Source organism: Pezoporus occidentalis, unplaced genomic scaffold (assembly GCF_034315485.1).
Source record: "Pezoporus occidentalis ecotype Australia unplaced genomic scaffold, CSIRO_AGI_Poc_V1 ctg16, whole genome shotgun sequence".
Lineage (NCBI taxonomy): Eukaryota > Metazoa > Chordata > Aves > Psittaciformes > Psittacidae > Pezoporus > Pezoporus occidentalis.
In genome coordinates, this window is record NW_026913425.1 from 2,522,616 (window position 1) to 2,594,704 (window position 72,089).

The 72,089-nt window shown below is 39.5% G+C and overlaps 1 protein-coding gene across 4 annotated transcripts; it reads left to right on the forward strand.

The window, feature by feature from the left end:
- Positions 1-4,517: 4,517 nt before the first annotated feature.
- On the forward strand, positions 4,518-59,232 carry PIK3R1 (phosphoinositide-3-kinase regulatory subunit 1). 4 transcript variants are annotated; one of them, XM_062612339.1, is made up of 15 exons: positions 4,518-5,370; positions 32,628-32,720; positions 33,627-33,701; positions 37,050-37,181; positions 38,066-38,267; positions 38,466-38,545; positions 48,094-48,196; positions 48,866-48,964; positions 49,089-49,269; positions 49,745-49,870; positions 50,899-51,041; positions 51,320-51,496; positions 51,599-51,667; positions 54,017-54,187; positions 54,651-59,232. In XM_062612339.1, the coding sequence occupies exons 1-15, from the start codon at positions 5,037-5,039 to the stop codon at positions 54,838-54,840; spliced, it is 2,175 nt and encodes a 724-aa protein (XP_062468323.1). In that variant the 5' UTR covers positions 4,518-5,036; the 3' UTR covers positions 54,841-59,232. The 4 variants fall into 4 exon arrangements, with proteins under 4 accessions (XP_062468323.1, XP_062468324.1, XP_062468326.1 ...); XM_062612340.1 differs by lacking the exon at positions 4,518-5,370 and adding an exon at positions 28,144-28,582; XM_062612342.1 differs by lacking the exons at positions 4,518-5,370; positions 32,628-32,720; positions 33,627-33,701; ... (1 more) ...; positions 38,066-38,267; positions 38,466-38,545 and adding an exon at positions 44,176-44,506.
- Positions 59,233-72,089: the final 12,857 nt, after the last annotated feature.

Genomic DNA, 72,089 nt, shown 5'->3' on the forward strand with positions numbered 1-72,089 from the left:
ACTTTTTCCCCCGTCCGGGGCCAGCAGTGGCGCCGCCGAGCCCTCCGGCGCGGCAGGCCCAGGCGAGCCGCTCCACTGCGGCCGAGGACGAGCCCCGGGGGTGGCGGAGCTTCTCTCTCCGCGGACGGGGGCGGCCCGGCCCGGCGCTTCCTGGTCGGGCTGGGCAGGCGGCGCGCAGTGCCGGCGGCGAGGTACAGAGGCCGTGGGGCTGCTCGAGTGCTCCGGCCACACCGTGAGGCATGGAGAGCCGGCCCGGTGCTCCCGCCCGACTGGCGTTCCCCGAGGAGGCGGAAGGGGTATCCGTAGGAAGCGCTGGGGCGACTGTCGCCGGGGGGGGATGCGGACTACGCGGCGTCGAGCCTGCTCGCCCTCCGGACTCTGCTGAGGGCAGTCCCGGCGGCGCCGCCACCGTCCCAGGGTGGGGGAGCGCCGTCTCCGTGCAGCTCTGTCCTGGCCGTGGGGAGTCTGCGCCCCCGAAGCGGGGCCGGGGCGCGGGTATCGACCGCCGGCCCCTGGAAAGCAGCCGCTCTGCGGGGAGGGCTGCTGCACGGGAGCGTGTTGGTGCAGGGCTCCGGAGGAGTTAACTTGCCGGCCTCTTAACAGGAGTTAACCTCAGTTTGTACTGCTTTCCTAGGTGTTTTTTTTTCCTTTTTTTGTTTTTTTTTTTTGGTGGTTGTTTGTTTTTACATTATGATTATAACTATTTTAATGACTTTCTGAAATGATCTTGATGCTGCCTTGCGGCCTTCCATAGCTTTGCAGCCAATATAGAGTCTTTGAGATGTTTCAGAATAGGATGTGTTTTACAGTGCTCACAGTGCAGTTAGTATACTTGTGTTGTATGTTGAGACAAGTTTTCCGAATCAATGTATTTGAACGTGGTCAGCAGTAGAATCTCCATAAGCTCAAAATCGCTCTTTTCAAAGTTTGGAAGTATTATAGAGATATTATAAGTGTGTATCTCCTTTTTCACGATGTATCATGGACTTCTCTTTATTGCAGAAAGTCATTTCCGATGTGGTACTTGCCTTGGTCATCTCCATTTGGAGAGCGGCAGCATCCTACTTAAGCGATAATGCAGCCTGAGTTACAGGTGTGTAGACACCTAGTGGGGAGAAGAGTCAGTATCCGAGCAAATTCCCCACTTACGCTGCAATTTTTGTTACTTCAGTGCCTCCCTAAGTATGGTTGTCTTCTCTTCTGTTGACAAAGATCATAATCGCAATGGAAGGAAAGTGGTGTTAGGCACTGTTTCCTTTAGGGATTTTTGGAGTAAACGTGAGAGAGATGGCAGTATAAGGAGATACAGTTGTTAAACATGTTAATATAAAGGTGTAGAAAATGTTTGCTGCCTTGTATAGGGGAGCCATGTCAGTGACATGCACATACCCCTCTGGTTGGGCTGGTAGTATTGTATATTTGTGGAGCAGAAGATTTTATTCTCGGTCACCAAAGGAATGCTAGCTAGTGTGGGAGGAAATGCTTGGGTACCAGTGAAGTAGGAGCCAGACATCATTTTTAATAGGGGGATAAGTAAGGAATGGAAGGGAAGCTTTCATGTCCCCTTCCTTTCCCATTTAAATTTACAAACATCTCTTGCATCTGTTGAATTTTAAATTTTAGAGCTGTTTAAATGCCCAACAGAAACCATTCTGCTGAGAGACCAGAATTCTGCCTGAACTCAGGAATCTTTCGTTGGGATCAAGCTCCTAGATAGTAAATAAAAAACAAATGAGCATTTAATTCTCTTGCAATACTTCTTCCTTCTTTTCCATTGCACCAGCCAAATAGAAATCCAGTAATACATCATCTCAAATACAGCAATGTTTCTTGCCTAAAGTGTTTGGTTTGTTTTTTTCCCTGTACTTAAGATGGCCTCTGAGCTAAGCCTAGGCATCTTAAGTGAATTTGAGTGAAAATATGTGAGGGTAGAGACCATGTATCTTCACTTGGAGTTAAGGGAATTTGTTTATACAGGGTCTTAACAGGGCAGTAAGTAAAGAACTGTCAAAGAGACTCCTCTGGAGATGCTGCAGTGCTACCAGGCTGAGGTGGGGAAATGGTGTCTGTCTCTGCATTAGGCCTCTCTTTGAGGCTGGAGTCCAAGTCTTCCTCCATCTCCAAATCCTTCAGATAGTGACAGTAGAAAAAGGCATAAATCAAAGAAATTCAGCATGGTTCACCCACAGGGGTGTCTCCACGTACATGAACCATAGATTAGGCAGGAGGTAGGATGCTGATAGCCTTCTACTGAGGGCAGTGCTGAGAAGTGAGTTTGAGCCAGTACTGCAGCTCTGAGCCCCAGAGAAACTGGATTTAGGGAAACTTTGCTGCTGCAACTGCATTGATTTGTTCTAACATGCAAAGAAGTTGGACCTTTTGTCCTATCTGATTCAGGTTTTGAGTTTTTAAAGGACACTAAAAAATTGTCAGAAACAGTTTTTGTGTTGCTGTAACTTTTCCAGTTCTGTATTGTCAGCCCAAGCATAAGAGACACAAGTACTTATTTTAAACATGTGGCCATAAAGTTGCTATGATACATTTGATAATAAAAGATAAGAGGAGTAGGTCAAGTCAGTTAAATTATGCACTGTTTAGAAGACTAGCTTCACTGACTGCCAAAATGCCCGTAGGCAGTAGGAGTGAAATAAGTAATTGTAGCAGAGCACTTGTCAAACCTTCTTTAAAAAGAAAATAAATATTTCCGAATATTTAATGTAGTCAAAATGGTAATTTTCTATCAGGTTTTGCTGTGCATAGTTGGTTTTGATTGGAAACATTTAGATTAGCTCCAAAACCTAGCTCTAAGGTGTGTAAGTGTATTTGTTCCTTTGCTATATGAAATGGGAGGAGCCCATGCTTTTGAAAAGGCTTCCGTGCTATTTAATTGATACTTGTGCTTTAGATTTTTTCCTCTTCCCCCCCCCCTAGTTCTTGTCTGTACACTTTCCACTGGTAGAAGAGGCAGATGAAATATAAGCAAAACTCTTTGCATTAAATGCAAAGTCTGTGATGTTTTGTAGTGTGAACTAAGCAGCATAATTTGGTTTTTCAGAAGTGGCTGCAGAAATTTCTCATTAAAATTTTGGTGGGAGCTGGATGCTTAATCCACGTGGATAGATGTTCAAGTTATTAAAATAAATACTTGTGTGTAGGCTTTTTGAAATGAGAAGTCTAATTCAAGCCCAGGTAATTCTTTCCTGCAGCAAAAAATGGTTGTAAGGGATGATAAGCAAGTTCTTCAAGAACTTTCTAAGATTTTCTTCTGTGTTCTGTTACAAGAGATGTTGTGCAATAGACCACAGGTACTCAGGGACTGAAGAGGAACCACATACAAATTTGGCATAAGGGTTATTCACTGGCAAAGGAAGTCCATATGCATTCTTATAAACACTTTTTAGCTTGTCAGTTAGTCATGTTCCAGGGACTTGATGTCTGAGACATTAGAGAGAATGGTGTGGAAAAGAGTTGTCAGCGGTTCCCTGTTCCAGCCCTGTCTACTGGTGTCCCTTTGCAATGTAAAAAGGAATGTCTCTCCCATCTCTCCCATCTTTCTGTACACTTAAGTACATAGTATACAGTCAGTAGTTTACCTGCTGGTATTGTGTAGCCCACTTGGGTCTTTTATTAGGAGTTTCAGTGCATCTTTGAGTAGTTAGGACTTCGGGGTTCCCATTGTAGCATTTCAGATTATGATTGGGCTTGTCTTTTTAAGTAGGTGAGAATGAGTGACAGTTTAAATAACGTTTAGGAAGACTTTCACTGTTCTATATGTCTTTAAGCCACTGTTTTCTAAATTTTTTTTAGTCATATTTTTCCTTTTTATTTTATGGTCGGGCAACCTTGAGTCAAATGTTCAGGCCTGTATTCTCTTGCCTTTAGTGTAATTTAAGCATACACCCTGATACTTCCCTCCTGCTAGTGCTGCTTAGGTGGTCGGGGTGTGCCCATTTCAGTTGCTGATTGTTTGTCTACTGTTACACCATAAACACATTTAAAAACATCAGGAAGATGGGGGAATGGGGAAGACACTCTTTTTAAGAAAAAATAAATATGGTACTCATGCAAGCATTTTGGACTTCTAGGTTCTCCTGCAGGTCATGAAAATACCGTCCCTCCAATAGGTTTTCGGAATATAGGCTTTGGGATGGGGGATTGTTACCCATCCTCACCTTCTGCATAAGCAGCAGTGGTGCTTATTCTGAATAACCCAGTGGGGAGGGTCTGCGCTAATTACAGTGAGCTCCTCCTCTTTCCTGGGAGACCTCTTGTGGGGAAAAGTGGTCATGTGTCTTCGCGGAGATAAGATCTTCCTGCCAGGTTAGATACTGCACTGGAGGGATAGCTCCAGGGTTTAGCCCTCACTCTGAGGCTTCAGTAGCCATAAGCCATATTGCAGGAGTGCAAATCTGATTCAAGTAATTGGGCGTATATCCTTTCTAAAGGCACAAGCGCTAGCTTGCAGATTTTTGTGAAGCTGCTTTATTTTATTGTTATTTAGGGCTCTTCTTTGAGGCAGAACCTCTTCCAGGGTTGCAAAAAGCTTCTCATAAGTTGAAAATTGAGTTCAAGACAATTTGAAACCATTTCACCAGTTTTCTCTTCTCTTTCCAGGGAAAGCATATGTGGAGAGTTCAGTGGCAGAATATTTAAGGTACGTGGGCAATCTGTGGCAAGTCCATCTAAGAAGGTGTGACCGGCTACAAGAATCAGCTGACCTTGAGTACGGAGACTCAGAAGTGCCAGCAAGACCAGAAAAGGAACTAACTGGAAGAATATTGCTATACATAGAAGAAGTGGTTCACATACTTCTGCAACAATCATTGACTTAGAATAAATACATCAGTAAAAACATCAGTAGTGAAATGACAGATTCTGGTGCTCTTTGATTTTCTGGTGGATTTTATTACTTGGACATTGCTATTGACATTTTTACTATCCCAGTTAATAAATCTTGAATCTCTCTGTACATAAAAATATAACCGGACAATTGCATTTTGATACTTTAAGTTTTTAATGTTAGATAATTTGCCAAGATGAGTGCCGAAGGATATCAATACAGAGCTTTATATGACTACAGAAAAGAGCGAGAAGAAGACATTGACTTGCACTTAGGAGATATATTAACTGTGAATAAAGGTACCTTACTAGCACTTGGATTCAGTGAAGGGGAAGAAGCAAAGCCTGAGGAAATTGGCTGGTTGAATGGCTTTAATGAAACCACAGGGGAGAGGGGGGATTTCCCAGGAACTTACGTAGAGTACATTGGAAGAAAAAAAATATCCCCCCCAACTCCGAAGCCTCGTCCTCCTCGACCCCTTCCTGTAGCACCAAGTCCTGCAAAAGTTGAAGCAGAAAGTGAGCAACAAGGTCAGTACTGTTCTCAGAAGGTGTGTGTTCGTGTCCCCATGTTTTTCAAACATTTTTGTTTCATGCACTTGTCTGACTTTACATTTTTGTGTTTGATACCTGCTGGTCAGCTTTTTTAATGCATGGCTCATCAGTCAATTAAGAATTGTTTCTACTTCATAGTAATTATCTCACACACATTGTAATTTAATGTGCTTTGTCTCAGGCACCACAGAGATCGTACATCTCACAGGTTGGAAAGTATGCTTATAATTCACAACTGTAAAGACTTAAATGGAGAATAAGCATTTATTTTAGGTTTCTGAGAAGCTGATGGAAGCATTTCCTTCTGTGGTTCATCAAACTCACTATTGAGACACTTCTTGGTGAATCTGACAGTATGAATGTTCCTATCATAAACCTCTTGCTAATAACAAAAAATATGCCCTTTGTCATGGAGGTTAACTTGTGGCATTTAAAGGTAAGACCGGGTATTTAAAAATGAACAATGGAATCGCAATAAAGAGAAAATCAGACTGATAAAGAGAAAATCAGATTCAACATTTTTGGACAGTAGGGCATGCAGTAGAAAAAAACAAAGATATTTCCTTTGTTTAAATATATATTGCTTTCTAATCCTCAGAATTTGATAGAACTCTTCTGTTAATAGAAGAGTCTTCCCTGGGAGAAGCATTTCTAGGTTGATGAGGGCTTGATAAAAAGTTAAATCTGAACTGGCATATGAAGCAGTGTCTTTAAGCATGCAAGAATTGCCTGTAAGTGTATAATGCCTAGGTGTACACTGATGATAGAATGAAGGTGGAGGCAGATGGGGATGTAGGTTTACTGTCCCGGCTTCTCAAGTCCTCAGCCTCTAGTCCTAAGTCTCATGGTTTCACATTAGATGAATTCTGAAAATGGGTTATTTGCTTTTTAAAGGAAACACTGTTACTTCTTTGATCATTCCTTGTATATTAGTATGTTCCATTAAGTAACATTGACTTTTTTCTTAAACCAGAGATGTTTGCTTCCATTGTATGTAACCGCAGAATAAATGTGGCTATTTGGATAGACACCTCAATGCTGCTTTGCGAGGCAGATGGTGGAAAGAAAATGGTGTTCTTTACATGAGCATGCTGTGGTGAAGTAACCAGCATCCCAGGCTTTGATGCATTTACTGCTTCAAATGTAAAAGTAGTGTTTTGTAACTTGCTTGGGCTCTGTACTCGTACTTGCTTGATACTCCACAGCTCCACACTGTGAGCTGGCCACAGCACTGTGCTGGGAAATCCTGGTGTTAATCTTGAAGTTTTCAAGCGTGCCCCAGAGCTGTGTTTGTAACCAACATTTATGTGAGTTTCAGCTGCTGGGAGTTACTCTGGGAAATTCTGCTACAGATCTGGGGAGCCTTGCTTACATGTAGACTTTTCTACTTCTCTGGGATGAGACAGTGCCCCCAATCCTTAGTGACTAGATCTCTCCTAAACTGAAATTGCCTCTAGGCAGAGTACTGTTTATATACAGCATGTTTATTTTTAATAGTTTGGGACTGTGGGGACTTGAAACAAGAAAATGTGTTAATTCGACTGGCAGTCGGAGTCTACACACATGATCATACCATGCTCTGAAATGTTTAAGAATCAGCTTACAATCCAGCCTTGGGTTTTTTTCTGACAAAAAAAAAAAATTAGCTAAGTTCATATAACTCCTTTTGAATTAAAGATTTTAAGGTTCATGTAAAAGGATAGGCACCTTCACTAATACCCTAGGATTAGAGCCCCCTCAGCTGGATTGGAGGAAATATTGACATTGGAACTCCAAATAGCTCAAGAGTTAGGTTTAATTACTTTTAAAGTAATGTATGTTTACTTAAAACAGTGGTCTCTACATATCTTTTTACTTTACAGTAAAAAGGCAGAGAGTGCTCTAAAACTTAGAAGCAAATTTCAGAAATGTTGCACCAAAAGAGCATTATAAAAAACAAAGGTGATACTTGTAAGTGAGCAGAATGATACAGAATGATACCTAGGGTGAAAAGAGAGGTGCAACTGGAAATACATTTTGGACAAAGAATAATGTAGCAATGTACGTTTCACTTTCAAGGTGGATTCATTATATTTGTATATAAGATTTGGTGCAGGGAATAGGACAGTTAATACTGTCCAGCAGCCAACATAATGGGCAGTGGGCCAGAAGATTCTTCCTAGGATGACACTTCTCTCTACACCCCTAGAGTATATTTCAAATAAATTAATGCCTAGTATGAAACTTGCATGACCAAATGCAGTCAAGTTTACATTTTCAGTACTTCATGATTTGAAACTGCTGTGAATCAAAATGACAAATTAATGGCTAACTGGAAGCAGACTTCTTAAATGTACCTCAGTTATTTGTAATCCATTTAGTTCTTCATTCTGTGAAGAGTCAATTCTGAATGTACCCCTGTTGTGTGTATGTTGAATGAGAATATCAGAAACTTAATTTGAGATTCTATGAATTCTTTTAATTTAATCAATACATAGATTTATTTATAAGAAAATACTTAGGAACCATTGCAATACTTTTTAATACTGAATGATTTCTTCTGAATGCTTTTTTTTTTTGCCTGGCTTTGATAAGCTTCAGCACTTGCTCATCAATGTCCAGATTGTTTTATTAGATCAAATTTGAAATGTTTAGGCACAGTGTTGCCAGTATTCATAATGCTGCAGTACTCATATGCAATTAATCATAGGCATCTGAACAGGCTTTGCAGTCAATGAGGCTAGTAACATGGGCAGGATTGCTCATCAGGCCATTGTCTTATGCAGTCACACTCTTACTTACAAATAGGTAGCTCTTTACATGTTAAAAGCAGATTTGAGACAGAATAAAACTGCCAGTGGTTTCAAGTTCTAGTAAAACCTTTATTTATTTGTTACAACACTTAGGTGAGATTTTTCCCCAGATTTTTAACATGACCCATTCAAATTTCCAGAGCTATCAGTCAAGATCAGAACTGGAGTTCCTTGAATAAAATTTTAAGACTGTTGCTTTTTGCTTGTCTTACCCTTACCCATGTCAATACAGAACTAGATTTAGTCTGAATTTGTGTTGGGGGGGGGGGGGGGGGGGGGTGTGAATTTTTTTTTTTTTGGTGGTCTGTTTTTTTGTGTTGTTTTGTTTTTGTTTTTAATTATATTTAATCTGAAAAGATACAAAAGGAAATGGGATACAAGTGCCCCAGGAATTCTAGTGCCCCAGGAAGCAGTTTCAGGCCTGGCACATGTCAAAGCTATGGCAAGGCAGATTTAATTCCTCTTGCTGGTGTGAAGCTCTCACTGGCCCAACCTATCTTTTCCCCAGTTTTCTTCTCCCACCAGGCAAGGGTGACTGACTGCTGCTAGAAGGGTCAAGGCACTTGCAAGAGTGGAGTCCCAGAACTGGGTAATCTTTATGCCCTTCACTAAACATAAGTTTGTGTGAACCAGTAAAGATCTTGTTTTTTTTTCTTGAAATGCTATTTTTAAATTAGAGCTACATAGAGCTCGTTCCTCTCATTTATCCCTGTCTCAGCCAGTTCTTTGAAAATGAAAAGTGCGTAAGCTGTACTGAGTCCAGCTGAGTTTTGTGCACTTTGATTCAGCTGATCTGATACAGCTGCATATATTCAGAGTTGGTTCATATGGTATTCTTTCTCTACATAGTTTGTGAAAGCTGATCTTAAGCAGACTTTAGAGCATAAAGCTTTGCTTGATCAACAGAAACACTTTCAGATTTAACTTGGAATGCTAAATTCCCACTTGGAAATGAAGGACAGACTGCAGAAGGGCAGACCAGATCTTTATATGAATAATTTGTGTGTTTTGATGTTTTGGAGCTTCTTGCAACTTCCTGTGTAACTTGAAAGGGTTGTGTATGTGGAACTTTGTGCCATTTTTCTGGTTTAAAGCCTGAAAATAGTCCAAAGCTCTTCCTTGTTGTGATCAAACTGTAACATAGATTCTCTTAAAAACCAACAAGCAAGCAAAAAAGACCTTTCCTTAGACTTCCTTCTAGAACAGATTCAGATCAGCAGATGAGACAAAGATAATGACACAAAACATTTGGAAACTCTTCCTTTCAGGGACCAGGTTATGCAATGTTTGACAAAGATCCAAACTGACAGCGTAAAACTGTTTGTGCATGTTTGAACTGAATATGCAGTAGGATTTGTTTCTTTAATTTTGCTATAAAGCCAGTACAGTGATTGCATTTCTGAAAATTACTTACACTTGTAAATTAGGGGACATAAGACTGAGTGGAATGCAGTGAGCCTGGAGCCTCCGTTGAGAAGAAAACAGTCATCATCTCTCCTGATTTAGGCAAATGGAAAAAGGAAATTATGGGGTGAAGCAATGAGTCACTATCTCATTTGGTAAATGTATTTGCCATTCAAGCCAGAACCCTTGGATTAATTGTAAAAACCCCAGGTTGAACATAAGCCTTTGTCCTGCTGCAGTTGCGAAGTTCATGACTACAGGGCAGTTATGACAAGTGGGTTGCTTCTGACTTTAACGAAAAAATGGGTTAGGCTCCTGCCAGAGAGCCTTGCCAGCTGCTTGTGGCTATGTTACTTGCTGTACCGGTCAAATTTCTAGCTGCCAGATGAAAACTAAAGTTCTTGCCACTTGCTTTATAACTGTTGAAAACAAAGATATTTTCAAGATGCAGTAAAGTGAGCCAGAGCGTTTTTTTTTCACAGTGGTAAAATCAGGATGGTAGTTACTGAAAAAGTCTTTGTGTGCACCACAGAGAGCACAGGGATATGCTTGCAAGTACTAGTACGAATTGCACATTTACAGCGGACCTGGGCAAGTTCATGGTTGATGTGTGGCCCCACCTGCTGGTAGAAGAGGAGGAAGGAACTTCAAACCTAGCGGCTTCCCGGTTGTGTTTTAATCGTCGCAGAAGAATAAAAGAGAGAACTTCTTCAAAAAAATATTTTAATGGACCAGTTGATATTTCTGTGAAAAATGTATTAATTGGGGCATGCAGACCCCTCTTTTGATCCTCAGAGATGGCCTCAGACCTGAAAAGGCTTGTATAGCTGAAATGCATCTTTTTTATTCCAGCTGTATCAATTAGTCTAAAAAATTACTACCTTTTGTTACACATATTGTTTTAAGAAGCTGAAAGAATAAGACAGTTCTATTTTGACACTGGAAGAAATATTTTTCTGGCTTGTATCACACTGATTGTAATATGCCTTTGTATAGTTACAGCAGTGGCATTATGTTGAGTGACTTTTCTTACCTTTCTTTAGTCTTCTGTAATACTGTTAATACCACTTGCTGACATGAATGTTCCTGAGGCAGACTTAAAACAAGGCAAAGGTGAAGTAGCCTGCTCCTCTCCTTTGGAATCATCTTGAATCTGTTCCTTTAGCTATGATCCAGGAACATCTGAAAAAAAACACAGGTTATCAAATAGTTCTTACTTAGGTTTGCATATGATAACATTATTTTCTGAGTTTCAGCATGGTCCTAACTATTTGCCAAGAATGTATCATTCTGCACCCCAAGCAAATAACCGTGCCCGCTTAAATAGTTGTGTGATGCCATATAGCCATCCAGATTTTCTTATCTGAAAGAACACAGTCTTGTAACTGCAGCTGGCTGTGCACTCTTTCACATCTGTGTCTTGCTCCAAAGCCGCTTTCTGTGATGAACATCCATGAAATCAATCTGAAAGCTAGAATACAAAGAGCTGCTTTATTTTCATAGCTAAGAATGAAAAGGGGAGTTACAGGATTTTAAAGAAATATTTATTTTAGCTGGAGAAGGATTTTAAGTCCTGAGAAAACTTTGGTGAAAGTCTAGGTACTTCAGAGAATTTAAAGGGAATTTTTTGCTTTAAAAAGAGTAATATTTGTGGTTAATACATGCTAACTTGCTTTTATGCTTTCAGCAAAATGTGTGTCTGAAAGGCCATCCCATTTTGTGGTTTCATTAATAGGAGGGGTTTTTTTGTGTTTTTTTTTTTTTTAGCTATTACTTTTTTTGTTTTTTTTTTCCACTTTCCTATAGAAAAGCCTCCATCCTTGGACATTGCCTGTAGTCTTTTGGTAAAGTGTTATCAGGTGTAACTTTTTATACTAACTTTACTGCTTTTTGTTCAGTCTTTTAGGAATGCTGTATACAGCAGTCCACGAGAATAGCACCAAAATGCTATTCTTTGTTTTCACATACTGATCTACTTTGTAAGAGTTTTCGTGTAAGACTGCATTTAAAAATAATTATCTAAGCTGATGGTTTTTCAGCAAAAAGCCCCACAGATTCTCAGGACAGAGTTTCAAAACCACACTACTGCCTTGAGTTTGGGAAAGATGTAATTGTGTATGTTTTCCTACGCTTTAAAAATACCCTTTAAAACTATCTTGTACTTCAGAACTGCTATGTAAACTATGACATGAATGATGAAAAAGGTCTTTAACAGTTCAGTTAGCTGTCAGATAGTTTGCTTATATAATCTGCTAGATCGGTTTGTATACACTTGGCATCATATGCTGTGTTAGAGCATTTCCCAGAGGTTGATGCCTGAGAGATTCTTCACTACAGATTGTGGATGTAGGGGGCAAGAAGTGAGATCTACCCTTGGCAGGGCTGAACATGCCAGTTTCATCTGTGCTGGAAGATCACTTTGTGGTGTCCTGGATGGGAAGATGCTCCTGCAAAAGGCAGACCTGCTTCAGGAATTGCGTTTACTTCTGGTCCACTCAGCTTCCAGAAGCTCTTCAGCAGCTATTGTATTTTTCAGTAAACAGGCCAGGCGCAGATGATGCTGATTTTTCCCTATGGCTTCTTTGCCTTTGTTTTGTTTTGTTTTGAGATTGAGTTTCTGTATAAAGTTCTGTATTCTAAGTTTTAATGCTTCCTTCTAAAAAAACACAGACACTTAAAAATGTAAAGATACTGGCCAAATGCCAGACTATTCCACTTAAACACATCAGGTTGATGTAATTGAAAGAGTCTCTTCCCTCCTTTTTCTTCCTCTTGGGATCAGATACGTTGGATGAGGCATGTTCAAGCACTTCTGTGCCATTGCCTCCTGCTCACCAGCTGGGAAGGAAGGGAGACTAGTGCAACCTGAGATCTGTAGTCCAAGGAGGGATTGTACCTCCCACAAAGCATGGCTGCACCAGGTTTTTATGTTGTATTTACAGATATATTGGTGTAATTTATTTGTTGGGTTTGGGAGAGAAAACTTTAGTGCTGGCACCAATTGGTTCCTAGATCTCCTCATCCAACTGGGACAAGATTAGTAGGTAGCAGGTAATCACAGAGGATTATTCTTGGTGAAGAAACTTTTAAATGATATCAGACATGGCAGATCCGTATTTCAAGGTGTGCTATGGCTTCTCCAGCAGACTGTCTCAAATGGGAAGTCTTAATTCAAAGTTACCTTTTAATTTCCAAGCTCTCTTCCTTCCTAAGCTGTTTTTGGGTGGAGGTAGACCAAAGTGCTTAAATTAGGAAACTAATGAATGGAACCACTAATTATGGACTGTGGTAGATAAGGCTGCACAGTTGTGTCTGGTTTTGTTATTTTTTTATCCAGGAACATTCCAGAAATGTCCAGTTAAGGACAAGGATTTGCAGTCCTTTTCTTACTTGCATGGGGTGTTCAACCCTGCGACCACACATTCCAGTCGTCTAGTGCTAATTTGCAATTTTTCATGTGCTGCGCTTGGATGGAGATGCAAAAACGTCTGTTGTGTTTATGAATTTAGCCTCGAATTGTCTCCTCACTGAGATATTCCTGCTTGGCATAGGTGAGGGGTGACGGAGGCCATGGCAAAACCTTCCATCACATTCCTCTTTCCTTCTAAGTGACTGATTCACGCTTGAGGGGCACCTGCCCTGCTGTGGTCTGCAATGGGCTGTGAGGCTCCAGGACACCATGTGGAGTGGGAGTGCAATCTGTTCTCCTGGTCTTCCCATCTCCACCAGTGGAAGGGTCATCTGTTGAGGGGTCAACACTCTTTAAGAGCAACTCTGAAACAGGATACTCTTGGCTGACAAGGCTTTGTGCCTCTTACTGTAATAAAGTCTTTCACTCTTCATTTGATATTACACTGTTTTCAAATTAGCCATTCCCTTGACATTTTGAAGCAAGTTATTTTGGGTACTTTGGTGTCGAATCTGTACAGATGTTGGAGTATAATTTAGAATCTGTTCTTGCTGGTCCAAATCTACTCCCATTGTTCTGAAGCCAGAATAGCATGGCTAGTTGTTAGCCTACATAAGCAATTTTATCATGGAGAGAAAGATTTAGGGACACCTTTAGCTCCAGAGCAAGCCAGTTCTGAGAATAAAGGGTTTTTATAGTGGTCATTGCAATTGGCCTGGTCAATAAAGAAAGTGTTAGGAAAGTATATGCAAAACAGCAAGTAACAAAAACTTCATCTTAAATATCTAGAAATAAAGGACCTCTCTTCACTCAGTGAGGGGTCCTTATGGGCACAGAGGGATGAATGTTTGAATTCTCTTTGCTGTGCTGTATTTCTAATTTATTACCATTGGTTGAAAGATTAGTGTGCATTCCTCACCACTTTCATGTATTTCTAACTTCCTCTTGGGTCAAATTTAGTGCTGACAACTCCATCACCCTTCTGGTAGTCTGAGTAAGCTGCAGTCCCTTATGTGAAGTGAGAGACTTTGACAATCCTGTTATTATCAGCACACTTTTGGGGAGGGGGGGGTTAGAAAATCAGTTGTTTAAGTATGTTTGTTACAGAGTGACTAGCATGAAGTTTTGCTTCTTTAGACAGTTTCCTGCCTTTTGGGAGAACTCTGTCTGCTAGAGAAACATTTGGCACTTTTCTGTTCTGTGTAATGCTAGTCACTGCTTTGGACTATTCTTGTAGTGATAAAGTCTCTTATATCTTTAGTATTAAAACTTGGCGCTGAAAAGGATAGTGGGCTTCCCCAGTGATTTAAGATGTAGGACTTTGAGTTGCATGTACAGTTTAGCAAAAAAGGGGAAGATGGTTACGAAGTGTTACGCTTTTTCTCCAGATGTTTCCTCTAAGACAAATATCTAGGGTAAGAACACACCAATAAGATGAGAATGGTTTTGGTTATTTTGGTGTTTTTTTTTTGTTGTTGCTTTTCATTGTCTGTTTAAACAGCTAGTCTATCTAAAACTGGTAAATCATCTGGTAGTTGAGATGGGGCATGTCCATGCTTGTTAATGTGAGCTGCTCTCTTCTAAACAGATTATTAAAATGCATTATTCAAAATCCCTTTGTATGCAAACTAAAAATAAGATTATTTTAAAGTACTGATGTTCTTGAAAATATTACACATGATTGTTTTGTTGGGTTTTTTTTGTTTACTTGAAAGACTTGTTCATACAAGAAGCAGCAGGCTCCTATTCTACTTTCCTGTAAATTGATGGCAAGATGCATTTTAACTTCAGAAGGAGCAAGGTCAGACCTATAGTCAAGGTTTAGCAGCACTGGGGTAAATGCGCAATTATTACTCCCATTTCACTCAGGCAAAATTCCCATTGTCACTAGGGTTTGGAGCACAAATGCTAGCTCTGTTCTAAAGAGATTCCAGTATATCAGTTGCATATAATATGAACATGCATCAAAAACTACACAGTAAACACTGATGTAAAGAGTAGTGTCTGACTGTCCTTTCACAGATTTTGGAGACTCAGAATGGAAACACTAGGGTCCTGGTCTAAGGCAGGGTAGAATTTTACTCAGTAATTCCTGTACAGAGCTCGTAATTTCTGGATAGATTTAGGGCATGTTCCTAATTAGTCTAAAGTTCTCCCTTTAGTAGTCATGTAGATAAGTTTTTAGCCATTTGTATGTCCATTATATAGTAAGAATTGCAAATTTAGTGATAGGTGTATCTTCATTTGGGACACACACACACATTTTGTTGTTTTTGATGATAGCACTATAATTTTCACCAAGTTATTTTCTTCCACTGTATTCAGTCCTCTTAAGTTTGAAAAACTGCATTTGAAAAATTTGCCTAATGCTTCTAGATCCTTTGGCAAGGCTGTGTTCTTTTATTAGGACTGCCTGTTTTGGTAACTAATGTGATGGTAATGAGGGTTTCTTATAATTGAGGAAATTACATGGTGACAGTTGTAATTCTATATTCTGTTATTGTAACAGATTTCTACATTTATGATAAACACAGTTTTATTATCTTGATGTATGTGCATATATATACAGTAAATTGCACTCTATAGTAGGAGAACATTTTTAAGATTGCAAAACTATGCATCTAAAACTCGTATCTATATGTGTAAGTGCACCTTCTTGTATTGTGTTCCACCTGATACAGTTTTTAATTAGTCACCTGACCCCTTTTCCGGCTTATTCTTTTGTTCTTCATTGTGGTCTTCACTGAATGAGAATTGTTTCATTCTGGTTGTCTAGTTTGTAGTCTTAATACTTTTCTTTGCAGCCTTCAGATTCCTGTCTGGAAACAAGTTTCTTCATTGCCTCTTCTGTTTTTTTGAGTAATGCAGCTGATAACAGCTTCATGAAACTTCCTATTCACAAACACCAAGTCATCTTCAGGACACTGTTGTGAGCAAAGGTTGGATCATGATTCCTGTGAGGAATGAGGTAGACCGAAAAGACAGTTAGTATAATGACCGCTGGTTCAAGAGAGCTTAAGGTTAATCTCTTTGTAATAGGGGCATCATGTGGAAAAACGATTTAAAAAGCTGAATCTGGGGATGGAACTTAACTTAAAGAACTCTTAAGTCTTAACACTTAAATGTTCATTGAGATAACAAAAAACAGGAATGAGAATTGCATTAGGTTTGATAGTGCAAGACATTACTCATCTCAAGGAGTACTATCTGCTCACTGCAGCTGGCTTCAGTTACCGAGTACCTGGTGTCCAAGAAAATTCCTAGCAAAATAGATCTTCCTGGCATACCTCTGCCTATACCATCCAGCTTCACCAGCTAGAATCCAAACATAAAAAGCTCAAAGCAAAAGCATTGCTAAAACGTGAGTGTACAGATTCAGCAGATGTTGTGACATAATTTAGTGTTCTCACTTGTTTCGAGATTCTGAGAATTCATATTTTCAAGTTCTCAATACTTTCTTGTACATGTAAAGAATGTCTTGCAATAGTAATATGCATTACAGGGGCATGCACATTCTATGTACCTTTTGGGTTAGGTTTTTATGGTGCGTCACTAGTAGTTTTGCATTTTTTTCACTGTATTGTGATTGTTATTCACAGTGCAAGTATTTGTACAAATGAAGGCATGAAGTAATAAACTACAGTCCTTGAAACTTGATTTTAGTTTTCTAATGCCAGTCAGTAACTTGCTTACTGGAAGGATTTTGCTAAGATCTTCACTCTGCTACTTTTGTCACCATCTTTACCCTGCCATGCTGTAAAGCGCAACCTTATTTAATCAAAAGGTGTGGCAGTGCAACTTCATCCTACTGTGATAAACGTTTTTTTTCTGCATTACTCTGTTGCTAACATCCCACGTTACATTTCTCTTTTGGGAAATACTGGTTTAGAAAGTGCAAATCAAGGTGGCTTCAGAGTAGATGATAGATGGTTAATGCAGGAGGTATGAAAAATATTCTTGACACCTGGCATGGTTATTCATTAACTTTCCAGATAAACTAAAAACACGGGAAGAGTGTTGTGCCATGGAAGAGTCTGGCACCAGACCTCTAGGTCAGATTGGAGAAATTGAAGGAGATGCTTACTTTAGATGAAGTTGTCTGCACAACCTTTGTGGTTTTTAGGTTCTTCATATTCTGTGTCTTGTAGGTTCTGATACATAAATTGCAGGGTCATTGGATTTGTAAGTACAAACAAGACACAGGACTCTGAAGAACCATGGCATTTGGTCTTTGAAAACCCTGAGTGTGTGAATGCATGCTCCTATGAAAACCCCAAATTGCAAAAATCATTTGTAGTGGGCTAGAGAGGCATTTGACGGATTACGTGCAAGTACATACATGTGTGTTTCATTATTTGATTGCCTTAGGAGACTGGTATTTAAGTTGGCAGATCTACTTATTAAAAGCAAAGCTCTTTGGCTGGCAGGATTACAGTATGCCTGAAGGAGAAAGAGACCAAATACTGAGAGAAAGAGAATGTGTAATGTGCAGAAAACATGGGGAAGCTATAAAGCCATTAGAAAAAAGTAGACTTAAATGTGGTTCCAATTTGTTCTGTTGGTTTCAGGTTGATAGCCATGCAGAAGTAAAAGCATGAAGTTCGCTCATTTCAGTATGAATTTAATGTTCTGGAAAATAGAGCTTTCTGTCACGTTAACTAAATTTGGTCACCTGTTTGCAGCCTGTCAAAAATCTTTAATCCATGCTTTTTTTCCTGACTCAAATGAAACCAACCAAAGCAGCTTGCTCAGAAATTTTATGAAGCACTGTCAGACTGTGGCATAAGTGGGCACTCTAACTGGCTCTGAAACTTTGTCCTTAGACTCGATTAGCTTGATGCAAGACCACAGTACTGACTCCCAGTATATGTTAAATTTCTGCGTGTAATTTGGTGATATGTAGCTATTTGGGACAGGACCCAAACAAGAAAAAACCCAGAGCAAAATGAAGCCCAACCCAACCTTTATGTGTGTCAGTTTAGAACTAAACTACCCTACAAGGCTTTGGAAGCAACAGCCAAACAAGTTGAGTATGTGTGTTCAGAGAAGTCTGACTTCTAGCTTTGCACCTTCTTAGTCAAGCTGTGTCCCTTCACAGCCTCAGGCAGAACAGATTAGAACAGTCATTTGGTCACTGGCATTGGAATAACCAGCTGCCTTGCTCTGTCTCCTAAGGCTTCTCAGTTTGAGAGCAAGCTTTGAAACGTGGGAAGCTGATTGGTGTGTTGAAACACACACACACACACACAAAAAAAGAGAAGCAGAAGGGCAAGCTCCCTTGAGACATCAAGAAAAATGCTGTTTAAAAGTAACAATAATAAACAAAAAGCGTTTCTGTTAAAACAAGACTGAGATTTAGATGATTGCTCATACTGATCTCTCTAAAAGAGACTATTAGGTGCACATTTACATGAAATATTATAACACTTTGGGAGGTGGCCAGCTCCTGTTTAGCAGTTCTGAGTCCTGCAAGAATTAGATGCCTGGTGGTAGCATAGCAGAGCTTGGGCGAGTTACACCAGTGTCAGCCAGCTGTCTGCTGCATCTACCATTTTTGAGGAGCTTTATCTTATGAAAGCCTCAATAAAATTCTCTGAAGATGCCACGGCTGACCTAATTAAAATACAAGTTCTTCCAGCTTCATGTGCAGATTTGGAAGGGTAGAATTAGAAGGACAGATAGGTTAAAAGATGCTTATTCTGATGTAGCAGGCAGTTCATGTGAACTACAGTCAAAACTGGAGAGTCATAAGCCAAAAATCAGGTCAGTTTAAAATTAATGCATTCCTCTTCCTTCTGCTCTCAACAGGGAACTGTTTTTTGGAAGAATTCTCCATCAGGGAGTCAAATGAGACATCCTTTCACTTCTTGGCATGGCCCACATTTAAATAAATAAATAAATTCCTTTACAAAGGTAAAATGAAACAAGAAAGAGGTGTTCCCTTCTGGTAGGGTCAAATAAAAGTTAACTCTGGTTCTTTGTTTTGGCAAGACGACCAAGAGATTTCTCTGGAGCACAATAAAAAAATTGACAGGTAAAGCTTCCCTTTTTTTATTTCCCTCTCTCCTCCCCCTCCCCAGTAGGATAGCAGGAAAACAATTAGGATATACCTGGCCTTTTGACAGAATAGCAGCCAATTCCCAGTCCTTGCTGGCTAGCATGGAAGAAGGCTTTTCCCTTCCAGCCAGCAACTTTTCAGCCTCGCAAACCTCCACCCATTTCTTAGTGAGTCATAGCTGGAAGACCTTTTCACATGTTTGGTCACATCTTGTGCAAGTCAGGGATGTATTTTTACTTCTTTTATTGCATCCTATAATCAACATTCTGAAACAACGGAGTGTCTGTAGCTTTAAGCTCTGTTTGTACATATGTGGAAACAGAAATAGATGTGTAGATAGGTAGTGCCATTATATTTTCAGCTATGGATGGGTTAGTTAGAAGACTAGCTTATTTTCTTGGCAGGAGCAGGATGGTGGAAAAACTCTTTGAGGTTCTTTATGTGTGTGACCTGTAGAAGCTCTGTGCATTTGCAGCACTTAAATATTCAACAGATCAGTATTTCTTGGCTTCAACAGATCAGTATTTCTTGGCATGCTCATTTATACATTCAGTACTCCCCTAAGCTCAGAGGCAGTCAACTTGAGCATTGATCCTGGTCCCCATTAATTTTCTACAGGGAAGTCGGAGAACATCAACAGCGTTTCCCCCTGTGCTGGAGTAGGCCAGTGTAGGGCAGCTGCTTGGCAGAGGCAAGAAAGAGAAGCAGCAGATCAGAGTGCTTCTTGCTCTCCTTTTGAGGCTCTGTAGAGGACATAAAAAGACCTTCTGCCTCGCTGCCTTCTTCTCTGTAATAACAGCTTTCTCTTTTCCACCTGAGTTAAAAATCACGTGGAAGCATGCACTGCATGTTTCAAGAAGGATGCATTTTTCTTTGTTTTAGACCCCATAGAACTCTTTAACACTGTGGGGTTGCAGGAGGTTGCAAAAGGATTTCTCCAGGTTGAAGTGCTTAGAATTATGTATAGGTTTTCTCAAAGAGAGGCTTTGCCTCTTGCTTTTAGTCTTTTTACAAATGCATACTTCCAATGGAGGCTAAAATCCTATTCCCTACCTCCTTATCCTGACATCAGTTAATCTTTGGCTTGCTGATGGTAATGTAAAATCATTGCCAGTTTTCTATGCTAGCTTTTCATTATGACTATCTTTGTTGCTATTTTCCTTTTTTTTTTTTTTTTTACACTTCCTATAAACAGATTTTGCACTATATGAATTTCCACAACATAATGTGCTATACAGTACACAAATGAAGGTCTTTGTCCAGTCACAGTTAGCCAGAGAGTTGAGACCCTGACTGCTTTCCAAAGGTCCATGAAATTCATTCACCATTTTAACTGCTAAGGTCTAAATTAGAGTTACTTCAGCAATGGAGTGTGAGCAAACAGTGGTTTATGGAAGAGAGGTCTTTAAGTTCAAGCATTAAGCACATGTACTTCATATTCTGTGACATGCTTTTTGTATAGCTTAATAGTTGCTATACATTGGGATGAGAAATCGACACTGACATTACTGTGCAGAGAAGTCTTGCTAGGTGTACGATGCAGTTAAAAAAATTGTACTACATACAGACTTAGAGGTTTTTTTTTTCCTTATTTGAAATTAAAGATGATGGTGGGATTAACCCTGTTAATCCAGTTCAGGAATTTCCTAATAATGTTCTTTCTATGTATGTCAGATCAGCCATGGTTTAATGGTCCTTAAGGATTAACCCAGTTTTACTTTCTTGCAAGACTGCCTTTCAACATTGCTGTATTTCTGTTGCTACAGCTAGAGCCCTCAGCTATGGGGATTTTTCTCTCGCCATTTTTTTTTTTTTTTTTTTTTTTTAGGAGGAGGACAAAGACTTGATTTGAAATACATTAGTTTCCGGAATAAAAAAGTCTTCTGATGCTGGATTGCTATTGCCATTGTTTGCATTTTTCTTTTCTGGGTGACTGCTATAAACTCATTATTTATAACTTTCTGTGTACTTACAAATGTTTTCCATAATTCCCAAAAGATGAAGGAGCTATTTTTGGCTTTTATCTGTCAGCAGCCTCTGCCAGTACTTATATGTAAATCTTCCAGATCTAAACAACGTGACTTCTCAAGCACTGTAATACACTATCTTTTTTTTTTGCAGTAGTGAAGAGCTTATTTTTTTCCTTTAGATTCCTTGTCTGTGGATAGTTTGAGGGGGATTGTTGCCATTTTTAATCCCATTAGTTCCTCCACAGTAAAAAGGTATCAAAACAAAGTATTATTGCAGAGCAAAACAACATGCTGTCCTGAATTTTTATGTATTACAATGACTGAATAAAAAGAAAATGATTTAAAATGCGCTTCTCAAGCCAAGTGAACTGGCCTTGCATTAGAAACATCTTCATAGTAAAAATAAAAGGAAACAGGGATGTTTTACAAGGTGGGACAGGTCATTGTGGAGAGATTTTTGACATGCCCAGTATCTTACAATGAACATCCATCCAGCAGACGTATGGTTTGCTCAGTTACAAAGAGCAGATAATGCTGGAGCACCATTACTAACCATCATCATGGTTATATGGAAAGGGAGTTGAGGTTAGTAATCTCAGTAGGATAGTGCCAAACTATTCAGAAGAAAATAAATGTCACTGCTTTTTAGATAAAAACTGTTCCACATAAGGAACTCTGTCTGTGAAGTTTTACCTTGTGGAAGTTACTGAAATCATCTCATCATGACTTTCCACTGGTTGGCCAGAACCAAAATTTTCAAGTGCCTCTTGAGGTGGACCTCATCATTCCTTCCCATGAAAGACAGGCAGCTGTTTCTCTCTGATGAAGATTGCCAGGAACAAACAAGTACTTATTTCCTTCCCTGTTTTGTAGGAAGAACTGAACTGTATTTTACGAATTACTTTTGCATAGGAAGCTGAGTTGAAAAGAGATGATAAAAAAATCAGGTCTGAAGAGGAAAGTAAACAGGAGAATATGAATGAGCCTATTGGACGACCTTGTGTCCTTTTACAATCTGGATAACATTCCAGGTAAAAAGAACCTCAGCTTTTCACCTCGGTTCTCTCCGTTGAGAGCACTAGGCTTTGTGTGCTGAAATGGACAGGGTAGTTTAATGGGAAAAGTGCTATGTCATTATGTGGAAAGAGGTGAAAGCAGGAACTGAAATTGCACGTGCAGCCTTAGTTCTTTGTTGCCTTAAGTTTTGAGTGCTTGACCTTGTGGTGTTGATGCTCTTTTAATGTAGTTTTTTTTATGTGTCTCTGTAGTATAGCCAGCATCAGACAGAGGAAGCTTTGCTGCTGATTCGTTGTAGAGTGCCTGTAGTAAAATACAATGTGAATGTATTAACTTGTATATAGTTTCTTTAAAATAAATTATGCTTTTATTAGAGTTCCACTGTTTTAACAAAAAAAAAAATAGAGTGCAGAAGTTAATATCATGGCTTTAATATCCTTGGGAAATATGAGGCAGAGTTTGTGGGAAGACAGCTGGCATCAATTCTAAGAGATTGCTTAGTTAATCATAAGACCTGTAAGGGAGGTTTTGTTTGTTGAGAACTATCACAGGTTTGTTCCGATTCTGATAAGGACTTCCAGGTACTGCTGCAATCTGGATGTTTAATGATAAGAATAACCCTGAAGGTTGCACTGAGAACCTGGTAAGTAGGTCACAAGATGTAGCTGCCCGTGGAACATGCAGTTTGTCCTCACACCTGTGTTATCCACACTACACAGTCTCATGTGTTCTTTCTTGATATAATGTGTGGTTTCATGTTAAACCACTGCCAGAAGCTGTAATGGTAAGTTTTTCACTGCCAGTTAGTATGTCTGAGGAGAATTGGGCAGAATTATTCAAGTTCTTGCAGAGCTTGGCTCTTCTCTAGCACTGGAGCAGTGATCCAGAAGGAGGAGAAGGGAATGTAACATGCAATGTTTTGCATTGCACTGGGTCCAGCTTCTTGGTTGACCCTGTCCTGTCCCTCCCTTGCTGTGACCTCTGTCATCATCCCCTTGCTTGTGGGAATGCAGTAAGTTGGTGCCTACGCAACGTTTTACTTCTCATCTGTTGATATCTCTCTGACTGAAAACTGCTGGCAGGGAACCTGCAGACATCACCAATACACACACAAAAAAATAGGTGTTGGCTCATTAAAATATTTTCTTTCTCTGTCCTCAGTCACACTCTGAGACCATGCTGGCTCATTCTATTTAGAGATATTAACCTGTTCTTTGGTTTAAAAAGATGCTCTTAGGGACTGTAAGAACACTGCTACCCGATGTGTTTCTGAATGTCACACAGGGCTTGGGGTGATCCCTGAGAATGAGGGGTAAGAGGGAATTATGCCTCAGTCTGCCACCCCTGGGAAAAGCATGTGAAGCTTCTAGCCGTGCCCAATGCTCTACACCGTGGAAAGGAGGTGAGGTGCACCTCTCCCAGACACTTGTAGTGTCAAAGCCGCAGTGCCAGCATCTTTGGGGTTCAGCTCCAGGGCTGTCTTGTCTTGGGCCCCCTCTGCTCCTCAACTTACTGAGTGCCCTCCTCTGGTTAGAAACAGAAGGGCACCTTTTACCACATTCTTGCTTATTTCTTACTTTACTGTTTCTGCTTCTCTCACAGCTCTTTGAAAGAACAGTTGAATAACCAGGTGGTTTTCCCATCTTTCCTTTGTGTTCTGGGGAGAGGTTCTTTTGCAAAACAGTTCACGCATTATGTATGGCATTATAATGCAGTGTACTGCATGCCAGAATATTGAACGTGGTTAATTTTCATAAGCCTTGCAATTTTTCTGCAGAACAGGCCTGCTCGTTTCTCTAATTATGTTAATACTAATTGTAAATAGTTGCATCCATTTCAAAACCTGAATTCAGAGTTCTGGTTTGAAAAGGAATATTGCAAAAGCTCACCCATAGAGGGAAGCAGAAGACTGTCTTTACAGCAGTCTTAACTACAGACTGCTTTTTAGAAATTATCTGTGCTTCAGTTGAAGCCAGCAAAGAACATCTGTTGTCTTAATTATAGCTCCTATTTCTAAGAAGTGTATTCTGTAGCAGATGAGAAAAGTGCCTGACAGCTCATAATTTATAAAGTTACGGCAGTCTAATCTGATAGAATATTATGTACAAAATTCCTTCTCTGTACAGACAGTATCACTTCCCTTTCAACAGATAATAGAGACAGGACTTCATGAAACATTAATAAGTGTGAAACATGATTAGGAGCCAGTATTAAAATTATTAAACTATTATAAAGGAATATAGTACTTGCACTATGTTGCTTGGTGATTTTATTTTTCTGCTTATGTGTGCAGCTAAGCTTCCTTAAAGCCAGACACTGTCTTCTTTTTTTCTTTTTCTGTCCACGCTTTCATTTTGTCTTACCTAGAGGAATTGTTTGTTGATTAAGGCAGCAGCTCTGTGACAAAGATTCATTTTTGTGTCAGTGAACAGTAAAGAGACCCAGATTTCTTTTCAGAGAATTGGTACATTAGAAAGTCTGACTTTCTATACCAAATAAAAGCTTTATTCTGTCTTGTTCTGCCATCTGGATGATTTTCTTTGCCTGGACTTCTTTCTCTTCTGTTCCATAGTTGTTGCCCCTTATTCTGCTTAGCCCTGAGAGTGCAGGTGGTGCAACTTTATAAACAGGGTTGAAGAGAGGAATTAGTTCTCTGGGCCCCCTAAACTTCCTGCATACTCACTGTGCACATGGTATTTTATCAATCAGATCATTGCCTGCATATATGTGGTGATAACCCTGGAAAGAATCTAGGCAAAGTATTTGACTTATCTCAGTTACAGGATTGATTTAGACAGATAACTATGTCTTTTTTAACATATGTGTAGCCAGGATAAAATGAAGTAACATTCAATTTATATTCTAACCCTCCTAGATGCAGTGGATTGGACTATAAATGTCACAATCAGAACGTACGTACGCATTTGTCCTCCTGGAAAATGTTGCGCGTATCCTTATTAAGTGCCACATATGTTAAAACAAGTTGTGTACATGCTTCTATGAAGTCAGATTGGAATGCCCTGTTTCAAGCTTATATGCAATGTTGTCAGTACCTACCTCACTCAGAGGATTCTGGAGATGCTTTGTGTTTCGGATGATACACTGGGACTGTCTGGACTTCAGAAGGTCATGCTGGTGAGAACTTCTGCTGGTCATCCTTTGGAATAAGCCCCTTGGAAAAGTTCTTATCATTCTCTGTTACTGGTGTAGGATCACAGCAGAAGTATAGATGCTTTAAAAAGCTATATGAAGCATATTAACCGAGTACTGTTTATCCCTTAAGGTCAGATGTTGTCATTGAGATGCCCTAGGAATAATGTTTTGCTTTATCCAGGTGTTTCTCCATTGAAGATGAAGGGAAAAGAGTGACAGCTGGCGTGATAAACCATTTTTTTCAGTACAGATCTGTATTTCCTTCTGTGGCTAAAATCAGCAGTGTACTATTAACAGAGAACATCTGAATGCAGTTGTCACTTTGTCCTCTGGTTCATATCCAACACCTGCTGACCAGTGGAAGAAACAGGCTCTGCTGGCCACATAGAATTGAAGGATTTTAGAATTGGCAGCATTTCCATCCAGCTTCCCAGTTACACTCCAGTCACATTAAGGTTACCAGCAGGCATCGTTTCCTTATTCCTTTTGATAGCTCTGGGGTCATTCATATCTCAGTAAATCTTGACTCACAGCCATTTTTCTGCCTCCATAAAAATGGGCTTCTTGTGAGCCCAAAAGGTGATAGTGTTGGTGGGCCAGAACACTTATTTTTCTAGTGCTGGTATAGTCTTCACCTCTTCTCATTTCTCCTGGATCTAGTCTCCTCTGGCTGCCAAGGCTTCTGTGGTATTCTGAGTCCACAATCTGCTTGATTGACGACATCTCATAAAAATAAAAGGCAAGTAATAGTAGACAGATTTATTAAGCCACTTGTAATGATGTGTCAGATTCACTGAACCTTAAATCTCTTTCATATTTTTCCATGAACAGTGTAGTCTTTTAAAATCTTTCTAATGTAACCAGTACTGGAGAAGGTGGTTGAGCCTGAACAGCTCTTCCTCCCGCTGTTTTCAGTGATGCTTCTGTTGCCAAACTAAATCTTCTAAGGGTAGAAGGGTCTGAGGAGCGATATTTTGCTCTTCTAGCATTTGCAGATTAAGTTACTATTTCAGTCCTTGATTTGAGACATACTATGACATCAGTTTCTTTGTCATTGCTCTCACCTTCTTGTCTTTCATCCTTGCCCAGGGAAAACCTTTTGCTAATAGCAGTTGGGTAGTTCTGAACACTGTTCTTCTGATAAATGCTATTAGGCTCTTCAAAATTACAAATGCAAGGGCAACGGTTCTCAAATCTAAGAGTGAATTACTCTCTGGTATTTATATGCGATACCAGACTTATCTTCTGTCTTGGTCTGGCATTAAACCTGAAGCACAGACCTCAATGGAAACTTTCTCTGTAGGGTCTGGGTTTTTTTTTTACACTTTCATACTGCTCTGCTGAAAGTCTCTGTACGAACTTGCTACTTCATAAGGCTATAAAGAAACATACACAGGGCCATGGAATGACCTTTCACTAAAAGCTAGGATTTTGTGTCAGTAAGAGTCGTTTCACTCAGATGGGTTGTGAGACCTCTATGGCCTTTCTTCCCAGCTGATGGAAGCAGGTGCTGAGAGGGCATCTGGCCCAACTGGCACTGCAGGGCCCTGCTGTCACCCATGGGGAGGCACCTCCTGGTGCTTCCCAGTGTGACAGGATCTGAACTCATGTTTCCACAGGCCTGTCTTTGATGTGTTCGCACTGCAGTCTCCTGAAGCACTTCTGTCTCTGCTCTGGGGGTCTCTAGCAGTCAGCACAGAGGAGCATGAGGGACTGCCTCAATTCATGCTGCCTTACAGGCAGGAAAGCCAAACTGCCCTTGTTACCAATGCACCTTCACTTGAAGCTGACGCTGTATGTAATGACAAATGATTAAATTCAGCCGTTAGGGATCCTTACTAAAATTCAGATTCTATTTTAAGTAAGATGGGTGAGAATAGAGCAACATTTTTTGAATTCGTTTCTCATACCTAGTAGAGTACACTGCTGGCAGTAAACTGCTGACATAACAGGATTTCACTAAAGAAGGCAAGCACCAAATTTCCTGGAGTTTTGAACGGCAAGCATCGACACATGGAACTTTGTGGACACCTCTTCATTGTCCACAGTTTGTGATGCATTGTGTACTGATGGTGCCACTGGCAAAAGTATTTTAGGTACTCAATCAGCCATTGTTTCAGTATAGTTTGCTGGCTAATCCTGTTGGAGGCATTATCACAACTTGCTTGACAATGACCCTAACCACTGTGTTTCTTCTGTGTTAATTCATGTGCTTATGTTTATTATAGTTAATTCCAGTGCTGGTTGAACCATTCACATTTGGACATGCTGTATGACTTTCAAACAAGGATATGTGTAAATCTATGAATACATAATTCACTGTGCTAGAGAATCCAGTTGCATGTATAAAGAGTAAATCTGCATACACATAAGCCAGGTGTGATCATCCTAAGACCTGAGCTCTCAAATATTAGGCTTTATGCAGAACTGTGTTGTCACTGAATGCAATATGTATGTGCAAACATAATGTAATTTCTGAACAAAAGAAGAACATGCACGGAGTAATCTTGACTCAAAGCTAAATTCCAGTTATGATACTATATAGTTCCTGTAAAATATTTAGAAATCAAACTGGTTTCTGTGGTATGTATTGTTACATTTTAAGTTCGGGGCGGGGGGGGGGGTGTGTTTTGGTTTGTTTTTTTGGGGGGGAGGTTGGTTTGAGGAATTTTTTTGTTTGGTGGGTTTGCTTTTTTTTTTTCATTTTCATTTTAATATTCATATTCATTCTGCTTCTAGCAGTAATGAAACATTTGGCTCAGAAGCCTCAGAAGCCAAATGCCAGTTTTAAGTTTCTGCTTGTCATTGCCAGGTACTAACTCTAAAGTATCTCTTCTTACTGAGAACCCTTCCAGAAGGTGCAGCTGTGTGCTGGTTTCATCTTGCACTTTGTGGCTCTGTTGGCAACCTTTGAACATAGTATGCTCCTGTCTCTCACACACTGCCATTGCCTTAGCACTGTTCAGGCCTGTCTGTGTCAGGGAGAGGGAAGAGTTCATGATTGAAGCAAACCCTGGCTTGTGGTTCATCTCACTGGTTTTCACTGTGTCAAGGTAAAAATAAAGCCAGTGGAAAATTCAGCTTTTATCATGTGTCATCAGAAGCTTCCTTACTATCTGGAGACCCACTACCAGACTTGTGACTAGAAAGAAGACACGAAAACTGTGTTAAAGCTTTTCAGAACCGTAATATTTTGGAGAGTGTGGAATTTGAGAAAAATTACAGCAATTCGGGGGAAAAATGATTGCTTTACGTGAAAAACTGATGCTGGATTTTAGCAAAGGGATCTACAAAGTTGCTCAGATTATTAGGAGTGGATTTGGTTCACCAAACCTCCGTGCTATACTGCAGCATGCTTCAAAGCAAAAGATGTTTTTGAAATCAGGTAATAAATGCAGGTTGCATGTGAGCTTTTTTCACTTCTCTTTTATTAAAACTGGTGTATCTGAAAAGTTTTCCTTTCCCTCTGTAGATCTTAAGATGCATGCTGAGTTTTATTCTGGAACACATTATCTAGAATCAGGAGTTCTTCAAGGATAACTTGTATTCTGCCTCTGAGTGTCAAAGTGGGTGTTTTTTTCCAAAATTAGGTGTAGTTTTGTTTGGTTTAGCCTCTGCCATTTGCTCATTTTGAAATTGAAGGGCACTGTTCCAAAATTGGGCTGTCTTCTGTGTAAGTGTTCTAAACTGGCTTCAGCTCTGTAAGTACTGCTAAGTCTTTTGTTTCCTGACGGATATGTGTTTCGTGGGGCCTTTAACTGAAGATAATTTTCTATTTTGTGCAAAATTTGGGAAGTTTAAAGTACAAATCAGTACGATGCTGTGAGTTAATTATATTGGAGATGGCGCAATAAGTAGGAAATCCTAGAACAGGTGGGAGGTTAAGTGATTTTAATTTGTTAATGTCATCTCCTACATGCTCATGGAGGGAGTGCTTTTTTCAGTGTTGCTGAGTGCTGTAACTGTGTGAATTAGATGCATTCTTCTGTTACTGCTGTGTTGAAGATAACTGCAGGCTTTATACCTGCCATCATCTGTTTGTATATGTTTGTGTCTTTTTGCTGTAGAGCTTATACTCACCAGTGTATGCATAGTATTAAAAGAGAGGTGAATATCATGTGGTTTTAGCCAAATACACGAGTAATTTACAGTTTATGTATTTGTGGCATAAATTGTTACTATTTTAAAGGCTCTCTTCATATCTAAAATTTCAGCAGTCTCTTTGGTAGCTAGAAACTCATAATTTTCGAGAAAAGGAACTTGATATATGGAGGAAGAGACACCAGAAATCCCATAAACTCCTAAAATTTTAATATTTTTCAAATTGCATATTTTAGGGTAGCAGAGGAGTGATGGAAATCTTCCTTTTAACCAGTGTGCCGTTGGCTTTACATACTGTATGTTCTGTAGTCGTTACAGGTTTTGCATGAAAAAAAAAGGTAAATGCATAGCTTCCAAAAGCCTTTTCACTTTCTGTAACAGATTGTGATACAAACCTAGTTTATAAGCTAAGATCCTGCTTAAAGTGTACACGAAAAGAATGGAGCATCAGGATAGTTGCCGTAGGAGGCAGTCTTTGTTTACGTAATCTAGATAACGTCTACATCCGCCTCATTCCTTATGTCCCACAGAGACAAACCAGTCTCTGTAGAGTCTTTTTTCACCCTTCAAGGGCTTCTTCCCATGAACTGAACCTGACATTGGGTTCTCCTTTTTGCTTTGCTTGGACTCCATCCCTTTTGTAGAAAATCAAAATTTAGTGTGAAATAGAATTATTTTCCTAAATACACCTTGTTTATAGGTCTCTTGCCATCATTTCAAGGCACAGTTTGGTTAATGTGAGAAAGCATGGTTCTCTTTGGTTTCAGTAGCCTTAAAGGACTATCCCTGACCTGCCTAGCTTTCACCCAAAATGTTTCAAATGCCTGTTGCATTTTACTTCTGTCCTCTGTCTCTGTTTCTCCTTGTGTCTCCTTTCTTTCCTCAGCTTCAGTTTAGACTGTTGCTGCATGCTGCCTCTAGCTGGAATTATGAGGTGAACGTCTTTGTTCAGAGGTGATGCAATTTCATTGCTGTTATGCAAGAGGGAGAATGGTACTTAATGTAACTAGCAACCTAAGGGAGCAGAAAGTTACTTTCATACATAAAAATATGTAAACTCTGTTCTTAAAACCTGTTCTTCCTCTGCTTCCACATAAGGGATGCATTTTATGCCCTTAGCATTTTGTGAGTCTGTTACTATCTCATAATTCTAGCTTTTAATCGCAGTGTTATACTAATTCAACTATCTGACAAAACTTTAGAGTTTATTATGTCTACTCGTTTGCATTTTTCAGCTACCTAGGGTGCCACCAAGGAAGGAAGTACTGTGGTTTTTAACAGAATCTACCCTCTAAAAAGCTAAGCAGACAACCCTTAGTTACAGTGCTGTCTTTTATTGCTCTAGCATGTCAGTCTAGTATCATGTTTTCCTTCATTTTGTCCAGAACTGGTAATATAACTAGTATGTAGTCATCTTACTTATTCTTTCTGAGTGCAGATACGGTATTAGAACTTTTTTGATCCCCAGGAATTTCTCTGATTTTTCACAAGTCATTAAAAAATAATATGATCTGGTCAGAGATCTGCTTAGGCAACTCTTTAGGGACTCCTGGATGCTCATTTTCTGGGCCTCCAAAGTTAAACTGTTATGACTAACACATGTTTTTCAGTTTGAATGAACTAGAAAGTATTTCATCATTGTAGGTGTAAGTAGTGATAGGACAAGGGGGTAATGTCGTTAAAGTGAAAGAAGGTAGATTTAGATCAGGTATTAGGAGGCAATTCTTCCCTGTGAGGGTGGTGAGGCACTGGCACAGGGTGCGCAGAGAAGCTGTGGCTGCCCCATCTCCAGCAGTGTTCAAGGCCAAGTTGGATGGGGCTTTGAGCAACCTGGCCTAGTGGAAGGTGTCCCTGCCTGTTGCAGTGGGCCTGGAACCAGAGAATTTTAACGTCCCTTCCAACCAAAACCTTTCTGTTATTATTGTAGCATCATTCTTCTTTTTGCAAGGGGCATGTCTCAGTCTCCCAGTATGCACCGCTTCCATTGCTAGTTTGTAAACAATTGTTATTTATTGTCTTTCATTTCTCTCCTCAGTTTTCTTCATGTCCAGACTTCTTCTGTATGTTCCTTGCTGTCTTACCAATTTTTAATTTTTGCATCTTTAAAAAGTTATATATTTTTTTGCTTCCAAAATAGGGTGAATTCTGAGCCAAAAATTTCTGCTTTCTCTTTTTCAGTTTTGGTACATTTAATTTTTGGCTATTTCAAAGGTTTTCATTAAAGACTCTCCACCCATATTTAGCTGTTGTAGTTTTTAGTTTTGGTTTGTTGGTTTTTTTTATTTCTTAATTATCCTTATTTTTTTTCCAGTTTCAGTCTTTTAGGAATAAAGTATGTGCATTTATGTATGTATGTATACATATGCATGCAGGCATACTTGTGCATGTGTGTTTAAGGGTTGCTGTCTACTTGTCCATGGTGAGTTTGATTCGGCAGGGATCACCATCGCTTAGGCAACTGGCAACTTTTACTTCAGTGATTAAGCTTTGTTTATCAATCATAATCCATCAATCTATGCCAGATGTTTCTGGCAGTAGTTTAATAATATCTTTATGTAAACGGTCTTTCTTTCCAGGAGTTAAACAGGACTGCTCTAAAACTTTTGAATTACTCTTTTGGCAAAAATAGTGCATTGAGAGATAGAACATCCCTCACATCACAAAGCTAGAACATTCCTTTATGCAGTGTGTTCTCTTTGTGAAATGAGTGGCTTGCGTGAAAGCTGACTTTGTATAAAATCTGTATGCAGGTTTGTTTGAATCTGCAAAATGTCCCTTTCTGATTATGCTGCTGTTGATTCCTAACCAGTCATTGTAAAAGAAAGTTCTTGCTTTACGTGAAGCACAACACTATTAATAGTAGCATGCTTGGAAATTGAAAGGAAACAGAAGTTATTGAACTTTTGTAAGAGTGTGAAATACAGGTCTTTTTAAGTCTGTTTTACCCAGGGGATCAGCAATTCCCAGATGGTGATGTGCTTAGCTCCCTCATCTGGTGCACACTGGGTGTAAACGTTTCAGACCAAAAGACTTCCCTTCCTTGAACTGTATTTCTGCCCATCCATACATTGCAAACTTTCATTATGTTTTCTTTTCCTAGGCAATATGGAGAGTGATTCTAGGACTGACTGAGATCCCTAAAAGAATATACTATAAAAACGGAATTGTCATATTTATTCAGCTTTCTAATTATTTGTGGAATGTTCTTGTTTAGGCCAGTGGGATGTTTGTTCTGTTCTTAAAAATTACCTGGTTGCATTACGTGTCATGACTTTCCTAAACAGAAGTTACATTCATCTGTAAGTTGGCTTATGTCTGTTCTTTTACAGCTTTTTCACTTCCAGATCTTACAGAACAGTTCGCACCTCCTGATGTTGCTCCACCGATTCTTATCAAGATAGTGGAGACCATTGAAAAGAAAGGTATGCTGAAGAGCAATTTACCAAGATTTTTTTTTTTACTTATGTGAGCCCAGACTGCAGAACTAGATCCAGAGCTGGCATTTCCTCTTTCTAGAGCTGCTAACGCAGCTTGACAGACATGGAATAATCTCATTTAAGGTTTCTGCTCAGTGGAGGCTACTTGGACTATCTTCCTTGTTTTCACTGAAGTAGTGAAGTTGTAACAGTATCTTTCACATGAAAACACTGTACTGGTGTATTCTATTCAGGTGGATTATCAGACATACTTCTCTCATACACAGTGGTGTGACACTTGCCTTACGTACACAGTGACGTTATGGTTCTGTGGATAATCAAAAATGACTTAAGTGTTACCTGTCCTGTAGAAGGGGCTCTGTGTGTCTGTTGACTCATAGGGTGCCAGAAGTCATGCTTGTAACGTAGAAGCCTCATTTAAATCTTTGAACCTATTAGGATGTGTCAGAACTTTTGTCATGTCCTTGTCCCATTCCTGTGGGGTGGCCTAACTCAAATTATTCACTTCTTACCCAACTAAAAGACCTGGTGTTTCCAGCGGGCATGCAGAATGTCAAGGAAGATCTGGCTCCCATGTTTCCCCTGCAAGCTGTTTTTTTCCCTTAGTCTTGGCTTTCTGCAGTCAGCCTGTGGAGAGTTGTACAGAATATGTGGGACTGCTGGCAACCCTGATTTTCCTTGGCCAGCTCTTCCTGCAGACAGCAATTTGCATGTACAAAGAGGTGTCTTACAGCCTTAAAAAGCAATCACATTCCATGTGTGGTAGGTGGATGCTAGTGGGAGAATGTTGCTATTTATGCTGTAGACACTTACTTGAAGAAAACAGAAATATGTTGTATCATGGCAACAGTCACTGGAATATTAATGTATCCCATCAATTTTGTTTTGAAGGTCTGGAGTGCTCAACTTTGTATGGAACACAAGGTTCAAGCAGCTCAGCAGAATTAAGACAAATTCTTGAATGTGGTAAGTATAGTTCTCTTCCTTAAAGCACTAGTTAGAATTTGTGGTCAGACTGTTTCTCTCTTCTTTGCTCCCCTACTCTGCTTACATACATGTGCTGGCTGTGAATAATATAATATTAAAAAGCTAAGTAAAAAATATTTGTAACTTTTACACTTAGTATGAAACATCTTTCATTTTTACAGGGTTTCTTTTTTTCGTGGTTTCACTGCATTTTTTTTCTAAGAATAATTATTTTAATCATTTCTTGGTCACTTGCTTGTTCAAAGACTGACAATCTAGCTATACAGAGAAAAACAAGATGCTTTATCAGAAGCAAGATAAAGATACAGTATTCCTGTAAGGCTGCAGGTTATTATTTTGAAAACAAATGTCTATTTGTTTGCATACAGTTCTCTGTGTGCATTTTTTTGGTCCAGCAGGTGGGGAGGCAATAGATGCACATTGCATGCCTGCTACAGAGATAATACTGGAAGGCAAAGAGAATTTAATTGATGTTGCTGCAGTAGGCTGGATTCTCAGGTTTGGGGCAGTAAAATGCAGCTACACCGCTAACACCCTACACCCATTCAAGTTTCCCAAAATATATTTCCTTCTCTTTTTCGGACTCTTTATTTCTACTTCAGGCCAGAATATACTGGCATGGCAACGCTGTCACAGTATAACAGATTGGGAGTTGATGTAGAAGTGCTTGATCACACCTTTGCAAGCTGGGTCTCAGTGTCAGGTGTGAGCTTCCACTTGCAGAAGAAAGCACAAAAATACAAAATGAAACTGGTTATGTGCCATGTTGCTAAAGGGACACAAAAAAGGCAGATTCAAACTGTGAATTAGCTCTCTTTATTTTTAGTAATTGCAATTATTAACAAAATGAACAACGGCTGATAATAGGAGTTGTCTGTTCCTTCAAATCAAAAGAACATCCTCTCCTGATGGTGGTGGGAGTGAAGTAAGTATATGAGTGCAAGCAGGGAGAGGAGATGTGCATGCGATGCTAGCAACCTAAGCTGTATTTTTAGTATTGCAATTTCTAAGTCCAATTAAATCCAGATTTTCTATGGCACCAGTATGGATGTATCTCTTAATTTATCTGAATCCCTTTTTAAATCTCTAAACTGAGGTGTACCTTTATGGAAGGTTCATCTCCTGAGATCAAGAACATGTTTACATGTGTTTTTATTTAGAATGTAATTACATTTGGCAAAATGAAACAGGACTTTACTCTTTAATAACAGTGTATCTTTATGGGTTCCCTTTAAGATATCATCGGAATCTTCCAGGACAGAGCTGGTGCAGTGTGTGGGTGTCCAAATGTATGGATAAAGACAGATCTCATCTCCTCTGCCTATTGTCTTTAATTAGCAGAGCACTAATTCGGAGTGCAAAGTTGGCTTGGGTCTCAAAGTTGTGAACTGCATTAGGGTGCTATTCTGCTTGTGGATAAAATGTTCCCCATATTAACTGGATAACTGCCCATTAGCTTCAATACAGTATTATCTGGGCAGTGGCAATCCCAGGAAAAGCTACAGGTTGGGCAGAGAAGTGATTGAGAGCAGCCCTGGAGAGAAGGACTGGGGGGTGTTGGTCTTAACATGAGAAACTTAACATGAGCCAGCTTCAGTGTGCACTTGCAGCCCAGAACGCCAACCGTATCTTGGGCTGCATCAAAAGGAGTGTGACCAGCAGGTTGAGAAAGGTGGTCCTGCCCCTCTCCTCTGCTCTTGTGAGACCCCACTTGGAGTATTGTGTGCAGTTCTGGTGTCCCCAATATAAGAAGGACATGGAACTGTTGGAACAAGTGCGGAGGAGGGCCATGAGGATGATCAGGGGACTGGAGCACCTCCCATATGAAGACAGGCTGAGAAAGCTGGGACTGTTCAGCTTGGAGGAGAGAAGGCTGTGTGGAGACCTCATCGCAGCCTTCCAGTATCTGAAGGGGGCTTACAAGGATGCTGGAGAAGACTCCTCATTAGGGACTATAGGACAAGGGTTAATGGGTTTAAACTGAAACAGGGGAAGTTCAGGTCAGATACAAGAAAGAAGTTCTTTACTGTGAGGGTGGTGAGGTGATGGAACCGGTTGCCCAAAGAATTGGTAAATGCTCCATCCCTGGCAGTGTTCAAGGCTAGATTGGACAGAGCCTTGGGTGTCATGCTACAGGGTGAGGTTGGAGTTAGATGCTCTAAAAGTCCTTTCCAACCCAAACTATTCTATGAATCTATGATTTTGATGCATAATTGCTGTTGTACAATTCATGCCCACACTGCAATTTTTTATCATGTGAGCTATAACTGTTTTTTTTTTTACCATGCAAATTCCTTGGTGTCTGATAAAATTGAGCTCCTACTGCAAGCTTTCCTTTGGGGAAACCAGAAATGAGGTAGAGTAGCACTGAGTTTTTCACTACCCCCTCTTGGCTGCCTGTTTTTTACAGTGTAAGTAGACAAACCGCATATCTGATTCCTGTACCTCTCTGTCAAATCTGGATCAAACTGGCCAAATAGATTCAGCAGTTACTTTACAAGGGACTTGGCTAGCCTAAAAAAGTTGGTCAGCATTAATACCTCTAAATTCTTGTACCAAATGTATCTTTCTGTAAACATTTAGGAGTTTACTGCACAAGAGTTTGTTTTAAGATGAACCCTAATCTTGCTTGCCCTAAGTAAGCATTTGTGTCTTCTCCTATTTTTATTTGTGCTGCTGATATTCCTTGCTCCAGCACTAACAAGTAGTTCTTTATGCGACACTCCCAAGTATTAGCCCAAGTCATAACCATCCTGGAAGGGTATCAGGTTTTACAAGATAAATATTAACAGTTGCATAACACACCAAGCACCAAGTTCTGCACGTGTATATTTGTTTTGACTTGCTCACATGAGTATTTACAGACTTGGAGCCCCAAGTTGTTAATCAAACTTCCAGTTGTAATAGAGGTAGCTGTCAGTAGAGAAGCTGCATTTGCCCAAACCCTTGATTAATACTTACTTCACACACAAAGTATTTACAGGTAAAACAGAGAGCTGTTAAAAATATTCTGATGTTCCATAGCATTGCCAACGTGCAGCAAAGTCACTGACTACGGTTATTCTGAGTTCAGCTCTGTGCCGTATGTGACAGAAGGCCGCACATAGCTGTCGAAACCATTTGGTTCATCAGATGTCAAAGGGCTGGCCATGCTGTTGAGCACTGTGTTCTTCATCTCAGAAATGTTTCTTGGTGTCTTGCACTCTTTCTTGTAATTTGTTCCCCATAAACCAGATAGAACTTAGCAGCTTTGGATTGGTATATCATGAGTTTGTGTATTTTTTCCAGTTCCTAATGTTTAAAAAGTATGTTGCTCTTTCCCTCTAGATGCTTCTTCACTGGATTTAGAGACATTTGATGTGCACACTTTATCAGATGCTCTCAAGAGGTATCTTCTGGACCTGCCAAATCCCATCATTCCAGCAGCTGTTTACAGTGACATGATTTCTGTAGCTCAAGGTATGATTATCACATCATTTCAAATGTCAGGCAAAAAAGCTGTTATTAGGATTCTGAATAGCCAGTGGTCTAGCTGTCACCCACAGAACGAGGAAGATTCTGCACAACCTGGCAGCATTTCAGAAAACGTATATACTTTCACCATTTTTAATAAAAGCTGTTTCAATTCAGATGTAGACATGCATTATTTAGTTACCTATCTAAGTAAACATAATGGAAAATATATGGGATAACACAGTTCATTTTAGTAAGTAGAATGACTATAGAAAAACTGGGGTGAAAAATCAAGGACTTATCTGTATGCAGAAAGCTAATTTTTAACTTTTTTATCAGTGCTGACAAAGTAAATGTATTAGAGGTCATGACATTCTGCAATATGTTGGAAGTTGCAGCTTATGAAGTGAGAAATACATACATGTAAGATTCATCATCTGCAGTGGTCATTTCAAGCAAGTACAGGTTACAGGCTTTCAGCTTGTGGACCAAATAGTCTGTTATGTATCTCAGGACCGGATATTGTTACTGGTAACCTTCAAAGTCACAACAGCACCTGTGAGACTTATCTAGTGCATCTCAGAATTACCCAATCATGTGTGACACTAAACATAAGGCAGACTTCTACCAGTACACTGTGAACACATTGTGGTTTTTACCAAAATGCGTATCTGTTTCCATTTGACTTTTAAATGCTTGTTCTTTTCTCTTGCCTGAGCCATTTCACTTTTTTCAAAAGGAGAAAGAAGTCTTACTGCACTAATGAAGGACAGAATTTTATTTTTTTTTCCTCTAAAATTGATGCTTCTAAAGGAGTCATATGTAGTTTCATTTTACTTGTTGAATGTTAATGTGCTGATATTAAGAGCCTTTTATCTGTTTGCTTGCAGAAGTGCAGAGCTCAGAAGAGTATGCTCAGTTGCTGAAGAAACTCATCAGATCTCCAAATTTACCTCCCCAGTATTGGCTCACACTCCAGTATTTGCTCAAACATTTCCTCAGAGTTTGTCAAGCCTCCAGCAAAAATCTTTTGAATGCAAGGTCTCTGGCTGAAATTTTCAGCCCTCTGCTTTTCAAATTTCAGATAGCAAGGTACGTGGGTCATCTATATTCTATTTTGTACTGTACATATGGGTTAGTTTTACATAAGGGTAAGTTCAATGAATTAATTTCCTGACCTTCTAATGTGGAGGGCACTTCTGTAAATTTTTCCAATTTCCTTTTTTCTTACAATTTTAACAAACATTGGCAATTTTTCGTAGTTCTTACTGCTTAAACCGTCTTTTTCAGCTCTGATAATACTGAATATCACATAAAAATCCTAGAGGTTTTAATCACAAGTGAATGGAATGAGAGACAGCCTGTACCAGGTAAAAACTATTTTTAATTTAAAAAGTTATATACCATTGTTTTCTTAAATAAGAAATTCAACCTAAGGACAGTAAATGCTCATCATTTTTTCTTTTTTAATAAAAATCTCCAGGTTTCAATCAGATATTTGATAGGAGGAAGGCAGAGTTGCTGACTCTTTACAAAGGAAATTGTTAACTCAACACTTCATAGGTTAGTTTAAAGTAAGTCCTTTTACAGCTTATTAACAGAGAATATCCAAAAAAAAAGTATAGGGTGATGGGGAACAGATAATTGGGCAGGCTGTGGCTTTCCCACCTCTCTATTCAAAGTACAAGGTAAAGTTCATGACAGTAGGATTTGTAGAGATGCTTAAGATTTGAAGAGCTAGAGCACAGCAGCAGTAAAATGCCTTATTTCTCCTGTTTATAGGTGGGTGCATTGTATAATCGCCTTTCTCAGCTACTGAAGACTAGTTTAAAATGGCTAACATTTTTGTTCCTACTGCTGTGAAATGGAAGGCTTTTTCAACCTTGCCAGCTGTAGTATTTAGGAACCTTTCCCTAGTATTTTGTATCCATCTGTTTTCAGCTACTTTATACCTATTTGGTTTATTCAATTTTTGTCAAAATAGTTAAGCAGGCATTTCCAGAACCACTGTGTATTTTTCTTCTTCATGTTTCATAGCAGCCAGGAGAGGCCAAACTTGTATGGACACTAATTGTCCTTTTTTACCAAGAATCAGCAAATAACTGCTAATTGTTAAAGAATTCTTGTCTTTGTCACCTGCTACAAGCCTGAAAAGGCAAAATACATTGTTGAATCCTCTACTCTTCTAAGGAGTTTGCAGGTAGCATTTTTTAAATTACATGTTTGCAACTGCCTTAGAGTGTATACATTTATATGGCTAGAGGGAATGGTTGGGAGATTACAAAGGTAAAGTCAGCAGTGAGAGTTTCTTGAGTTTCAAAGTGATGAGTTTCTTAAGTTGACCTTAAGAGATCACTTGGTTGCATATCTTCCTGAGTTGCTTCATGTGAGGGAAGTATAAAAGTGAAAGATGTTGGTGTTAGAACTACTAAAAAGGACTCTTGAGAGTATCATTAGGGCACTTGAAGAATGTGGCTCTATCCATCAGATTTATGGGGTTTGACTCTTACTAGAACATTTGTACATCTACTAAGCTGAAAAAAACCCTCAGATACAAATTTTCAAGCTTTGTAGTTCTATGGTTAGCTATCCACTGCTCTTTAAAACACTTGAATGATTTTCAAAAGTTGAGTCCTGTTAGAATGTTACATAAGTTCACAGGATTAGACCATAAGTCTGATTTTCACACCAAAATTACTCAATGACCAATCATTTGAAGTGCTCTTGTTTTTATAGTCCTCATAGAAGACTCTATCTTTCAAAATTACCATCCTCAAGATTATTGTTTGTAGGGGCTTGAGTTTCCATAAAAATTGTTTAGAGACACTGTAATAAAAGGAAGATTCCTGGAAGAGATAACTTACTTGTCATATAAGTGTTCTGAGAATTACAATCTGTAATAGAATTTTAGAAGTGCAGAAGTTAAGAGGTTTTAAGTAGAAAGAATCTTGTTGAAAATAATGAAATGACAACTAAGTGGTAACCCAGAAGCCAATCCTGCCTGGTTTCTTCTATTTTTCACAGGCTGGAGTGATAGCTTCTACTTCTGTTATTCTCAAGCCTGGATGAAAACACTCCGTCTAAAATGAGCTGTGCATGAAGTTTTATTGGTATATTACACAGTACATAGATATATTTAGTGTTGGAGATAACTTAATAGAAGGAAATCTTTGCACGGCTGTGGGGTTTTTTCTTATCACATCACCCACTAATTATCTTTCTTGCCTCAAAGCAACAGAAAGTATGCAGTTGGACCTTATGTATACCTTAAGATTAGTGTCTTAAACTGGGTATCTTTACTTGGACATCTTAGAGCTAGAGTGATGCTTTGCACAGGTAATGCAAAAACGAGTTACTCCTAAGCCACTACTTGATTTTTTTTTTCATTACAGTACAGCTCCAGGCTGATTTTCTTTCTTGCTGTCAGTGTTCAACAGCAAATGATGCATTTAATTTTGTGAATTAGAATAGTTCTTAGCCTTCAACAAAACTTAAAGTACCAAAGCTGAAGTACCTGTTGTGCCTACGTGTGTACTAGGTGAAGACAAAATAATGTTGCAGGAGAAGTAAGACTGGAGAAATGGTTGGTGTTTTGAATAATTGGTAACCAGATCCATTTTCTGATTCCTGTCTCATTGTTCAAGTTTATCATTAGGATAGCTGAAAGATGGTGGGCAAGCTAGGTGATGTAGCATCCCTTTTTAACACCCAAATTTAATGAACAGCCAGACGCACATGCTTTAATTTAAAGAATAATGCTGTTTTAACACTCAGAGGAAAAGTTCATGTCGCTAAATACGCTGTTCAAAATGATACCATTCAAAGAAAATATTTTAATTGTAACAGAGATAATAGCTAACAGTGCTGCTTATGTCTCACAGAATCTCATGCATCGTATAGAGGTGTGAAGGCCTGTGTGCTTTAAGAGGTAAATATTGAAAAATAGGCTATATGTGCAGCTATAGAAGACTGGATCATTTTTTCAGTTCATTTTCATGGATCATAAAGGCTCCTGGCTTTTCTGTCTGGAGGAGGCCTGTCTTGAATGCCAGTCTGAGTTGTCCATGGGGCCTGATGGCTGCTCCGTGCAGTGCAGTCAATTTGGAGCTGGTGTCTGGGAAGGCAGGTCTTACGTAGGAAGGTGGGGTGATGGGAGAGCTCAGAAGTGATTTTCAGGGGGAACTCGGGCAGATGAGGGTCTTTGAGGGAGTGTTAAAATGTGTGGAGTGGCTTTGGGTGTGTGAGATTAATGTGTTTCATATCACAAGAAAGGCAAAGAGGAAAGGGGACATGGTGGGAGAGCGAAGGAACATGGCTCTGTGGGCAGAAAGTCTGGTGAGGAGCAGAGGGAGAACTACCACAGCTCCCAGAAGGAGCTGCCATGGCTGTATCTATGAGTTGAAGCCTCTAATAGCCTATGCACTAACTCAAGCTGAGCTGCTCCATGTAGGCTCTCTATCCTAGTTTATTCCTGTTTCCCAGGTTTGTAAATAATACTGTAAATAATAGCTCAAGCTGTGAAATATTGCAGTTTTAAGCGTGAAGGTGTAGGGTTTACTCTCACAGGGTCATAGCTAAAAGTAAGGTAGTGAGACTGCCTTACATGTAACTGCTCAAATACTGAGGATGTGTTGAGAGTCCAGGCAGTAGACACTTCGCTTTTAGGTGCACAAAATATTACCAAGCGTACTAGCATGACAGCCAGCACCAGGCAGTGTGAAGGCCAGCCTTGTTCCTTCCTCTTGGAATCCAACACAGAGCTCTGCCTGACTTCTGTGATGGTCAGGCTCAGCCCACAGTCCAGTTGGTTTTGTCTTAGGGACAGAAAAAATATTGTACCAACGCTCTCCCTTGTCAAGACTTCGCTGCATCACATCATGGGCTGTGCTGGGCTGTGCTGGACTGTAAGCAGTGCTGAGCGTGGTTTGGGGCTTGCAGGAGGCAGTCTGTCTCGGGGAGAGCTTGTGCTGCAGAGGAGGGATGTTGCTCGTCCGCCCATCACCCGGCAGAGGGCTCCCCTTCTAAGCTAATAAACTCAGGCTTTGTACCCGCTTCAGAGGACAGCAAAATGCTTTATTAATCACAGTGCTTAGGAATGCCGCTCTAGTCTTGGTTTTGATAGTAGTCTATGCTTTATGTTTCTCAATACCTAGTTGAATATATTTGGTAAAATCGAACCAACATGTACAACGTTTCTAGAATTTTGTACTGATTGATGTATGTGTTTTTGTATGTAAGTATATGTAACACACAGCAAGCCTATCAAACCTTCATACATCATTTTTTTTGGGGATGGGGGAAAGAAGCTTTATAGATAGAAGAACGCCAAATACAACTGAAAAAAACATAATAGGTTGATGAATTTCTGCAAATACAAATCAATAGATTCAGTTGACACCACTCAAGGTCAACTTACAATTAATAAGTATTAAGATAGAGCCATTGTGTGACAGTGCAACTGTGTGCATGCCAGTATGTTTTTTTGGTAAGACACTCGATTCCTTTCTGTAGAATGATTAGGAACTAATTTTTGCACAAGGCAGTGGAATACAAAAAGAATAAAATAAAATTTATTTGTGAAAAAGCTGTATCTTTTATCTCTGTGTTGATACCTGTGCTTTTTAAAATTATAAACAATTCAGTGAACCAGGTTTGGGTTCTCTTCTCTTCTTTGAAAGTATGCTTGTTGTGTATTGTCTCCCTATAAACCAAGAAGTGTTATCAACCCCTTCTGTGATTTTAACAGTAAACAGGAGGCATAGCGGTTACTGTCAGAAGTTAGATTAGTGCAGAAACACAGGTTACTATTCCCATTTGAAGTAGGCTGTACATTTATGATTGTGCTGCATTAAATTATATACAGAACTGACAATTGTTCAAGCAGGCAATGGCTAAAATGAGAAAAGTAGGGGGTTGTTATGGGTGAAGCTAGTCAATCAACTGTAAAACATCAAAAATGTACTGCAGATATTTGGAGTTTCATTATTAGGTATAAGTGGTATTTTGTAGCATAGGAGGATTTTGGTAGGTGAAGTATTCAGGAGGTGAACACTTTACAATAGCATTTGACTGCCTTAAGGAGCATAAGCAAATCTCAAGGGATGCAGCTACTAGAAGTTCTCACAGTTTCCAACAGGAGGGAGGAAAATATTAATGCTCTTCTTTTCTTTCTCTAAACTAAATCTTGTGGTCTGCTTCTCTTTTCACTTTGAATTTATTTCCTTGTAAAAGTATGGCTGGCAGAGATGTTAACCTCTGTAGGCAAAGGGGAGTGGGCTCTTCAGTTGCTGCTCTGTCCTTTAGCCAGTCTGATCTCCACCAAACACTGGGGCAGGAAAAAAAATTTACCAAACTGCTCCCTCTCTATGCAGTCCCTTTTCATGCCTGCCTGCCCAAGAAATGAACAACCCTGATGTACTGCAAAACACCAAGGATACGGGCAGGTGTTTTTTCTATTATTTTCAGTTTATAGGGAATGGATAAAATGCCTCACAGCATCACAGCAGGGGTCTTCAAGTAGCACCTGTATTTGTGATCCAGCATGAGTGTGAAAGAAGTGATGCTGTGCTTGCAAGCAGGGTATTCTGCTTGCACGGGGCTGTTCTGAGAGATGCAGCTCTTTTCAAGAAAGATTTTTATTTTGCTTTTTTTCCAGCAGTGTTAGTAAGCCACTTCCTGCATTTGGCTGTTCATGGCAATTTTATCAACTTTAAGACTGCACTCAGCAGCCAGTGACAGAGACTATTTTAAGACCTCTTACAATGGTCTTCTCATTTACTTAGCTAAAATGAGAAAGTTAGCTATGCATTGGCCACTTGTTAGCTGATGACAACTTTTACTTTGAATCTGCCCCCCCCCCCCCCCCTCCCCCACCTGAAATCCTGGCTCAGCAAATATTTGAACCTGCCCAAGTTAATCATGAAACTGAGATCTTTATCAGCGAGAGACGTGAGAGCTACTGAGGGTGGTGGTTTCTTTTTTTTTTTTCTTTCCACGGTACTAAAGTCAGGTTCACTTTTTAATGATGAACCAGAGTAAGTGGATACCTCCTGCACAGCACAGAGCTCTGAGCAGTTGAGCAAGAAGGCTTGGATTTTCTCACTGCATGTTACAGCTCTTTTAGAGATTTTTATGGAACATTGGCAGAGCAGCCTTTTTCCAGATTTTTTTTTCCTTCATTGCTTCAGAGAAGCTTCCTAGTAAAAGGAGGTTTTGAGGGTATTTTTTAAGGAAGATTTTTGTAAGAGGAAACCAAATAATTTTTCAGGTTATTGGATTGTATTTTCAGGCGGTATTACAAGGGCGAGCGTTTGTGATGCATAATTTACAAAGTAAGTGATTTTGAATTTGTGTGTTTTCTTCGTCACCTCGTGGAAGTACTGTACTATAAGTGATTACTAGGTAGAGCTGTCATGGTCTCAAGATATGTCGATGAAAGTGAGGTATCTCAGTACCTCTCCAGGTTATCTAGAGCATGGGGAATCGCCTGTCTGCCTCCTGTCTTTTCTTGCCTGAAGCTAGGTTAGTCTGAGCTGAGCACTAATGTGATTATACAAGTGTGGGCAGTTCAAAATTTGGCCACCAGTGAAACCCTGGAGAAGTAACTGTTCCTGAAAGCTTTTATTCAAAGGAATAAAATACCCTGCTGATCCCACATGAGATCTAAATGCAGCAGTGTAGTCTTTGTAGGAAATCTTTGTAACTTGATTTAAATAATTACCTTGGTAACTCAACTGTTTGGGTAGCAGGTGGGCTAACCCTCCAAGTTCAGTGTTTGGGCTTGTGTCTGGGGTGATTTTAAGTATCCTATTTCATTTTGGAAATGGAAGGAATCTTTAGAGCATGTCTACCTAAAAGGGGAGGGGAGTCTACTTCAGAATGAATTTAAGGTTAATTTATAAAGCAAGCTATCATGCATTTTTTTGTAGCTTTTGGTACTCCAGACATGTTCTTGTATGTTGATGCTTGTCTAGAAGGGGTAAACTGCTGAGCGGCATAGAGGGGTGTGGATATATGTGAAATATTTGGGAAGAATATGAATTGTGTTAATTTTTTTAATGAGTATTTGTGAGATAGAGCATATTTCAGCTGCACCAGGCTTTCTTATGATGTAGGCACAGATAGTTGCTACAGCTACTCTTTGTTGTGGCTATTCTTGGTATCTGGTTTTCTGCCCCCATAGATTATAGTGAGTATGAAGCATTCACATTGTTTTACATAGCATGCTGCTGGGGAATTAATAGTCTATTCTGTGCATGTTTCTTCCTAGAGGTCTAAGAGAGTTATAGTCTGTGATGGGGGGAGTTAAGAAGGAATATTTCTAAACAGTAGGAGGACACTGGTGACATAAAGTCAAGTGAGGAATGAGGCACTGACAAGGGACTCTTGCCTTTAAAAACAATTAACTTGATAAATATCTCAGTGAGAACAGGGTAGAGAAACAGTGTGAAAAGCAGACTAAATCTTGTATCCTGACAGACTGGCTTTTTATGTTCAGCAAAATCTTTTCTCAAGATCTTGCATAGTTTTGACTTTCTTCCATGATTTATGCAAGTCTACTGAATGTAAGGTTACAATATTTGGGGTTTCAATTAAAAATTAGTTAGTTTAGATCAATTGGAATTGTATTTTATTACAAAATGACGGGGGGGGGGGGGGAAGATATCTCTGCACGTAGCACATTTTATATAATAATATCAAGTACGTCAGACCTGAATGTCCATTAAAATAATAGAAATCTGCACAATTTAAAAACATAATCTATGTTTCATTATGTGGCAATACATATGCCTCTGTATGTATGTGTAAACTGAATGTGTAATACACATATGCACAGAGTCATGCTCTTTTCCCTTCTGCATCTTTAATATGTGCAAGAAGTCCAGAAGCCTTTTAAAGCTTTTTGAATGGTAAACTTCAGGCATCCAAGCGGGAGAGTGCAGCTGAGATGTGACCGACCTACTTCTAAAGGGAGCTGTGTGTGAGTGTGCATGTGTTGTGTGCGCCTGTGTGTAAGAGCTACGTGCTGCAGCATATCAGCCTTTTGTCATCCTGCCAGGATTGGACTGTACCATGCTGTAAAGTTAGGAAAATGAGATGGGAACAGGGGCGAGGAGAGCCCAGTTGTTCCTTTTCTTTTCAATACCAGGTTTATATTACAGTTCTGCTAAATGTACATTCTTTCTGAAACTGAAATTGTCTTAAGATTAATGTAGAACAAAATGAGGAAACAGGAGTGGTCTGGTGACATTATTTTGACATGATTGGCTGAAGATTATGATGTAATAGGTTACAGTGCAGCCCCTTATAGGTTTTAAAATGAATTCCAAGACACCATTACAAAGAAAGCCTGACTCTTTTCTTGAATCTGAGCTCACTCAGTGAAACTTATACAAATGTACAATACTGTCTGGAATATGGAAGAACTGGATATAGAATATCCTAAGACAGATATAAATTGTGGCACAGACTTGATGTTTTACATAGAAATGGATCCACCAGGTAAAACTGCCTTATTATGGAAGACTTAATTCATTTTGGTCTTTACAGTAGCTGCTGAAAAATTTTTAGTGGATATGTAGGATTTCTTTACTTTGTTATTAATACAAATAGTTTTTTCTTTTTTTTTTCTTTTTTCATAAATTATAATTAAATTTTGGTTTAGTGCATGTACTTAGAATCTTAACCTGTAGAAATACCTGTCTGCTTACGTAATTTTTACTGAATTTACCTGTTTCTCTTTTGATTTTATTCTGTCAGATGTAGTTCTAGTTGTGCTGTTGTATCCAAAAAATTTTGTATTTCTGTTATTATTTTTGCTATCTCTGTTCTTTTAATCACACCGTAATTAAAAGGAGATGCTGTGGTAACAGTGTTATTTCCTGAAACAGTGATGCAAATCATTGTTTTGTTTGAGGGAAAAAAAAAAAAACAACTTTAAAATCTAGCAGTATTAATTAAAGACCTGATTTTAGATTTTTTTTTTTTTATATCATATAAAATACTATGCTATATTGATGTACACTGTAATTTTAAAAGTATAATTTTTGGTACCTGATCATAGTGTACAGGACAGGGATGTCTGTAAGGAATGATGTACTTACTGGAAAACTAAAAGAGCTGGGTTGATTTTTAATCCTGATTCCAATGTAGTTCCCCTTGCTACTAAGTCAGGAGTGCTGCAGTATCTTCTGTGGCACTCACTGGTATACGTGTGCAGCTTTGACATTGAGAAGAGGGGGATGTGGTTTTTAATCAGTCCTAGCATTTGGAACACAATTTAGTCTGTAGAATACTAAGATTAACATAAGGGATATTTGGGTCACAGATGGGTTTCTTGGAAGTGTTGGTTTTGGCAGATCATCATGCAGAATGCTGAGGATGACAAAACCCCAATTCTTCTTTAAATATGCTTTATTGCTGTGGGTTTGCATCTTTTATTATTCAGGTTCTAGGTGAGGAATCAGCAACATTCCTCTAAGGTCATTACAAAAGAGGCAAAAAAGAAGCAGTTTTATGTGCTTTATTATTTATATTCACCTGACCATAGTGAAAGAAGGTAGAAGCAAACTTCAGATTATTTTTTTCTCAAATGCTTTCTTCACAGGGAGAGAATATATGGCGTTATATTTTGCTTAAAATATATTATTGCAAAAGTAGCACACTTCTTTTGAAACACTACATCTTTATTGTGGACTTGTATTGTTTTCAGTAAAATATCTTAATTCCTCTGATGTCTTTTAGAGATTGCTCTAATGTCTTTTAAAGATTATTAGTAGCAGAAAACACTATTTTGTGACTTTTTTTCTTTTTTTTTTTCTCTCATTCATGTAACAATGTGTAATTCCAAGTAATATATAGTCAGGTTTTCAGTGAGTTATAATCAACTTTTTCATGTTTTTTTTCCTTTCGTTTGCAGCACTGCCTCCTAAGCCACCAAAACCTAATAGTGTAACTAACAACAGCATGAATAACAACATGGCATTACAAGATGCTGAATGGTACTGGGGAGATATCTCAAGGTAAATAAGCTCAAGACATGTATTTCATATGTTCTTGCTATGCTATTTTGTGTATATGTATTATGCTTCAGTATCAAAAAATTACAGTTCTAAGAGCCAATTTGAGGATATTTTCCAAAACGAATGTATTACAGTTGATTTTAATCCAAACATGACTAAAAAGTTACTGGCAGTCACATAGAATGTAGTATGTGAAATGATTGTTCTATTACTTTAAGGTACAGTACATGTAATGCTAGCATGACATGATAGCACAAAGTAAGGATTTTCTTCTTGTCTTTCATTCAGAACCTCAACTGTAGGAACAGCAGTTAACAAGCCAGACTAACAAGTGCCATATATTAGCAACATTTTTAACTGTACTATATATAGGTATGCTAGACCAGCACTGGCTGCTCCAATTGTGCAGGCTTGTATGAACAAGCAGAAAGACCTTTGCGTGAATATAATTTCATCCAACAGTGAGAGGACATAGAATATACCATTTTTATATCGCAGTTGTTCTCCTGCAATGTTAACTAAGCTATTGAGTAACTGTATTTATTAATATGGAGATCAAGAAGATTTCTAAAACCCACAAGTTCAAAACCAGAAGATTTTAAAGCTCAGTGAGAGAATAAATGAGTGAGAAGTAGCTGAAATGATTGGTTACTTTTGCTTTCATTTTAGAGAAGAAGTAAATGAGAAACTCCGAGACACTGCTGATGGTACCTTTTTGGTACGAGATGCTTCAACCAAAATGCATGGGGACTACACACTTACGCTAAGGTAAGATTAATTACAGTAGGTCTGTAATACTTGACAGTAAATGCAATACTGCATTTAAAATACAGTGTTCTTTGGGAAGTAGTACTTGAATTATGCCTAACTTTCCAACAAACTTTATTTGCAGGAAAGGAGGAAATAACAAATTAATCAAAATCTTTCATCGAGATGGAAAATACGGCTTTTCTGACCCATTAACTTTCAACTCTGTGGTTGAGCTAATAAACCACTACCGGAATGAATCTCTAGCCCAGTACAATCCTAAACTGGATGTAAAATTATTGTATCCAGTATCTAAGTACCAGCAGGTAATTTCATCTGTTTTCTTTGTGTTTCACTTAAATACATAGAAATTACTGCACACTGGGGAGTCGTTTACTATGAAGAACTTCAGCTCTGTTAGAACTTGAAAAAAATGAAGTGGATATAAAAATGGATATTTTTGTTTAAAACCAGCTCCACAGTTTACATATAAATAATTAAAACTTTAAATACTGCAGATACATTATTAAGAAATAAACTTATGTTAATAAATATTCCACTCCTTATGATGAAACATATAATTTTCAGTATAAAGCTGAACACTTGCAATGCAAAGTTGCTTTTTGTCATTTATTTCTCATTTGCATATTATGCATGTAATATGTTATACCCCCATGCTTATGAAAGAGGAGTCACATTTCCATGTAACTATCTAGGCATTTTTTAGCAGTTCTATCCTGAAAATGTATGCAATATAATTGTTTCTTTATGGAATATCTTTGCATCTGCTCGCCATTCCAGGATCAAGTTGTAAAAGAGGATAGCATTGATGCAGTGGGAAAGAAATTACATGAATATAATACCCAATTCCAAGAAAAAAGCCGAGAATATGACAGGCTTTATGAAGACTACACAAGAACATCACAGGTGAGCTGGATTTGAAACCAAAGGGAGAGTGGAAAACTTCTGTAGATTTAGAATGTTATTATAAATTCATGCTGCTATCTTCCTCCATCCTCATCCTCTTCCCTTCTGGCACCACTACCATTGCCTAAAAGAGGAAACATGCCTGATGTGCTTTCTCAATAAGTAGAATTGCTTATTGGTGTCTGAAAAGTCACCACCTGTAACGTAACCCATGCTGTGCCTAACTCCAACACATGCATCCAAAACAGGCATAGAACTGTCCTAATATACGAGCACTACTGACCTCATCAAGTTCTGAGTTACAGTTTTCAATGCACATTTACAGGGAAGCATTGCATTTTATTACTGGTTTTTGAAGGGTATGGTTTCACCTGTACACAGTAGAGATGGTGTGCAGATACAGTGAAGGAAAGAAAAGCTGCCTCTGTCCTTCTTTCAGTTTAAATCAATTATTAGCCAAGTCTTGAAGTTCCAGTGAATTAATGCAGTTTTACAGACCCAGAATCAAGACTGCTTCTTAAAATGTGCAGGAAATATGCCTAAAAAAAATATTTGAAGAAAGGTGAAGAAGTGCAGGCAACTTGAACATTTTAAAATTGTTTAAAAGACTTGACTAGCTATGTAGAGGCAGGAGGATGGACTAGATGACATCTTGAGACCTGTCTAGGCAAGTACCTTACTCTTTTATTTCAGAAACCCAGATGTGCCTCTAAAGACATTAGTTGGTGGAAAGGGCAAAGTGCCTTGCCATAAGGCTCTAATCCTCTCAAATTAAATATAGTTATATGGAAAAAAATATTGTAGGTAGCTCTTTGTCTAGCAGTTTTTCTTTCTTCGAAAACTCCATCATGGTTGCCTTTTGCACAGGTCTGTTCTTTCTGTGTTGCAAGGCTCTGTAGGCAGAATGCATTCTGGTAAAGGGATATTGAAGTCTTCTTTTACAATCTACTGAAGTGTTTCTGTGATGCAACCAATAAATCATCCCCTCTATCTGATAACAACTGTAATAAAAAATATTTTATTTTCAGGAAATTCAAATGAAAAGAACAGCTATTGAAGCATTTAATGAAACAATAAAAATATTTGAAGAGCAGTGCCAGACACAAGAAAGATACAGTAAGGAATACATTGAAAAATTTAAACGGGAAGGAAATGAAAAAGAAATACAAAGGTCAGTATTTGTATTTGCATTTCAACTTGTATGATTTTGTGATTTTGAAGAAAGAAACAGTGCCAAGTATAGATCTGCAAGATGGCAAGTTTGAAGTTGTTCATCAGTTGTTCATTTCACATCTACCCCATTTGAAGCAAAAAGAAGCTTCTTTTGCAAAATGTATAGCTACATCTAGAGAAATAACCTGTTTTCTTAAGTGTCTATACCATTGAATAGCAGATTATAAAGTTATGAATAAGATACCAGAGTGTAACCTATCATGTTATTCCATTCAGAATCATGCACAACTATGAAAAACTGAAGTCTCGAATCAGTGAAATCGTGGACAGCAGACGTAGATTAGAAGAGGATTTGAAGAAGCAAGCAGCTGAGTATAGAGAGATAGACAAACGTATGAACAGCATTAAGCCAGACCTCATACAGCTGAGGAAGACAAGAGATCAATACTTGATGTGAGTATCATTATCAATTAATAGAGGTTTTTTAAGTGTTTTTTTAATTGGTATCCAACTTCTGTGACAAAAAAAATAATTTTATTTGCAATTACTGTTCAGGTGGCTGACTCAGAAGGGTGTTCGTCAAAAGAAGTTGAATGAATGGCTTGGAAATGAAAATACAGAAGAGTGAGTATTAAAAGATTTAAATATTTCTGGTATTCCAAATCGTCTTATGTTAAAGTGAGATTAAGCATATTTAATTCCTGAACCACAAAGCGGAAATCTTAAACCTAGGTCTCCTACAACAGTGCATACTGTTAAAACATGGCAGGCCTGTATAATGCAAGTATTAGAAAGGATTCTGTCTTGCACTGTACTCTTCATTATTCAGGGAAGTACATAATCAAGTTACTACAGCAAAGCACTGCAATGTAACCTGTGTCTTTATTCTTACCAGAAAAATAAAGGTCATAAGGTGTTAGTATCTTATAGAGATGCCATATGGATGGATTAATTGTTCAAAAGGTCTCTGAGGCATGGGGTCAGCTTGAAGGCTTTTTCCAGCCTTCAAGCATTGGTACCATGGTGCTATCTAGTATAGAGTTACCCACGTTAGTGTGTCACACTGCTGTTGGATGTGGTAAAACTGTATAAGCTGAAGAGTGGTCCTTCTCTGGTTTTGTGGTCTAATTAATTTTTCTGGGAAATGGCGGGGTGGTATTCTGACATTTCAAGCAATTCAGTTTACTATAGGTTCTGACAGGAGCTTGGCTAATGAGTATGTTTCACTTCATTCCTGAGAAAAAAGCAAAAAGCATCTGGGTGGTGTGAATGTGGACCAAATTTAAACAAAAGCAGTCCGCAAAATAGTATCAGAAGTATAGTAACAGTGAAGAATGAACAAGTAGAAAAATCAGAAAAACAAAGTTGACTTAGTAATATTCATATCAACATTTTCTGCCTGTACAGTTTCTTGTGCATGCCTTTCACAATGCCTGGCTGAACACATAGCAAAAGCAGCAGACTGACAATGACTCTTCAGTGGATTACATTCTAGCCTTGTCCACGTCTGTTTTATTTTGTCTTGGTTTATTGAGTCTCCTACTGTTATCCTGGAAATTGTGCTTCTCTGCTCTGGCTGTACTGGTAGAAGCAGGGGATAAAAATGGCATACATGTTTTAAAGCCATATTGTATGCTCAGTTTTACCACAGCTCAAAGATGATGTAATGGAGTATATGTAGGCACCTGTTTCCAGTGGTACTCCCATCACTTTAAACAGTAGACAAAGAGCAATGCCAGGCCATGGTTTTAGTGTAACATTAAAACAGTAAGTGTAACTGTTTAAAGAAAACCTTCCTGTTTTCTCACTCTGTGACTCTCCTTGCCAGGGAGTCTGGTAAGTGCTCAGGTTTCTGCTGGAAAATGAAACTTTCAAAATATAACTTTTTTCCTAAAGTTGTAATGCAGTGAAATATCAATTATTTTACTTTGAGCAGCAGGTAAAACAGGAACCTCTGTCTGTATGCTCTGTTTGCAAATAGAGCCACTGCTGAATGCATTTGAATGTCATGCACGACAAAAGAGTATACAATGGGATAAGAGACCTAGAGAGAGTATAGGTCTCTCTAGGGACCTTCTTGTCATCTGAAAACAAAAGTTCATTCTTGTGTGAGAGTTTGTGTAGACTGAGAATCTTCAGAAAGACAGAACTGAAGATTAGTGAGAAGTCACGTTTTCTTAGACCAAAGAAAACTGATTAAAAACCTATAATAATACATTAGCTAAGCACAGAATGATTGCAAGCTGAGCAGGAGAGGCAGGGCACACGAGTGCAGGCTGCTGGGGGAGTGGGGAGCTCTGGGACTGCAGAACGTCAAGGTGGTTGTCCACACAGCTGAGCCAGAGACAGCTTCTTTCATGGTGGGCTTTAGCTCAGAGGGTTCTTTATAACCTTTATAGTTGGTGGCTGTTTCAGTAGAGAAGGCCCTATATTATATGCTCTTGTCATAGTCTATAAGTTGAGAGAGAGCACTCTACTCTTCCACTCTTTCCACAAAGCCATCTCCTGTATAAATAATTAATCTGTCTACCTGTGCAATTGCTCATAGCTTTCCCAAGCAGCAGCTGTTGTTGATACATATTGCATGATTTTTCACTGCTGACCAAATGTTCTGATCTTTGGAAATAAAGCTGACTCAGAGGGGATTGATTTTGTTGGGCTTGCCAAAACAGTCAGCCATAGTAGAAGTACTGACAAACTTGCAGCAGATTCTGAAATGTAAAACAGCATCCTTTTATATACTTCTTCAGATTTACATGAGTGTTTTTAAAACAAGCAAGAGCCAGAATTTACATTTTATTTTTATGCAGTGGTTTGAACAGTGGTTTACATCCCTAATTTTACCAGGAAGGCATTCTAGTAACCACTGACTTTTTTTTTTCTTTTTTAAAGTAATATGAAGTGGGGACTACTTAATTCATGGATTTTGCTCTGCTGTGTGTTTCACAAACACATTTTGTCCTGTTTCAACAGCCAATACTCTATGGTAGAAGATGATGAGGACTTGCCCCATCATGATGAGAGAACATGGAATGTGGGAAATATCAATAGGAGCCAAGCTGAAAATCTGCTGCGGGGAAAACGAGATGGAACATTCCTTGTTCGAGAGAGCAGCAAACAAGGCTGCTATGCCTGCTCTGTTGTGTACGTACCCTAATTTGTGAATGATGCAGCCGACATTTGAGGCACCTGCCGTGAGCCGAGGACACATAGACAATTTGAGTATGCTTGGATCCTACTAGTCCTTTGAGCTTAGCAGCACACTAGCAAGTCCTGAGGCCATCCTTATTGCTGCTCCATTTCTTTCGCAGCTCGAACCTGTGCAACTCCCACAGATGAGCCTCATGCAAAAGAAGGGAAACCAAAGCACGGGCACATTCCGTTCTGTGCAGCTGCTAAGTCCTGCCTGTCTCCTCCCTCTCTAAGCTAACACAACATCTGGGAATTTGGGTTAAACCTAGGCTTTTACCATTATCCTACCACAGAATACAGGAATTCTAGGTAGTGACTAGTATCTTAAAATTTATTGCCAGTACCTTATTTTCTAGTTTAACTTTACTGACAAACCAAAAACCATTTGTTTTGTTTGTTTTTTTTTCCTCTTTAGGGTGGATGGAGAAGTAAAGCACTGTGTGATAAACAAAACACCTACTGGATATGGATTTGCTGAGCCGTATAACTTGTACAGCTCACTCAAAGAACTGGTGCTACATTATCAACACACATCACTTGTGCAGCACAATGACTCTCTCAATGTCACACTAGCCTACCCAGTATATGCACAGCAGAGGCGATGAAGATCTTAATACTCTGGGTTGTTTGGTTTTTTTTCTGTAGAAAAGATTTGACAACATTGAGGCCTCTGGAGAGAAAAGGCTCCTTTCAGCCTTACTCAAGAATTTGAGCTGCAGTATCAAAGCTGTCTGTCTTCAGATGGGACTAGAGCTTTCTTTCACAACTGCAGTGGGAGAAATCACAGTACTAAGCTGTGAATGTATGTTTCTAATCTGAAGTGCTTTTTTTTTAATTAAGAAAAGAAAAACACAACAGAGAGAAATCCGAACCTGATCTCCCTGCAGGGACATAGAGGCCTTTAAGCTTGGTGCTTGTTTACGACCACTCCTGAAGCTTTACCAGCTAGAACATTGGATTCTCCAGACACAAGGTATAAGAGGTCTTTGTCATTTGATTAGTGGAATTTTCATGGTCACAACCTGGCTTGGATTTGGTGTTGCTGCACTCAGTGGATCCAGACACACAGCATTGTGGATTTTTTGGTTTCTGGTGAATGATATGTAGCAGAATGGCACTTTTATTTCTAGGGACACTTTAAAAGGACTTCAGTATGTTGTTCCGAGTAATTGTAATAGCAAAGTGCCAGGAAGTGTTTTGTTTAGATGTTTGAAATCCAGTTTTAAGAATATGAAACTGAAGAAAACGGGACTTTCAGTGGCATACAATATATAATTATGTACATAGGACTAACTATCATGGATGGAAACTATCAATACCAAACTGCATCTTTTTTTCCTTTTCTGTTTGCTGAAAGCTAAATTCTTAGATCATGCTATGCAATACTGAATTTTCTTTAGGCTGTAGTCTTTTCTCAAGCATATCTACAGGTTAAGCTTGGTTTTCTTTCTTGATTCCCTGTCTTCTATTTCCTTTTGTTCTTTTGCCTGAGAATATATTTCCTGATGATTATTTTTTGGTACTCATTTTGTTGTTTGTTTGTTTTTTGGTGTTTTTTTTGTTGTTTTTGTTTTGGTTTTTTGTGGTTTTTTTTTTGTGTTTTTTTTTTCCTTTTTTTTTAATGTACAGAAAGCCAGCAACAGTTGGCTTCAGAATTAAAACTATGAAATATTCTACAATTTTCTTTGTATAGAATACTGATCTACTAACTCAGAGTTTTAAGAGTTAGTATTTTTTTTTTTTGACTATTTTGTTGGGCAGTGCCTGATAAGCTTCAAAGCTGCTTTATTCAATAAAAAAATACATGAACATTATGAAACATCACTGAGTCCAACAATATTGTTTCAGAAATATCTTTAGAATACGGTACCACGCTGTTTGCTTCTTAAAGCATTTTGAACTTCTGTCATGATTGTCTTTGTATTTGGAAGATGAAAAATTGTGTATCCTTCTCTGATAGCAATTGCAGAAAAACAGGGGATATTTAGCTATTGGAGAAGATAGTTTGGATCTTAGAATGATTCCATTTTTCACAGTAAATAAAAGACTTCTTGACCTACTGTGGCAGAATTTTTGTCAGCATGTAATGGTATTTTCATTTCATATGAAGGAACTTTCTCTAACCTGTTGCCTAAGTTTGTTTTTTTTGTATTAGTATTGTGAAAAAGAGACTCCCACCTTTGCTGATAATGTTTGGATACAACATGGAGCTAATTAAGACTGGAAAATGTTTTTCAAATCATTAGGTTATCACATTTAACTTTTTGGATTTATTTCCCTAAATCTGTAGGCTCATACTGTATCAAAGTGAATATTTTATAATTTCCGGCACCAGAGACTTACAGAATCATGTTTGAGTTAAAGGAAATGAATACATGAATTCCACTAACACAGACTTACTAAGAATTCTGGGATAATTCACTGTGGGTGGTTTGCAATGGTTGCTTACTGTCCTGACACTGAGAAAATTCACACATTGCAAATTGATAAAGTAATGAAGTTCAGAGAAACCTTGGAAATATTCTAACTAGGTGAACATACAGATTTATTCTTCCCCAAGATGCAAAGGCAAGACCCATTACTATTAAAGAGCGTTGTACACACAACTAAAAGAGTAAGACCCATGGTGTTCTCTCATAATAGCTCTGGTTTAGAGATACATGTGTTTAGTTCAAAGTATCAGGTACTTCCTAAGCTATTGGAAGTAATAAGAGGAAATTTGCCAGTCTCTGGTAGTTTTCATATTATTTTTGATTCTTTACATTATTCCTTCATTTCTGAAGCTGTAAAGCTTTTGATTTTATTTTGATTTTGTGGTGGGGTTTTTTTCTGTTTTTTGGGGGGGGTGGAGGTTGTCTTTGCTTCCCTATAGGTATGATTCCTGATACAAATTCTGGTAAGAAAGTAAGATTCAACCAACATTAGGGTTTCAGGATAGTCACAACTTCAAAATTATTCTGAGTATCTTTTTCTCAATAGAAATTTAGTCTTCATCCCTTCCTTTATTCATTCCACACTTTTCAGGCCTGTAGAGTCATGTAAATTCAATTTACTAATAACTGGCTTTTACTATGAAAAGCACCATCAATTACTCTTATCATGCCAGTTATACTACTGGGCTTGAAGTTATAAATTAGTTCAATATACAACAGTTTAACACTTGTAGCAATCCAAGATACTCTTTTGACATATATTAATTTTTGAATGTTAAATATTTTAAGAGTAAAATTGTATTTTTTTCTCTATAAGCAAAATATATGTAATCTGAATTGATGTTTCACGTAGCATTTGTCAAGAAATTTTATCGTAGTTAAGGCATTTGGATCTGATTTTCCTCATAGTAAGAAATCCTCTGCTATGTCAGTGGGCCTTATCCTTAGCATGCCCAACCCAGTATGGAATATAACTTTTTCCTGTCGTGCTCTTCATCTGTGGTTGTAGCAGAGAAAAAAATAGTGTGTGTACAAATTTGGCACTTGCTTTTCTTGCACAAGCAACTATGAGAAATAAGCACTATGTTGTGGGGATGAGTGCTTAAGACTCTTATGGGGATATCCTGCCTACACAGGGTCTGTGCAATTTGCAAGGATCACTTACGCCCTCAGATTGGTTTGAGTGGGTTTTGTTTGGTACTTACATATTGCATGGCATCTGCATTTCCCTCACTGCTTAATACACAGTGCTAAGTCCTGTCAAAGGCCCTGTTCACTGCAGAGTTGTTTGTCCTTAATGTACCATGTTGTTCACTCCAGTTTTGATTTGGTCTCAGACTCATATATACAGAAAAAACCCATGTGGGTATAACTGAAGAAACACATTGTTTTTCTGTATTTCTAATGACATATATTTTTTCCCATCCAATGTAATTCAAGGGTGGGATTTATTTGTTATGTATTTTTGGTTTGGAGTACTTTTATTTTAAATCCCTGAGTTACGCTGCACTGCAGGCCTTTGAAATGTATAAGACATAACACAGAGAGCCAAAACCCATAAGCAAAATTAGGAGTTTCTGATTTCCCTAAGTTTAAATTTGAATTGGCAGGTTTGGGGATATGTATCTGTGCATATGTGTGCACACTTGCTGTGTTTATGTATGGATACCAATATAGGTGCATTTTCACCAGATGTGATCATTTTGCTGAATTCAGTAAGTGATATAATTGACTTTGTTTAAAGACACACGCACATGCACACTAGACCTTTGTGAGTGCAGCATGTTTCCAAATGCAGTTAGAAAACTGAGTTTCTGTGTTGTTGGATATTTTCTTAAAAAAAAAAAAAAAGAAGCTTGTCTGTATGGTTCAGTTATCTGAGAAATCTTGTCAAGCAATCTGTAAAACCAAATCTTAAATTTTCTGTTTGGTGTCAACTGTTCTGTAGTGAAGAAATGGCTTTGTCTTGTAATTGGCAATGAAATAATAATGCTTGGGAAAACATTCTGATGCTTCTAATGGGCAAAACTTCTGCCGATTTTCACACAGTGCTTTTGCTATGCATGGTATTAAGTTGGGAAAGTGAATCCTGATACTATTTCTCTTCAGGGTCACTTCAGAAATGGGCAGCTCAAACCACAATGCCTCCCATGGGACAGGGTTCCAAAATGCAACATTTGATACGGAATCATGTTGGATTTACTGCAGTTGAAGACTACAGTGGGCTGTGGTAACACTGCATTGTACTTGTCCTAATGAGATTGCATTAGCTGCCCAAGATGCTGCTACTTTATTTTTTTTTTTTTATTATTCTTGTTTTTAAAAATAAAGCTCTGTTCTGTTAAATGTCTTTAAAACATTAAGATTACTTTGTCTTTAAATGGTCTTTGAGGAGGTGGAGGGTAAAATAGGTTGGAAATTGCCTTTTCAAGGCAACAGTGTGACAGCATGCCTCCTTGAAATTTCGTTCAAGCTATAGAGTTGATGGAGCTGTGTCTTGTTTTTAAGTTGCTTTAAAACTTGTACTAAGTCTTCAAGCTGAATAAAGGTTGTTTTGAAACTGCATTTCAGTTGTTGAGTCTTCAGTAAGGACTGAACTGTTTACTAGCATCCTTGGCCTACTTTTCCTGTCTATATATGGCCTACTTTAAAAATGAGGCCCAAATGCTCATATCATTAGAGCAAATTAGGGGGCAAATAATCTCATCTGACTCACAGCCATCCTGTGAACTGAATGGAGTAGCTGAGTAGCTCCAAAATAGTTTTGTGTCAAGCAGTGGTAAAATGACAGAACTCATCTGATACTCTTGCAAAAGCAGTACAATGATCTATGATCTTCTTTTTATACTGCAGATGAAGTTCTGGTTCTTCTGAAATCAGTGTGAGTTTTGACACTCATTTCCATGAGGCTAGCCTACCAGCATTTATAGCTAGAAGTCATTTACTCGCTTCATGGCTGCATCTAACTGTGAAAATCAACATGAGAATGAAGAAAAGGAGGGAGGATGGGACTGAGCAAGACTGACTCTGAGCATTTTTTTCTTCCCGTTGTTATTGATGTATGTTATCTGACTTCTTCAAGCCCATTCATACCTTGCCCCAGGAGAGGTCCTTTTGGGAAGTCAGCCAGCCACCCTGGAAGCAGAAAGACCTTCGTATTCCCATTCTGCCCAAGGTTTCCATTCCAAAATCTGCCAACATTTTGCTTGCAGTAGTCACACAATACCCCCTGACTGAGGTACTCAGGCAACACAGGCTACACCATTGCCATTGGCCCTTACAGGTTCTCACAGGAAACTTAGACTGAAAGCAATTATCGTATTTTTAGCCCACTTAATAGAAAGTAGGGCTAGATCTCTGATAAATGTGTCTGTTGCAGTTTTTCTCAGCAAGCTGATTCTTTTAAACAGACACTGAGTTTATCTTGTTCCTGCTCCCTGAAACAGTGTTGAGCAACACAAATAATTCAGCAGCCATAGCAGCTCAACAGCTAAACATAAAATTAGCTAGGTCATAAATCACACATTGTTCATCATCAGCTATTGAGAGAAATTAAGAGTGGCTGATCATAATCAGCAGAACCCTGCTTTCCGCAGGTATCTTGCCTGTATCATACATTGTAGAGAAATCACTCTTGGCAGATTGGAAAGATAGTATGCAAAAATGGCATTCTATGTTTGCTATCTGCAGACAAACACATCCCCACTTCCCCTTGCTGATCGCTTGCTAAGGCTCAATGGTCATTTCTCATAGGGAATATTAAAAACTGCTTAAATCTCTCTTTGTGCAGTTGCAAGTGGGTGTGATAGGTTTAAAGGCTTGGGAATGTTCATTGTGGAATTTTTCCTACCCAAGCCACTCGACTCGTGTGAAGCCGCATGTGAGTAACTTCACGCAAATCCCTTTGTCTGAGCTGCGAGGCCAAAAAGGGAAGAGGAGATGTGAAAACTTCCCACTGCTGCCTTCTCCAGGCCTCACTGTAGGGACAGGTGGCATCTGCTTCCCTCAGCCCCCAGCCCCAGCATCCTACCCCAGACCCAGCACCCAGGATCACGCAGGGACTCTTTTGGGATGATCACATTTAGGATACACCTGACGTTTACCCCATGGGTCTGACACAACACAGGGGCCCTTGTTTCAGAGGTGGAAACCGGGAAAGTGGCAAACGGTGAGGTCCTGCCAGCACCCTGTTGGAAAGAAGGCTAAAAATAATCAGTGGCGCTTTCCCTGCAGGATGGCACACAGGGGAGTGGCAATGGACGTGCTCCCTGTCAGACATGGGCTGTACAAAAGGCACTAGGCCTCCTCCATCACTTCTGGAACAACAGGAAGCGTAAACTGTGTCAGCGCTGCAGAGGACATGGTTCTGGTGTCTCTTTTTTAATCCCTTTGAAGGACCTATGTCCTCAAATATGTAAGGTACCAAAAATAGAAACGTGAGGGACTTTCTGGGCAAACAGATGCATCGATCTGCCACTATTCAAACTTTGGATAATCTTTGCAGGGACCAGCACTTTAACCTCTGAACAGCAATCAGATAACCAGAAACGTCCCGACACTTCTTTGAAAAGGCAGGTTTTTACCCATGGCTGCACCAGGCCATGATCCCTGCCAGAGCAGCACTGCCAGGGCATCTCTTGTGAGGTGTCCCTCCCTCTACAAAGAATTACCTTTACATTCTAAAAAAAAGAGGAGTTTAGGGCACTGATTTAAACATGTGCAAATATTGACAGGAGAAAAAAATTAGCAGGTAGCACACAAAAGGATCTAAACCTTGCCATCCTCAGGTCTTTGAACAAACTATATCGACAAAACTGACATAAAAATAGTTAATTCAGTTGCTGGTCTCACTGTCGTGTGTCTTGTACTCCTAATTCCTTAGAAACTAGCCTGAGAAGAAAGTTAATGAATTCATACCTGAGAGCATTTCTTCCTCAATAAATGGTTATTTCCTACATGATTTACTTTATTTTTCTACAACTCTCATGCCTGGTGCAAACCAAGCATTCTGCAAAGGTTGGTGCATTAATCCTTTCCGTTTAATTTTTCCATGTTGCTGTTACCCAAAGTACTCCAGCAGATTTGTCTATGGGGTGGACCTTGCTACAGGGAACTGCGCGGCTGGTTTGTGTGACAGGGTAGTCCATCACACCTGCCCATCCAGTACCTGCCGCAGTGCTTTTTACTGATGCAGGATTTCATGTGCCCTCAGGCCTGTTATTGCGCTCAGGGGAAAGAGGCGTAAGTTTCACCTGTCTAAAAGGTGGGTGTAGCAGCTCTTAGCAGCTTGTATGCTGTGAGGCTGAATGGGAATAGAGACCTGAAAGAGCGTGAAGTATGAGAGGAATGCAAGTCCAGCAGCTGTCAGAGCCAGAGCTGGAGCCAGCCAGGCCATACCAAGGAGCAGAAGTGAAGGGAACAGGCTTGCACCTCTCAGCGCACCCTCTGGGCAGGAGCACTGACTGCTGGGGTTCCAGGCACCTCCCACCTTCCCTGTGAAATCCATGCAGGATTATTATTCTATTGGGTAAAGTCTGACAGTTAAATCCAGCGGCTGTTCACATGCTCAGTTAATTTGCAGCTTTTCCCTGATTGAGGAAGACACTGAGGTTGAACATTTTGAAGTGGGATTCACCTCACATAATTTTAAGCACCTAAAAGAAAAGCTTGTCGTCAAAGCCATCTGGTAAAGCTCTCTTCACAGAGAGAGCCAGGCAGTTCCCCAGTGTGATTCACCCCACCAACCATAGGCACTGTTCTTAGGATGTGGTTAATCATGCTCTGGAGTCACTCCATTGACTGGAGGGGGAGCCCAGGCAAATGGCTAATGCTAGATGTGCAACTTTAGGGTGGTTAAGGTTAGATGAAATCTTTCTTTTCTCTGCTGATAGGCAGTTCAGTTTTAATCTTTCCAGCTGCTCGTAGGCATATTGATAAAGGGCAATTAGTTTGGGGCTGGAAGTTTAGCTGGTTTATGGAATTTGGGTCTTTCATAATAATTGTGAACATGGCAGACAGGTTCAAAAGGATGCTCCAAGGATGTATTCTCCTTGGAGCTGTAAAGCTGGACTCCACACAGAGAAATGCAGATAAGCGGTAATACCAGGATACTGCCAGCTTCTCTGCCTGCTCCAGGGCAAAACCTGGCACTGACTCGGACCCAGCTTATCAGTGCCTTCCAATGGCCTGTCTGTATGATAGCTATAGGCATGTCTTTTGGGGAATGACTTGGTCTCTTGCCAGCCGTGTGGTCAGCTGAAAAGACGTGGTAGAAGATGCTGCTGTTTTTTCCAAGTGAGATCAGTTTGTTATTCACCACATCTGTATTCCCTTTCTTATCCAGGGGAAACTTAGGGAACTTGACTTTCTTTCCTTCCAGTTGATCCATAGCCAAAGACGCAGGGTAGGATATTGTGTCAGTGAAACTAAGATAGGAAGGACTTCAGTCAAATCACTTTCCATTTGTAATGAGCTCTACCTCAGGGCAGGAAAGCCCTGTGAAATTCCCCATGCAACTACTACATGGAAAATTCAAGAAGGCCCTATGATTTTGTGGAGTACAGGAGTATACGCGTAACTGCCCCAGTTAAACCAAACCTGTCTCTGAAGAATGCTGAGAGGGGTCTGCAGACTGCGTGGAGAGTTTTCCTGTCCATGGAAATGGAAGATCAGGTTTTGTGTAGCCTTAGTGGCTAGAACAGACACAGTGACAGGTCAAAGGTAGGAACAACATTTTGAGCAGGAGCTTCACGAGACTTGAGATGAAAGATGAAAAGCTGTTATGCAAACAGCTGTTGCTCAGCTGATAACAGGCAATGTAAACAAGACAGCCTCGGACTGCTGAACAACCCTTAAGCAGCAGGAGCCCTCAGGACATGTGAATAAGATCCTCAGAGTGGGTTCACAGCATTACACCTCTTTATGGTAGGCACTGTAGGTATCCAGACAAAAGAACAAAGCTTCTAGGTGAAGACAGACTGACCCAGCAGGTGAACAAATGTGCACAACCACTCCTCTGCTGGACTGTGAGCATTTCAGAGGGGATGAGAGGACAAACTGATTAAAAACAACAACAGAAAAGCAAACTGGTGTACAAACACCATTAAATTATGCCGATGTTTCAAAATGTCTTTATCTTCATTACCAATAACGGTTATTCAAACTGAAATCATGTCATAGTCTGTCCATTTCTCACTGTAATCTCAGCACGCAGATGAACAAACTCTCATACATGGCTCTGCAGTGGAGAAAATGCCTCTTATCTGGCTGGGACACCTGGGCTGCCAGCAGGGTGGGGCCAGAGGCTGGACCCAAGTGGCCTTCCTTTAGCCCCTTGGGTGTTTGTGCACTCTTCTGGCCAGCTGTATGTGACAGCTCCTGGCCAAGGATGGCTAACAGCCATTTCCAGAAGATGGGAACAGAGAGGAAGGGTCTTGGTAAGAATTCTGTTCACAGGAACTTTTCTTTTGGTGTTGCATACAGAAAAGCACATCCTCTATTAAGATAAAGGAAGATCCTTTACTAGGGAAGGCGGTTAGCTGTGGCAATTAAATGAACAGGTTTCCCTCCCTTATTTTCAGAACACCTATAGCAATGTGAATTCACATGCTCCCTCAACATGCCTATGCTGCAGATACTATGACTATAATACCTTCAGGCGCACCCAGGCTCACCCTGACATTTCTTAGGTGAATAAAACCAGCAACATGGCCTCAGATCTGAAGACAAGCTGCCTGAGAATGTATTTAGCTTCTTAGCCAGGCAGTGCCAATAAATAGTCTTCATTTCAAAATGCCACACTCCCCCCATTATTATGTTCATTGATCTCTTGAAAATGGTATAAAATTGTTGAAAAGCACCTTGAGAAATCCATATCAATGACTCAGTGAAGTAGTAACCACACTGCACAAGTGAAACAGACTGCTGTAGGAGTTTTCCACATAAAACACACTGGAGCTTGGAAAGTAAGTCTCAGCTCCATCACTGCATCCCATCCTTATTGTACATATCATGACTTCTAGATCACATTTGCTGGATTCACCTCCAGTCAAAAAGCAAAGACGGCAATCTTTATGACTGTCCTCAAGGTTTACTATTCCAGCCATTGACAGGGGAACCAGATGGATTAGGCCAAAGCTGCTCCCACCCACACAGCCAGGGCTTGCTTTCTGTGGCAATGGGGCTGCAAGGGAAGGTGGTGGCTGGTTTATGCCGTGATATGAAGTAAGGGAACATGCCTGATCTCAGAAACTTGCAGAAAGTGCTCTCATATCTGGTAATACATATGTAGTCTTTGACTGATGCATGTCCATGCCCAATTCAATGTGTATGTTTTCTTCTTTGAGCTGTCATCTTCGAAGCTTTTTCACTCTCAAAAGGCATCATCACAAGTTAGGCAGCTGGTTCCTTGTTTTTTTTGTTTCATGTCAGCTCTGCTCTGAACAGACTTGAAGCTGAAATAGCTGACTATATGCTCCCATGAAACAAATAATGGATACCTGTGGGTATCTGCCCCAGCAGATACTTCACATCTGAAATACCTCTTCACTTTCACGTCTAGCTTCTGAAGCGAACCTAACTCTGGAGCTTCAACAGCTGGCTCCCTCTGAGATTGAGGAACCATGAGATGTGGAAAAGAAGCTTTTCTTTCAGTATTTTCCTGAGCTACCTATTTTCAGTGAATCAATTTCCTGAGAGAGCTACTTGAATGCAAGAGGGAGGGTCAAGGCAGAGAAATATGACAAGATTGTTAATGACTAGCTTTTCCATTCATATAGTCTTCTAAAAGCCTGGGTTCACTTTTCTTTTTAATTTTTCTATGCAGATCATTAAGGGCAAAATTTTCCACCCCAACATCTTTATCAATTTAAAGTTATTGATGCATTTGTTAGTGCTGGTGCATTTGATAATCAAAGGCTACATTCCTGTGTCAGATAAATGGCCCACTCAGCAACAAGATGTCATCATTCACCATCCTTTCCTAGGAATTAATCTAGTCATGGAGCTTGAAAAGACTAGGAATGTAAGGCTCAGCATGTACATACTAGAGTGGATCAAGAATAGCTCTACAAGGACAATTACCATTAAAAAAAAATCCTTACTTGTTTGATGTGAAACCCTAAGAAGGGTTATAGGTTCAGCAGAACTTTTTCAATGTTCAAAATCAAAAGCAGGTCTCAGTTTTCCAGGTACTATAGCCTGCTAGCTAACAGTGACCATGCCAGTAGTCATTTAGCATACATGAGGTCTAAGAGAGACTCCAGTGAGCAGTGGCTGAAGTCAGAAACAAGGCATCCTAGGTGAATACTCTTCCCAGCAGACTAAAGAGCTACCTTCAATCCACCGGTGGTTCTATTCCATATAAATAAAAATATTCATTGGGATATAGAAACTGACTATAATGCCCAGTCATTTTGGCATTCGCCAGAGAGAAGGGAAGGCTGCATTCTTATCCCTGCTTCAATGGTTACTCCATGCTTCCAGCATGAAGCTTCAAGCTTCTTGAAAAGTAAGTGGGCTTAGGCTGAGGCAGGCAACATGGCTATAAAGATAGTGGTGTTTTTCTCTAAGCATTTTGGTTTCCTGTTTTTTCACTGAGTTTTACAGCTCAAAAACTGACATACAGATTAGAACTACTTTTAGATCAATACTTACATTTCAAGGCCTAACTGGTCTGCAATGTCAATCTGTCTTTGGATTCTAAAGGACCAGAGTCTGAGAGGTTTGTCTGCCACAAAAACCATCTTGTGCAATTGTAGAAATCACAGACCTTGTGCTTTGAACGGATATAACTTAAAAACAGAACAGGAAACCAAACCCAGCCAGTTCTGAGTACGACACAGAAACCAGACTGGACTGGTTTTCATAACTGTACTTTGTACAGTCACAAATCAAAAGTATTTCAGATCCTCAGTTTTGGTTTGGCTCCTTTTTACTAAAATGCTCAATACTGCCTAGTTTTTTGGATCAGAAACATGAACGTTTGTATACAGCAGTAACAAAAAGGCCAATGAATATATTAGAAACTTGTATGGCTCTACCACAGTTAACCAACTTTGCTGATTGGAAGCTCCAATTCAGAAAAAAAAAAATCAAAACCCTTCTCTCCAGATTACTCCAATCCCAGCACAAATTCATGTGAACTAGAAATTGACAAATACACATGATGAGATTGCGTATGCCAAAAATCTCTTTAGGTTTACTGACTCCACTGAATCCCAGCACAAGAATCTCCCTGGAATTATCTTCATTCCCTATATATAGGTTTGGCTGCCATTCAGGTTACTATTTTTACTGTTAAATTAAAGCAATTAGCCCTGTCCACCTGCTAAGCAAATATATTTTAGAATTGTTTCTGCTTTCTTTACCAACATTTTAAACTGTGACTGAGCAGAAATCACTGCTCACAGGTCTTAACCTTGAAGATATGCATGGTCTGGTAAAGCTGTCATCTGCATGGGAACAGTATCAAAGTGCAAAAATCCTGAGTGAGTGACAGAACTGCACCACAGGTATTAATGAAAGTTCAGTAGAAGTCACATTAAAACTTCACTCAGTTCCTTTTCGAGGGTATTGGAGGAACCCCTGTTCCAATGCTGTTCCACCAGCAAAATAGTGATCATACTCACCAGACAATCTGTTTGACAACTTTCTCAATAATTTATCTAGCACTTATGGTACTGCATTTGTAAGTGAGAAAGTGTAAATTATCAGTCACATTTTATTTTGCTGCCACAAGTTCCCACAGAGTGCTTTTAGACTAGTGTCACAGAAACCTGTTCCCCTTGCGTGCCTGACTGCATGCACCCGGTGTACCTGAATGCTATTTGCAATGGGAAACAGAATTTGTATTTCCCAGCCAGAAAGCTCGACTATTCTTACAGATACCTGAGTTTCCTGAGTATTTTGTCCATTGAATCTGAATTATAAATGCTGCTTAAGTATTGTTCCCATTTTGAGGATTTCTTTTTTAAATGCTCTTCTGCATGCTCTCCCTGCCTGAAAAATAAGCTGAGGGGAAGGAGGGAAAGAGGGCAAACTGGCAGTCTGATCAGATACTTGACTTACGCGGTCACTTTCAGTATGGGATGAACAGTTGATAGGAGAGCAAATTCACAGGGGCTGGTGATAGATATTCTTGTGGCAGTCACCTGGATCGGGAAGGTTCAACGTTTTGTGTCTCTGTTTCATTGTGGAGATAGCTGGGAGTGGTGGGAAGGCAGTGTCTTTTTTCGTTAGTGGTAAGGGCAAAGGGAGGTGTACATTTCCTCTTCTAAAAGTGCAATGTATGAAGCTGCTTGCTGGTTTTTGTAAGCATGTAGACAGACATATAGGACAAGTCAGTAAGAAATTGTCACTGCTGCACCAGCTTGCACCATAAGCACAATCAGTCAGATGTCCCATACCTACGTTTTTTTTTTCTGGTTGACAGAGGAAATTCACACCTCAGTCTGTTGCTTTATCAAACCTAAATCTGTGAGAAAGCCTTTTTATAGAACCCAACCCAAGCTTCATAAATTGGTAAGCAACTCAGCTGTTTCACAGACAGTGGAAATCTTACACTACATATGGCTGTGCTTTCCTTCATCTGGAAAAGCAAATGGAAAAGCTAGCAAAAAGTACCAGGTAGGATGACAAAGATAATTGAAGCTGTAGAGTAGCTTCACTGTGAGGGGACATAAAGCACTCAGGTGCTTTAGTTTGGAAAAGAGGCTGATGAGGATGTGGTAGATACAACCACTTCTGAAAGACACAGAGAAGGCAAACAGAGAAAATCTAGTTACTGCTTCTCAGAACACAAAGTCCAAGAGCATCAGACAGAGTTAAAAGGTGGTTGATTTAAAACACATGGGTACAAATAATAGGTACTCTTTGACCTGGGTAGCTGTGAATACCAAAGAGTGACTACACAAATCCATAGCACTCAAATCCACCAGGACTTCTGAACAAAAAACGGCTGTTACAACCACAAGGCAATAAAATCCTTAGGCTGCAGGTACAACTGAAGAAATGATAAACCAAGAAAGCTGTTATAGGGCAACTAATCAAGTATCTGAAAAAAAAAAAAGGTACTGAGAGAATTCAGACCTGGATTCCAAATTTGTAAAGGATTTAGGGGTTAGGCTCATTGTAACTTCAGCTGCAGTGTTCAGTTCCACATAGGTATTTCAATCACTACATTCAGTGAGGTGTTGTTATGCTTTGGCCTTTTTGTTTCATAATTTTGATTGAAACTTGTGACTTTTCTTTTTTTTTTTTTTTTTTAATGTGTCCAGGATCTCATGACTGCTCTAATAAAAGTTTTGGAAAAATCTGTCAGAATTCCATCTCCACCGCAGAATGTGAGACTTTCAAACTTTGGGGTATACGGTACCATAGCTACACATACTAAAATTACACCAAGTATTTGTCAACATAAACAAATATGCAGATATTCTTACTGTGTTCTTCTGACCTCTTGCTTCAATGGTAATTGCAAGCTTAATTTCTAGTATTTCCCAGCTTTTGCAGAGGCATTCTAAGAGGCTCAGTTTTAAACAAGATTGAACATGTTCACAGCTGAACTTTAAATGGGTTCTGCATCCCTGTTGAAATGTTCTGCTTAAATGTTTGATCCTTAATGCAGTCTACACTCTGCCCACAGCAAATGTTCCTCCCAGCTGCTGTTCTTCCCATTAACAGAAAAGGGAAGATGAATTAAGGTACTTCTCTATCCCAACATGTTGGTGCCACCCAATATGCAGCGGCCTATAATAGATTGGATAATTGCCTGCCCATATATTCAGAACTCATATTGCATGAAAGTAACACTCACTTTGTTAGAAACATTTTCCTGATCATCTAGTCCTTTTAATTTCCAGACATTCAAATAGGGTTTCCTCCTCCTTTCCATTCTGAAAAACCCTCCCCCAAAGGATAAGTAGATAATGATTTTTTTCATTATTACCCAGTGCTTAGCTATAAAGGAAAGTTTTGTCTTGGAGTGGAAGGGGGAAAGCAAAAGCCCTAGGGTCATGCCACATTTAGCCCATTCATCCCTGAATTATAACAGGTCAGTCATGGCATTTCCATCTGATGCATTTCTAAATTTGACAGGTGAAGCTCAGTCATAGAAGACAGTATGCAACATGGATCTGATAAAGTTTGTCCTATTCTTTGATTAGTTTCACCCGGTAGACTTTCAGTCATTTTACTTCACTTTTGGCCTTGTGTAAGATTAGCAGCTAATTGGCATGAGCCTTAGCAAAACTTTTTTGTCGATCAAACTAGTCAGTTCACGGGAACCTCACTGATGATGACTCTCATCAGCTTGCCTCTTCAATCTAGCTGGCTCTGGGAAGAAGTTGAAGCAATTCACCTAAAATATTAATGTACCAAGAATTTATTCATCCCTTCGCTGAGAATATGGGTGGATTTTTTCCTCCTCAGATTCCTCCTTTTTCCTTTTGTTCTGTCTTTTCTTGTGGCCTATCTGACTTCTACAATGACTAAGACAGTTTATTAGGCAAGCTTTTGAGCTGTATGAAACTACTCAGTGCAAGTTTGTCATTGCAATTGGTCACATTTCTTCTTCTCTGTTTCAGAAAAGCCTTACCTCTTAGCCTTTTGCCACAAGCTTCTTTGCAGTGGGGAAGAAAGGCATGGTGAACACTCAATCCATAAAAACTAAAAGTGAAAAATTAGACATAAACACAAAAAGAAAAAACCTCTGAAATTTAACAGAAGTGATTTCCACAGTCTCTGTAATAACCAAGGTTCCATATTCAGTACCTGGGAGAAATGATCAAGGACACTGCACTTCTTGAAGAATGTCGTGATATTATAACCACACACTAAGTTCAGAACACCAGTATCACTGCCATACTCTATCAATATCAATCTCTTTTGTGGAAGTTATTCTTCTCTATAGAAATAAGTAAACAATCACAGGCCCAGAGCAAGGAGAAGTGATTAGGGGGGGTATGACGGCCCAGGGGCTAGATCTCTCACCAGGGGATATAGGAGAACAAGGTTCAAAATCCTACTCTGGCATCCATTTAATTATTTATATACCCTAATAGGCACTATTTATCTACTTTATTAGCACTAACAAGAGATCTCACTTGGAAAAGTCTTGCTGCAAGTACCTATTAGCATCATGGTGAGAGTATGCCACTGCATCATGAAAAAGATTCTTTTTTATTCTTAAACTGACTCAGAGACAGAAGCTCATTAGCAATTACAGAATCACAGAATCACAGAATCACAGATTCCTAAGGGTTGGAAGGGACCTCAAAACATCATCTAGTCCAACCCTCCTGCAAGAGCAGGGCAATCTAGAGTACATCACACAGGAACTTGTCCAGGCGGGCCTTGAATATCTCCAATGTAGGAGACTCCACAACCCCCCTGGGCAACCCGTTCCAGTGCTCTGTCACTCTCGCAGTAAAGAAATTTTTCCTAATGTTCACATGGAACCTCCTATGCTCCAGTTTACACCCACTGCCCCTTGTCCTATCACTGGACATCACTGAAAAAAAACTAGCTCCATCATCCTGACACTCACCCTTTACATATTTGTAAACATTGATGAGGTCACCCCTCAGTCTCCTCTTCTCCAAGCTAAAGAGACCCAGCTCCCTCAGTCTTTCCTCATAAGGGAGATGCTCCACTCCCTTAATCATCTTTGTTGCCCTGCGCTGGACTCTCTCCAGCAGGTCCCTGTCCTTCTTGAACTGAGGGGCCCAGAACTGGACACAATAATCTAGATGCGGCCTTACCAAGGCAGAGTAGAGGGGGAGGAGAACCTCTCGACCTACTAACCACACCCTTTCTAATGCACCCTAGGATGCCATTGGCCTTCTTGGCCACAAGGGCACATTGCTGGCTCATGGTCATCCTCCTATCCACCAGGACCCCCAGGTCCCTTTCCCCTTCACTACTGTCCAGCAGGTCAGCTCCCAACCTGTACTGGTACATGAGGTTGTTCTTCCCCAGATGCAAGACTCTACACTTGCCCTTGTTGAATTTCATCAAGTTCCTCTCCGCCCAACTCTCCAGCCTGTCCAGGTCTCGCTGGATGGCAGCACAGCCCTCTGGTGTGTCAGCCACTCCTCCCAGCTTAGTATCATCAGCAAACTTGCTGAGGGTACACTCAGTTCCCTCATCCAGGTCATTGATGAAAATATTAAACAGCACTGGTCCCAGCACCGACCCCTGAGGGACTCCACTAGTCACAGACCTCCAGCTGGATTCTGCCCCATTGACCACAACTCTCTGCCTTCTTCCTTCCAACCAGTTCTTGATCCACCTCACTACCTGATCATCAAGCCCACGCTTCCTTAGCTTATCTATGAGGATGCTGTGGGAGACAGTATCAGATGCCTTACTGAAATCAAGAAAAACCACATCTACCGCTCTACCATCATCCATCCACCTAGTTA

Coding starts and splice junctions, on each gene's coding strand:
- PIK3R1 (XM_062612339.1), top strand. CDS start 5,037: ATGAGTGCCGAAGGATATCAATACAGAGCTTTATATGACTACAGAAAA. Junction 33,702..37,049: donor AAGACAAATTCTTGAATGTG/GTAAGTATAGTT, acceptor CTTTCCCTCTAG/ATGCTTCTTCACTGGATTTA. Junction 51,497..51,598: donor ACAAGAGATCAATACTTGAT/GTGAGTATCATT, acceptor ATTACTGTTCAG/GTGGCTGACTCAGAAGGGTG.